Source organism: Taurulus bubalis (assembly GCF_910589615.1).
Source record: "Taurulus bubalis genome assembly, chromosome: 5".
Taxonomy (NCBI): Eukaryota; Metazoa; Chordata; class Actinopteri; order Perciformes; family Cottidae; genus Taurulus; species Taurulus bubalis.
Window position 1 is genome coordinate 3,969,229 of NC_136593.1, and position 64,054 is coordinate 4,033,282.

Here is a 64,054-nt window from a genome sequence, read left to right on the forward strand (position 1 = left end):
CCGACTCCAGTGAGAACATGACTTTCACGGTGTCTCACAGCACTTGAACGCATCGTCACCACTTGACTCTCGACATGGATTCTACTTGTTTTTTCCGAAACTCCCTATTTGGACTCGTCCTGTCGGAGGGTCGTCTTCCTAGGAGAAAAAAAACAGGCTGCTTTTATTAGTGCTTTGGAGGAGCAGATGTTCAGAATTGAAGGTAGTTTAACATTACTCCATCGGTAGTAATAAACAGGTTGGACATCTTTAAAACTCTGTATTAACCTCTTCCTCTGTAGCAGAGGACAAAACAGATTAGACCGGGGAAATTTGTGCAATACATTGTACTGGAAGAAGATGACAGCTGGTGGTGTATCCTAGAGAAAAGGCACTGTAGAGCAAAACAACTAAGGCGACAAGTGTTACATAACATTTGATGGTCAAACACTAAATGTGCAGCTATGGTTGTCTGTGCTTTCACGGTAATCTAGACTTCTGCAACCTTCCAAGGGGCATCTGAAGTTTGGTCTTATTCTTGAGTCTATGCATTTGTCCCATGCCAAGCAGGTGTGGTTATTATTGTAGGTGTGCTACCAAGACAGTTATTCACATGGTCAGAATAATAAATAAAGAACAACAATGAAAACAAAACAAAAAAATAAAGGTATAAATTGTTGTTTTATTGCATAGATTTATCTCGGGAATCAAGCATTTCACTAAAGTTTCGTCTAAGGCAGACATCTTTCTCCCTCAAATACAGTGATTATTGTACGTGTGCTACAACGCCATTGTGGTTATCCCCGTGGTCAGAATGACCTCCATCTTCAAGTATCACATGTTGAGCAGATTTCAGCAAATGTTCAGGGAGTAGGGATACTTTCTAAAAAGATCTGAAAAAATAATGATTATCCAATATCCTGTCATCTTGCTGCTGTCTCTTTAATAGGACTGTCTCTCTACCTTCAGTTCATTCATGTTGCTGTTAAGCACCCCTCCACCTCCCCATCTCCGCCCATTCTTCATCATATCCATCAGCTTCATCATCATCACCACCACCACCAGGTCTGGACTCCACGGGGGATTCATCTTGTTGCTGATCGGGGCAGATGGCCCTCAATTACAAATCTCCCTGCAGAGTCCAAGCACCAAAGACTCTGACTTTATTATCACATCTGTTAGCAATAAACAATTATCCTTTCTTTAATCGACTGGTCTCTCCTGATTGAAGTCAACTTATCCAAAGCTGTCACACCTGTCACCGCCCGGTCAGACGCATCATTAAGCTTTAATCAGATGGCCCCCCAAAAAAAGAAGCCCTCTCCTTCTCAAAGTTCCAATGTGACTTTCAGTCCCAGTGTGTTTTCATCTTAAAGTTATTTCTATAGTTACAGAGTGAAGTACACTTTCTACAAAGCATGAACCTCAATCTTTGCATGCTTGTCAAATAAAGTTGTCCGGTGTCTCCTGCACCTCTTTGTGGTGCACCATAAGAGGCTCATTGTTGACCCCCGAGGGCCTAAAATGCCCACTAGTGCATGCAGTTTGGTGAGAGCCAGTGTTAGTGGGTATCTCCCCCCAAAAAGAGGCAACAGGGCAGGGCGCCCATTCCATTCTCAAAAATGGCCATAAAATGGCAGTTCCAGATGTGTTTAGTGTGATCTGCTCTATGGCATCCTCCACACGTCCCTTTCCAAATTCTATTAGTTTTCCAGCTGTCTGTGATAATCCTTCTTCCTCTTCTTTCTGCCCCACTTATTTCCAAACCAGATGCCTTTAAACCTACTTGAGGAGGGACTGAAGCAATGTGTCAATTATGCCTTAACCCTCTGGGGTCTGTGGTCATTTTCTCGATTTTACATACTTTTTAAATTCCCCTTTTTAAAGTCACTTGCATATGATACATACTCATGTGTTGTATGTCATACATTACAGAACAATCTCAGCTATCTATATAATGAGGCACCATTGCCCCACCATTGCCCCAAGGCACAAGAGAAAATATGACTAAAGCTGAAAAATTGAATCTAGATTTTGGAAATTCTTCATATCTCTTGTGAAAACATAACTTTACTCAGGTGGTATATCGGTTTTGGTGATGGAAATTGGTTTAACAAAGGTCTTAGGTTCACAAAAGCAGTGAAATATATGAATGAAATGGAAGATGTATGTAAATAAATGTCTAAAACCAAATTTAATATTATATGGTGGGGATGTGGTCTGTGGCTGGCGTTGTGGCCGGTCGGTGGTGGAGATCTGTTGGCAGGCAGAGACGGACTGGTAGTCTGCATATTGTCCACTGGACCCTGGCAGCTGTGAATCCTGTCTGTAAAATAAATTCACTACTAGTCGGTATATAGTTACAAAAGTTGATTATGCACCGTTCAGTCGTAGACACGTAAGAGGATATCCAACGCTGCACTATCTAGATACGTGCTAACGCTACTAAGCTATCGCCAACAAACTAACGCTAGTTACGGTCTTACAAACACATAATGGAGGTCCAATACTACTAGTCGTACTATGTTCACTGAAAGAAAGTTAACGGTGATAGGGACAACAGTTGATTATGCACCATTCAGTCTCACAGAAATGCTGTAGCCAGCTATCTGGCCCGTTAACTGCGGCTAGCTCCTTGTTAGCGAATCCTTCAGGCACTGAAGCTGCGCCGTCAGTCCTCTCCAATATAGCTTTGCTCAGCACTCTTTGCTTGGCATCTTCTGACTCACATTGAAGTGAGTCAAGCAAGTATGGGGCAAACCCTCCTTGGTTGTTGTTGTTTTTTAAACAAATTAGCCACTAGAAAGTACAACCTTGCACGCACATAATGAACATTGTGCCCACTATGAGATTACTTGAAATCAGACAATACGTTTGAGAACAATGTTGTTTTCACGTCTGTGATTCTCTATGCTATCAGTGACAATGAGCTGTGTGTGTGGATGCATGTGGAGGCGTGTGTGTGTGGAGTTAGTAAAGGGGAGAGAGAGGAAAGCATTCAAGCAAAGCAAATCTGCTGTGGAAAATCACGGCTGTCCTTACACCACTCAGAAACCCGGGAGGCGAAGTGGAGCTTGTCGGCCTCGGTGCTGGTCGTTTTACTGATAAAATGTGCTTACAGCTTCACACGCAGTGGCAGAAACTAACAAAAACAATTGATGGAAAAAAAAACACTAAGCAGGATAGATGTAGTTGTAATACAGGAAACAGGACTTAGCGGTCTGGCACTAGGGGGCTGTACCCCCAATTCTTCAGATCGAGGTCTTCACCAGCATCATGACTACCCTGTGCGGCATCCTGGGAGTGGAAGTTCCACATCCCACATCGCCCCCAAGCCCTCTGGCCAGGTCGAACATGTTAACCTCACCGTTGCTCAACAAGTACGGGATCAGCAGTGGCAACTGTCTAGATGTGAAAGTCCCTTTGTTGCTGATGGCCAACAGGAGGCCTACCCTTTGAAAGGGTACAATTGGGAAGTACCATCTTTTGTCAGGGTTTGCAACCGGCTATACAACATGCCGATACGTGACGGACGTACGCGGCGGCCATCTTGTATGCAATAACCCCTAAATCGTAATCCCCTTTCCCAACAGTTTCCTCAGTAGCACCTTGAGATTTCATCATAAGTTGTCAGAGAGGGCATAATGTGCGACTGGTCGAAGATTTACTGCAAGATCTCATGAATCAGAATCAGAAACCGTTTATTTGCCAGGAATGTTTACACAAACAAGGATTTTTTCTAGGCGGAAGGTGCATACATTAGACATGAGACGTTAGACGAGACAAACAACAACCAACGACAACAACAGTGCAATGGGTATTAAATTAAGTATAACGTAAAGTGCCCAGACAAACAGATAACGTTAATGTACGTGTATGTTAAAGTGACATGAGTTTAAGTTAAAGTGTATGTTAAAGTGACATGTGTTTAAGTTAAAGTGTATGTTAAAGTGACATGAGTTTAAGTTAAAGTGTATGTTAAAGTGACATGTGTTTAAGTTAAAGTGTATGTTAAAGTGACATGTGTTTAAGTTAAAGTGTATGTTAAAGTGACATGTGTTTAAGTTAAAGTGTATGTTAAAGTGACATGAGTTTAAGTTAAAGTGTATGTTAAAGTGACATGTGTTTAAGTTAAAGTGTATGTTAAAGTGACATGTGTTTAAGTCAAAGTGTATGTTAAAGTGACATGAGTTTAAGTTAAAGTGTATGTTAAAGTGACACGTGTTTAAGTTAAAGTGTATGTTAAAGTGACATGAGTTTAAGTTAAAGTGTATGTTAAAGTGACGTGTTTAAGTTAAAGTGTATGTTAAAGTGACATGTGTTTAAGTTAAAGTGTATGTTAAAGTGACACGTGTTTAAGTTAAAGTGTATGTTAAAGTGACATGAGTTTAAGTTAAAGTGTATGTTAAAGTGACATGTGTTTAAGTTAAAGTGTATGTTAAAGTGACATGTGTTTAAGTTAAAGTGTATGTTAAGTGGCATGTGTTTAAGTTAAAGTGTATGTTAAAGTGACATGTGTTTAAGTTAAAGTGTATGTTAAAGTGACATGTGTTTAAGTTAAAGTGTATGTTAAAGTGACATGTGTTTAAGTTAAAGTGTATGTTAAGTGGCATGTGTTTAAGTTAAAGTGTATGTTAAAGTGACATGTGTTTAAGTTAAAGTGTATGTTAAAGTGACATGTGTTTAAGTTAAAGTGTATGTTAAAGTGACATGTGTTTAAGTTAAAGTGTATGTTAAGTTGCATGAGTGTTTACATATGAAGTGTGCAGGGGAGTGACTGGTAAGAAGAAAGAAAAGAAAGAATGGTGTGGCGTGAGGTCTTGGTCCTGATGGACCTCAGCCTCCTGCCAGAGGGGAGGGATCAAACAGTTTGTGTCCAGGGTGAGAGGGGTCAGCTACCATCTTCCTAGTTCGCATGCCAGACGGTGATGGAGGAGCAGAGGATGGACTTCAGGCTGCTTGGTCAACAGCCTGAAGTGGATGGACCTGGTATCCTTCCACCCAGTTGATCAGATACTTGCCTCTGCTAACTGATGGTGCACCTTTCACAAGCTCACCTGGTCTATATAGTCTTGGCAGTGCCAAGAACCCAGAGATAGGATTTATTATTATAAAGAACGATCCTTTCACACCATGAGAAACTTCATGAACCAGGTCTTTAAAGGACTTTTATGTTAAATAGCCTTTATTGGCAACCTTTTTTGCAAAAACTAGGTAAAAAGTAACCATTTAAAAATGAAAACTAGATGGGAATGTATTCTAATTGTTGGCAATAAATAACACCAATAAAAACAACAAAGATAAGGGACAAATTATTGTTTTAATTCATATATTTATTCAAGAGCCTACATGCTTGTAGGGAATCAAATATTATAGACCAAGCATGTCTCTAAAGTGACATCTCTGGCAGTAACTTTATCTACGGAGCAGGTAGATAAAGTTACTGCACTATATCTTCACATCACAAAGAGCGGTTTGCTGATATATAAATGCCCTGATTGTCATATATTGCTTCTTTGATAACAAATATATTAACAATTAACATTTAATGATATGCTATGGCCACATTTTGTGCTCGGCCTATTAAAGAATTGTATAAAGTGTCATAGCCAATTTAAGGCTAAGTGCTTTTCAGTGAAAAGAACATGTCTGTCTTTGTTTGATGACTTTTTCCTCTTTCCGGCCAGATTTTCAGACACCAAACCGTAAGTGATGATTAAAAAGCCTCTGTTTTCACCAACATTTCATTATCCCTCATTATTTTGTCGCCAAAGGGAATGCATGTGTTTATCATAATGTAGCAATTGCTTCCTGGAAATCACAGCCTTAAGATCCCAGGAAATACGTTTGTGGTGTTCCCAACAACCGGGCACTGATTTAAAACCAAAGGAGCCGACTCCCGAGCTGAATCCATTTCCCTCAGTAACATAACACAGATGATGAGATGAGAATTTTAAGTACTGATTAAAGAAGCTAATACACATTATGGGAAGAAAATGCTTCCAGAGAAACTTCAGACACCACTTCCTGTGTCATAATTAATTTCCCTTCGATATAAATGCATTTCCCAGCATTATCAACCAGCTAATCCTTCTTGTTTAATCATAGGTAAAAAAATAAAGATAAAGTTGCATCTTTTCTTTCATGCAACACAGTATTATTTGCATATCTTGTTCCTCTCTGGCATAGAGCTCCATTTTTGTATTTAAAACTGAAAAACTGTATTAAAAAAAAATAACTTGAATTAGCTGCACTGTGATACGTTCATTTATGACCATGATCACGCACACTTGTATGTGGGATTGAGTAAAAATAAACACTGGCCTGCAGCTTCTCACTTGCACACCAAGTGTGTATTACCAAAGTAGTTCAAAATAAATACATTATTTCCTCTTATATATTTTTTGAGCATTTGTTTTAGAGCCTTTACGACTCAGTTATAAACCAATGAGCTTAGACCTGAGTCGAGGGAGTCATATACTAGTGAGGGACTAAAGTGTGGTTGGTTTCCATCTTTTCCTGGGATTTGTTGACACCTTATCCATTTCATATTTGTGAATTCATATCTCTTTGGTCGAGACATTAAATAAAACAAAGACACTGTTATACGAAAACAAAGTGCATTGACTTTATTCTTTAAGGCTTTATACAATATGTGTTATTGCGCATTCATGTATTTCTGTGTAAAAATAACGCAATGTAAAACAAATGTTTGAGCATATATTCAATAAATGCGTGCTCAAAGTAAAATAAAAAAAACATATTTGTGAGTGGCATCGTGGTCATATAAGCAGCTGGCCTTCCCCCTGAAAGGTTTTAGGGAAGCTCGGCGTGGAACAGTCCTCGGTAATAAAGTGCTTTCATGCATAGAAGTTTCAGGCAAATCAAGGACCAGAAGCGATTCCCCTCCACAGTGTTCACCTCGAGAGGGGCTCAGCAGCGAGGGTTTCCCATCCGGCAGAAACACACCGTCCTGAACAGCCGACACTGGCAGAAAGCACAGAAGTCACAGCACACGTTGCTGGGAGATTTACAGCTTCCCCACAAGGGAACGCAGTCAGCAGGGGGAGGGGGGCGCTTCTTCACACCGAACTTCTGAGAGGTGGAGGGGGGGGGGGGAGAGAGAGAGGGAGTGACAAAGAGCGAGAGAGGAGGGAGAGGGAGGGACGGAGGAAGAGAGAGATGGACAGAGATAGATGTAGAGAGGGAGGGACAGAGAGAGAGAGGGAGGGAGGAAGGAAGAGAGAGCGAGAGAGGGGGAGAGGGACAGAGAGGGAGGGGCGGAGGAAGAGAGAGATGGACCAAGAGAGAGATGTAGAGAGGGAGAGACAAAGAGAGAGAGAGAGAGAAAGGGCGGAGGAGGGAGTGAGGGAGAAAGAAAGAGGGAGGGAGTGAGGAAGATCGTGAGGGGGGGACAGATAGGGAGGGGTCGGAGGAAGAGAGAGATGGACAGAGAGCGCGAGAGAGAGAGTGAGGAAGAGAGAGAGAGATGGATAGACAGAGGGAGGGACGAGAGATGGGGAGAGAGAGAGGGAGGGAGGAAGGAAGAGAGAAGGGAGAGAGATAGAGAGAGAGGGAGACAGTAACAATAAATGTCATCATATTGTTGCAACAGAAAGCTGAGATCTAATAATAATAATAACTTCACTGTGACAATAGAACATATGAAGTATAAATGTGTTCACAGAGAGAACAGGAGACTCGTTAGACGAGATGATCTTTGCTCAAAAAGTTCACTTAATAGCTTTTTTTCTAATCTTCCATTTGCAGAATCATGATCCTGACCATGAGGTGCAGCAGAACATAGAAGAAGCCAAGAGGACCTCATGAGTTTAGTGTTACACAAGGAACACAGGGATTTACTGTCTTGTGTATAATGTAATGATCAAAATAATCATCCCACACAGTGACACACATTTTGTATTACCTTTTTTTGTTTCTTTGTTTTCTTGTTCTTCTTCCCCGATTTTGGCAACTCTGGAGGAGAACATTTAAAAAAGAAAATATTATTCTAGACATCGTCACAGCAGAAGAAAAACAATGCATCATCAGCATATTGGAGAATAAATGGTACTTAGTCGATAAAGATCATTCACTCATCGCTCTCATGCGGAAATGTAATGTCACATTATTAACACTTTTTTAAATGCTCAACTTTCATGGCAGCCTTGTACATTGTGTCCCATCAACAAACACCAGTACCCCCAGGATCGCATGAAAATGATTTAAAATTTTTTTTTAAAAATCTTGAGACGTTTCATAAGTGACTTGACGAATAAGGTGAAAACACTCAAGTTCAAACTTACCTACAATAAGAACAGGAGGCGGGCCTTTGTAAAGGCTTTGAGACAGAGCGTTAGCTACAACGACCCTATTGGTGGAGAGCCTCTCCTCGGGGATCATGTGGGCGGCGGCCCGGAAGTACTCCGTCGTAGCGAAGACGAAGCAGCCGAGCATCATGACGGAATGCATCTTCCTCTGGAACAAAAGTCACAACAATGTACACTTAGAACAATTACGTGCTACATTCATATAAACACAAGCAACATAGACGCTCAGTGGGGTATGCTTTGTGGGGACTGTGTTAGACTTTGTGACGCTGGTTACCAGCAGCTGTCACTCACATTCCGGAACCCGGAACCCTGACATTCTGGAATACAGACATTCTGGAACCTTGACATTCTGGAACCCTGACATTCTGGAACCCTGACATTCTGGAATACAGACATTCTGGAACCTTGACATTCTGGAACCCTGACATTCTGGAATACTGACATTCTGGAACCCTGACATTCTGGAACCCTGACATTCTGGAATACAGACATTCTGGAATACAGACATTCTGGAACCCTGGCATTCTGGAATACTGACATTCTGGAACCCTGACATTCTGGAATACTGACATTCTGGAACCCTGGCATTCTGGAATACTGACATTCTGGAATACTGACATTCTGGAACCCTGACATTCTGGAATACAGACATTCTGGAACCCGGAACCCTGACATTCTGGAACCCAGATATTTCGGAAACCGGAACTCTGACAATCTGGAACCCGGAACCCTGACATTCCGGAACCTTTGGCTCAGTGGGCGTGTGCTTATGAACAAGGTAACTTCTGGACTATTTATTTCGGTGCGAGTTGTTGTTTGCGTCTTATGTTGCCTGTATAAAAAAATGGCGGTTGGCCGAACGCTCCCCGTAGACTTGCATCACTCACCGTTCCTCTCCGGCTGGAGGAGTTCCTAGACCCTCAAAACGGTGATCTAAGAACTACGATCGATCCAAAAAATGGTTGTTCCAAGAACACAAAAGTGTCCACAGACAGCTCTAAGTTTATTTCTTTGTTTTTTTAATAAACTCAAATGAGTTCTTATCATCTCAGTACAATATTTGGCCACTACACACGGGGGAAACAAATTCAGAATGATCAGCTGTTGGCCAGGCAGTGCACCACTTTGCTCCAGACGGAAATATCTCAACAATTATTGGATATTCTTCACGAGCCTCCTCATGACGTCTTCATAGATGACATAGTTTGTCTCTGCACCCATTTGAAGCCGTTTGATCGTCGCAATGTTCTGTTACATGTTCAGCAAATGAACAAAGCTCGTGAGTCACCTGCTCGTCTCACAAGCGTTACATCAGCCATTCGTTTGCTTTTGATTCTTTGAAGCAGGTTTAAAAGAGGCAGGCTGCTGCTTTTTGAATTGCTCCAACGTGTTTTGCCGACCGCAAAAACCCGCTTGATAAATGCCAGGTGTGTTTTGTTGGAAGTCCCCGCACATCGGACCCAGTAGTGTTCGATTCTCGCTGTCAATAACATTGCGGTCTCATGATGTGGTCATGTTTGCTGTAAAGTTCTCTTTTCCCTGGTCTGAGGCTGCTGCAGGCCACGCCCCCTAGTGGGCGGGCAGCAGGTGGCGATTGCCTCAGACGTTGTACAAACTAATACCGAGCTGCTGAACATTAGCAGATAAAAATAGAGAAATAGTTTCTGCTTTGGGTAATAACAGAACGCCTTTTGCATTGACGTGAACAAGAGTTGTCAACATGAAAACAACATATTTTAGTATTTATTCTATTTAACTGTATCACATGTGTTGTACATTGTTTTTTACTTTTATACAAAAAGTATAAAAGAATTAGCTAAAAAAGAAGCGTCATGTAAAATACAGAAAAATGAGGTGGACCAAAAAAATGTACTACAATATAAACATAGAACGAGCAGAGACAGGCAAAACTGGAACAAATAAAAACACGTGATCAATATGTTCTTATGTCTATAAATCAAGTTGTTCAGAAGTCTCTTAAAACTGGCCAAAGATTCAGCAACTCTGATAGTTTGTGGAAGATGATTGTGTTTTACACTTTTATTGTTTATATTTTTCCTTTAAATTGTTTCTTTTTTCACACGTTGTCGCTTTGCTCCACTGAAACATTGCATATTGATACATGCATATTGCATATTGATACATGCATATTGCTACGTGTATATTGCATATTGATACATGCATATTGCATATTGACACGTGTATATTGCATATTGCTACGTGTATATTGCATATTGATACATGCATATTGCATATTGATACATGCATATTGCATATTGATACATGCATATTGCATATTGATACATGCACATTGCATATTGATACATGCATATTGCATATTGATACGTGTATATTGCACATTGATACGTGTATATTGCATATTGATTGATACATGCACATTGCATATTGATACATGCATATTGCTACGTGTATATTGCATATTGATACATGCATATTGCATATTGATACATGTATATTGCATATTGATACATGCATATTGCATATTGATACATGCATATTGATACAAGTGTCAAGTTGTGCTTCCCACGACATTTCCTGCGATTTTTATGCAGAAATATTTTTGAGGACATTCGTCTTTTTTTAAATGAGTTTTTAAAAAGGTGCAATCTGCAACAAGAACACCGTTTATCAGATATGTTGCTGAGCAAAATTATGAACATCTTGGTTTCTTCAAAGGCTGCACGATCTCAGGGCTTCTAAACAGAGTTTAAATCTCTGAATACTTCTGGGGACTTAAAGGAGTGCTTTGTTGAAATTTGCAAATTTAATTTCGTTACAATTTTGCTAGATGCCGCCGCTATAACAACATATTATTTGTCCTAGATTCTGCGGGTCCAGACGCATCGATCCACACAAGCCATGTCCTTTTGATCGTTTTTACAGAGGCTTGATGACTGCAGTTCATTTTTTTCCCCAGATGCTGTTAGGGATAGACCAACTAACGGTTACAACCCAACTCTTCTTCACTTCCCTGGAGTCGACAAGCAATAATAACTTCCGAGGGCCAATCAACGGGTGTGCTTTGAACGGCCACGCCCACGACAAGCACTGCACGGGTTACTGTCATGCCCGTTCGTACTCTGACCCAGATTTATGACTTAGTTTCTGTTATTAGCCGACGTTCGTTACGTCAAATATTTGAGCAGAATATTATCTCTGCGGTGCAGACGTGTTACGTTTTTATCCAGTTTCGCCTTTAGAGCCAAAACATAGAGCTAACGTTAAAGCATCAGTCAGTACCAGAACAGTGCAAATTAAATTGGCCACAAATGTCAAAGCTGCAGTTTACCGCAGGAGAACGGCACCGCCGGAAGAGTTTGAGCTGCTGCCACAACCCCAGATGGTCTCCAGTCACTTTGTCTGTCAGCAGCTATTTTCATGCCAACTTTTATCGTCATTTATTGTAAGTGCTTAACTTCATTGAGCGTTCAGTTGTTAAATCTCGTCTCTTGTTTACTCTTTTCCTCACAGCCGGTTGTTGTTGAGACGGCATTTCATTTAGTTTGGTTCCCAGCCTGTTGGCTGCGGTGCTTGTGTTTAATTAGGCTTATATTACGAGAGGGCAAAGTAATATAAACACCTCCCGTAAAGGGAATTCAATCCTGCAGTCATTTACGGGTTGGGTGTTGCAATCAGTGCTTTTTAGCAGATCTTTAATCAAAAGGAAAATTAGCTCGGAAATTCACCATTTTGCCACAAATTTGAAAATTTTTAATTTCTTTGCAGGCATTTGTGAAAACTATTGCTCCATTATGATCAACCTTCTGGTGTTTGTCTGCCAAACACTACACTGAACAAGAGAGGTATGTATGTATATATACACACACACATTTTGTTAAATTGATAAATAATAAGTCAGATTTGCGTATTGCTGAGTTGCTCTGAAAAAATGGAAAACATGGACAATTTAATTATGAAAAAAATATTATAATAACAATGCATGTACATTGTGCTTGACCTCTTCAGGGCATGATGGAATTACTTTCACAGTTGTTGAAATTGGGAATGAAGAATGCAGTTTTTTAAAAGGTAAACATTAGATTCAGACCTCATCCCCACAATAACTATAGTCACCAAAAATGACCAAAATTGTCAATTATATGGGTGATACTTTCCCCCAATCACAAGCATGCTTGAACCTCAACTTTATTCTTGGCTCGGTGGGTCTGTTATCCTGCACACGCATTACGGTATGTTTCACTTCCATTAACATTGCAAGATAGGAATAATCGTTTCAAAAATCACAACACATCTTCTTATTGTTTATGTTGTTTCCACATTAAGAATTAAACCTCATTAATACACCGGAGTCTGAAGAACAACTTTCCAACTCTAAAAAGGGGACAATCCGAGGAGCACTTGAATGCACCATCGTCTGCGTTCTCCTAGCGGCGAGTGTCACTCAAGTTCTCTTTCGTTTTCATTTAAAATGACAAAATAAGTCGTGATGTTTCATGACATTCAGTTTTATTCTGTCAACACACGCAGCAGCTGCAGCTCTGCTGGCGTAACGCCGTGCACATTGCTAACTCCTTGCATGGTGCTTGTAAACTGTTTTTGTCTTTTACAAAATGGATTTTGTTGTAACTTTCTTCTGATTTAAAACACAAATGATTGTGATATTGATAGTTTTGTCAACATTCACAAATTATTCGGTGGCATTGAACCCGCATCTTACCAATGTATTTAACATGACAACTGACAAAATAAAATGGAATAACTACTGAAAGTAATACTGCTGTACACTGCTGTAAAGTTTTGCTTCTCCAAATTATTTACGTAGGTTTTCTCATTTTAGGAAATGATAACTTGCTAATTGTGTAAAACGAAAAGAAGAAAAAATGACACGAATATTGTGTCGTATTATAATTCAGGACTCTCGCGGACATGTTATCGGTTTGATCTGTTAGATTTCATAGATGAATACTGCAAATATGAAGCAAGGAGTTAAAGTCAACCTAATTTCACCCCTGGACCGGATCCAACCAATTTAGAGACTTCAAATAGCCAAATATAATCCCTTTCAATCATCACTAGAAGTGTGTGTCTGTATCTGTGGAGACCCTGCAGTCCTCGCCGCCTGTATTCTTTTCATATTTTGATTTGTTCGGCCGGTTTCTGGGCGTCGCTCTCAGACGTCGCTCTCAGATCGCGAGCCAACAGGAAGCTACAAAAATGTCGGACACATCGCCAAAAAAATTAAGAAAAAACATCAAAGCTCGTTCCAAAACAACCCGCCCGTAACCCCGGTCAGCTGGGGGGGGGGGGGGCGTGTGCTCCTGGTGTCATTGAGCTGAGGGGGAGGAGCCAACTTTGAATGTTGTGTTTGCGAACCGCAACGCACAAATCCTACTATTCTGCCTTCAGGGGAACGCGACGATTCATTATTCATCCACGACAGCTTTGGGAGCAATTGTTAACAGCCGTGACTCTGAGCTGACCACAGTCACTCTTCTTCGTCAACGCAGGAAACAACTAAACTCTCCACAGCCACCTGGGGTTTAAAGGTTTGGTATTCGAAAAGATAGATTTTTTTTTAAAGCAAATTTCTACGCATTAAGCAGTCGCTTTGAAAAGCATGGCACAAGAATGTCAAACACATTGTATATGTTAAACAGCACCTCGAACCACCTTCATGCATCTCCTGCCCGGCCGTCTGTTTCGACTTTAAAGCGTCAACACGGGATCAGAGTGGCTGTTTTTCATAAGGTTTTTTGGAAACCACACTTTAGTGCATTGATCCTTTTCAAAGCGGGATGATTTAAAGAGGTGAAACAATGACAGGGGAAGTTAACAAGCAACAAAAACATGTGCAGATGTGAGGTGTAAAATATGAAGTGTATGGTCTGGGTGCTCTGCTGTCCAGATATGAGACGCAGACTGTAAAACAGTTCAGGGGCGTAGAAAAAACGCAGAGCATTACAGTATTTTCTCAGTAGAAACCTTAAACCACATAATTTTTAGATTTCAACAGCATTTATACGACGATATTTCAGTACGAAGTCGGGCCCTAACTACCTGTTGAAGTAAGGTTATTTATCGATGCATCTTTGAACCTATAATGAAATAACTGCACATAACGTAGTGATTTAAATGTAATATAAAATGTGACATGACGATATCGACGGAGCGGAAAAAACGTTCACAACGTATATAATAATAATAATAACTAGGAAATTTTGAAAGTGTGGCTACTACTGCCGTAAGACGTCGCAATATGTATACATTACCGGTAGTGAGATGTGTTATTGAGGTTATTGAGGTACATTTTATATATATATGCCAACATTAGCTATGAGGGCTTGATGGTGTAAATATGAATGGGACAGCACTTTGCTGCAACATATCACGTGAATACATAAAAAAATATTATGCACAATTGTGTATTTATTTTCTTTTTAATACAATAATCCTCATTTGAGCTTTACATGGTGGCAGTCCTGATTGGCTAACTTGAAACAGCTGTGACACTGTCACAGAGCAGGAGACTGGACTGTGGATTTAATGAGAAAACAACCTTTCAAACTATTGTATTTGACAGACAACCGTGAATCCCATCGCGAAAATAACGTAATCATGAGAAGCACAAGACTTCTGAGAGCGTTTCCGTCGACTTAAATATTTGTAAGGATTTAGAAATGAGAGCGTAACTTCACGATGTGTCTCTAGTTGCAATTTCTAAATCAGGTACGGTCGTTGGAGAGAGACATTTTTGAGGGAGATTTAACATGGGAGGGAATGGAAGAAGGAGGACCACCTCTCACATATCGTCTGATTTAAACACGTCTGAATCTGTTGGATTCAAATCGACCCAAGTTTACAAAGTAAGACAAGATTTCCTACGTTTTGATGTATAAATTATGCCCAAAGACTTAGTATTGTGGAGGAGATGGCAAAAAGCTAATACTTTATTGGAGAAATCCTCAAGGGTCTGTCCACTCTAGCGGTGACTCACTCTCTGAGCTGCGCCATACACACCCATGTTAAAGTCAGAAAAGTTGCTAAAAAAGCATGAAACGAAAACGGTGAAAGGTAAAAAACTATAAAAGATATCAGGAATCTGAAATTATAGAATAATAGCTGAAGGTTTAGTCAACATTTAAGTTGTGTCTTTAGCTGAAGGTATGCAGAACCTGTAAGCATTTGAAGTTGAAGAGGATTTGAAGATTTTCCCCATCCGCTCCCATTCATTTTAATTTTCATAAAAAGCTTAATAATTCAACAATTTGAAAAGTCAGAAATATGAAAGGTCATAGCCATCGTGTCCTTAAGTAGCTGAATATTTTAATATTTGAACGGTTTAAATAGCTTAATATATGAAGGAGGAGAAGAGGTTCAAAATACGTACGGAGGAAATAGAACAAGATGATGAATTTGATTAAGTTGAATAAAGAAGAGGATAACAATAGTTAGACTTCTGAAGCATTCCAACTAATAAGCCCGAGCAATAACATGAAGTGAGCTTGCTGCAGGGGTCTATGACCCCTTGCAGCTGAGCCACACTTAATAAATCAGCACGTAGCTTCACACGGGAACCCTTTGACGTGACACGAGTGGAACCCGTAACTTAAAGCGATTGAACTTTGTCCGTTTGGTCCAGCGGACATTTTCCTCAATCGCTTCCAAATTGATTGATCGAAGCCTCCGTGTAACCAAACTCAGGGATGACGAGATGTAGACGGAGATGATTATTAATGCTGATTTAATGGCATGAGGACGAGACAGAGACAGAGCGGCTTGACGGCGGATCCTCCAGTCGTGTATATCCAGTTCTGTGCCGCGTTCTGTAACCGGCTAACGGACCGCGAAGAGCTGGAGTACCGTGTCGGAGGCCGGGCCCCCGCTTCGCTCAGCGGTGCGTGAAGCCGACGCGGTACTCCAGCTCTCTGTATGAATAATTAAATACGGGATTTGTGGGCGCAGTTCTTTGCGTCGGTATCGTGTTCTCTCGTGTCCAGGTCACTGGATACCTCGGCTTCAAAGAGGCTTCCTCAATTTGAAACCGATCGGAGAAAATGACCACAAGAAGACCCAACTGACTGAGTCCAGTTGCTTTAAATTAAGGACTCGACTTGCGTTACGTAAAACCAGAAGGTGAACAAAGGGAGGGGTTGCTTTTAGCGAATTTGTCGCAATTTAGAAACATTCAATGTTATTATTGTTTGAATATACGAGCTGCGGATAAGGGCGAGGCTTTATAGGAATTTACAACACTAATAACGTTACCGCTAGCTAAATTTGTTTCCGACTGCGAGTGAAAGCAATTAGGGAGTTTTTTTTTTTCTTTTTCTTAAGGGGCAGATTTATTGATTCAGAGACCTCGGACAAAAGCCATCTTGCATTGCTTTTCTCCCCTTTCATTAACTGGGAAGGTTGGTATTAAGTAGTAAGCCTCCTCCACGTTATTTATACCCTACTGTAAAAGTATGGCAATCAAATTGGAACTTTAAGTGAAAAGTGTAACGGAGACATCAACACTTTGCTTAATATCCGTGATGTCGGATAGTTTAATTAATGATAATGCTTCATATTTTAATTGTTATATTTTGTGAGTAACCAGTAACATGTAGTCCTAGAATGTTTTCCTCTGTAGAAGTACGCAGTTAGTAGCATGCAGTTTTAGAAGCATATTTTAAAGATATTTCGAGGTACAATGTGATGAACATAATTAATTATTTTTCATTTTCAAACCATTGCCTAAAGATCCCCCCTGAAGTTTTTTTTTCCCACTTGTGGGACTGAACAAAAGCGCCACCAACCACAAAATGATTTACCCCGAGTGTAATTTTCAACTAGCCACATGCTATATTTCAAGTTGCCACATGCTATATTTCAAGTTGCCACATGCTATTTTTCAACTAGCCCTACATGCTATATTTCAACTAGCCACATGCTATATTTCAACTAGCCACATGCTATATTTTAACTAGCCACATGCTATATTTCAACTAGCCACATGCTATATTTCAACTAGCCACATGCTATATTTCAAATTGCCACATGCTATATTTCAACTAGCCACATGCTATATTTCAAGTTGCCACATGCTATATTTCAAGTTGCCACATGCTATTTTTCAACAAGCCCTACATGCTATATTTCAACTAGCCACATGCTATATTTCAACTAGCCACATGCTATATTTTAACTAGCCACATGCTATATTTCAACTAGCCACATGCTATATTTCAACTAGCCACATGCTATATTTCAAATTGCCACATGCTATATTTCAACTAGCCACATGCTATATTTCAAATTGCCACATGCTATATTTCAAGTTGCCACATGCTATATTTCAACTAGCCACATGCTATATTTTAACAAGCCACATGCTATATTTCAACTAGCCACATGCTATATTTTAACAAGCCACATGCTATATTGCACCGTCTCGTCACATGATCGAGTAGAGACTAGACATTGGACGACATCAACCCAGCATTTATCATTGTATATCTAAATATGACAACAAAATACCAAAGAAAATAAGATTAATTAAAAATAATCATTTAATTGAATAGTTTTCTCGCGTTTATTTACAGTTATTTAAAGTTTATGTAAAATAGGCACAATTAAAAGTATGAGAACATCCATGTCGGAGTTCCGTTTGCCTTTTTGGGGGTATATATATATATATATATATATAAATATATATATATATATATATATATATATATATATACATATATTTATAGCAAATAAATGTATGCTTAAACATCAGCTATTGTTTTAGTATACATGCCCCATCCTCCAGTGGGCCTCGGTGCGACCGCAGAGCCTGTCTTTATTTAGGTCATATGCCGCTGAAGGAAGGCCTTGATGGAGGAGCAGCTCCCTGAGAATAAATACATCTGGACGTTTCACAAAAATGTGTAGCAAAGATGAGAAATATTGCTTTGAAAAGTAGATTTTTCACAATAAAAAAGGCAAACTTGAAAGGAGTCGTGGGGTCGAGAGAAGACGAGGAAGGATTTGAACCAACGAGAGGAGCACGAAAAAATGGCGCTCACGTGAGCTGCGTGACAAGAGGATTTAGTTTGTTCAGGACTCTTTGTTGCATTTAATAATTACAGCAAGTTAAGTAGAATTATTTTTGACTGGATGATCATAATCAAGTCCGGCAGATATTCTTTGTTCGTCTATTTTTTTTAATGTCCTAAGTAACATTTTAAACTCGAAAATGGAAGATGCATTAAAATGAATTATTTGCTTGATTGCGAAATAATTGTGAAATAATAGCAGTACATTTATTTTGAGTTTTCCCTCGATTCAAACATTAAGATTAATCACGAGTCATTATTCTTTAAAGAAAATAATTAATTTGGTTTTAATTGAAAAATACAACAAAATACAAAATTTACAGCAATAATAAAAACTAAACTAAAACAATGTGCAATTTGAGGAATACTTCAATTGCACAATAATTAATTATACATTTGGAAAGCAGCTATGAAAGACTGACACACACACACGCAGTTTCCTGTCTGTGTGTGTGTGTGTAAATTAAATTCTACATGAAACGTATTTAAACACCAGATTTTGGTCATAATTATAATACAAAATAAATGAGATTAAAAAAGCATGTTCTTTAATAAGAACATGCTTTTTTAATCTCATTTATTTCGTGCAAGGTTTCTAAGTGGAGAAGCCGTCGCACTCCTCGTTCCTGACACCGTAAATCTTCTAAAACGTTGTAAACTGGGAAACATTATCCCTGATTATGGGCTGTCAATTTAAAAAGGCAAAAGGGATTTCAGCTGCGCTTTAACGGGTGCATACTCTGATTAGATTAGGGGCACCTTTTATTAGATTACAGGGAAGAAAGTGGGCGAACACGGACTCGACAGCAGAAGAAACAAACAGGTCTCACCAGTTTCAAGTCCAGCCCAGACAATTTCATTTATTAAGGCCAATAGAACAAATCACAAATGTCCTCTGGGGGCTTTACGGTCTTCACGACACCGTCTGTGCTTCTCAACCCCGCTGGAGAAACTCACAAACGAAAACCCCGCACAAAAAGAATCGAAAGCTCCCGGAGATCAGCTGAGCCTCGGTTTAAACAAATAAGTCTCAAAATACTTCAAAACGGAAGTTTTCATTCGGTGCATAATATTGATACACTAAGTCTCAAAATACTTAAAAATGTAAGTTTTCATACGGTGCAGCAATTCTATAATATTGACACACTAATAATATATATTGTATTTTGTTACATTTAAACATGCATATAAGTTGCAGAACATCGTTTATAAGAAGGTAAATACTTGAGTAGTTATTAAAAAAAGTATTATAGAAATTTTAGGAAAATTAATATTATCAGACAAACACAGTCTGACTTTATTTTTATTTTTCTGGCCAAACTTTAACAAAACATCTGACTTGATTTGGGCGGAAAAGTTATCCAAGAATCCTCCTGTGTACTTTGTCTGTTTGAACACACACACACACACACACACACACACACACACACACACACACACACACACAGGCATATTTACTGGAAGGACATGCCGAGGAAACTGTGGTGCAAAAACACAGGGTTCATTTTTTTTTTTAAATTGTTGTGCTCTTTTGCAGAAGCTGCTGGCTCCACACACACACACACACACACACACACACACACACACACACACACACACACACACACACACACACACACACACACACACACACACACACACACAAAGGCCCGCGTGATGATATTATTCCCCTTTGTCCGTTTTTGTTTTTTTCTGCTTTCAAAAATGAGAAACAGCAGGAAAACAGACGCCAACCTGCAATATTTCAGTCGACATGTTTGACGTTCTTTTCATAACAACGGATATAAACGTCTCACTGAACAAAGCAAAGTAAACATTAGCATATTTATAATCAGAAACAGAACTCTATCGAGACCAAAACAAATAAAACTATTTACCAGTTTTTATGATTAAATTGACATACTTATGAAGATCAAAGCCTTTATAAAAACAACCTATTTGACCATATAGTTATTTTGGGATGGAAGGGGTCCTTTATTTTGTCCCGCCACACTTTTAACATTTATATTTATCGTTATATTCATATTTGTTTGATTACACACACACACACACTACTTAAACAATAAGTATTACTTACACAATACTTAAATACAAGTAAGTAAAGATTAAAGTAAAATAAATAAATAATAAACACATAAAAATAATCAGTTTTAAAGGTTAAATGACACCCCAAAAACAACAAAACTGAAGAAATACATTCATAATATACATGTGTATATATATATATATATATATATATATATATATATATATATATATATATATATATATACACACATACAAACACACAAACTCACATATATATATATATATATATATATATATATATACACATATATATATGTATTGTTTTAAATACATCTATGAAATTAGGAGCAGTGGGCTGCACTTGGTGAGCAACCGCTGTGTGTGTGTGTGTGTGTGTGTGTGTGTGTGTGTATGTTAATATATATTGATATATGTATATGCACACCTATACCTGAATACATAAATAAAATAAACATAAAATAAATAAATAAATCGCTCATTGATCTCAAAAGACACCCCAAAACAACAAAACTGAAAAAAAGAAAAGTAAAAAGAAAGAAAAGAACTCACAGGAGTTTTCCAATCGAGGTTACGTTTTTTCTTGCGGTCACAATTGTGGTGTTTCTGACTTGCAGAACTAAATAATTCAAGTTTCTGCTCCACCGCACATGTGTGTGCAGCCGGCTGGTTAACCGTCCTCCGGCCCGCGCTATCGGGGTGTGACGGAGAAATATTCCACCCCGAAAAAAAAAAGAAAGGGAACCGAGACTTTTAGCATCAAACGCTCAAACCCCTGTGGCCTCGGAAGAAGTTTGAAAAAGTTTGTTTCTGCTTCGCTGATTTACGACGTTCAAATGGATTCCAGCGACGACCGCTTCAGAAATCAAGAATTCCCCCCCAAAATATAAACCGTTGAAATGTCTATTGTAGATTCATACATTTCGTTTAAAAAACACAAATACAAAATATTCCACTGTCGATCCAGGTGTTTGTTTTTTTGCACTTGTAAACAGCTGTTTACTGCTGCTGGAAAACAAATGAATGAGAACGGTGAGACTCAATCAAACAGTAAATGTGCTGTAAAACCAAAACCACAGTAAAACATGTTAAAAGCTCAAAGGAGCTGCAGACTGGGTGCTCTCTCTCTCTCTCTCTATGTCTCTCTCTCTTTGCATAATCTCAACAGAAACATACTTTTGTTTAGTGCTTGTATACAGATATTGGTTGATGGAGCTAAATAATATATGTTTAATAGCATATATAAATGTAGAACAACAACCTCTGAGGCGTTCCCGTTGCGGACACCAGGAACGTGTTATTTATTCTCTGGGGGACGCCGAGGCCTCCGAAAATTTACAACCAGAAAACTGAGAAACTGTGAAAGAATTTTAATTTCTCGGCACTATGATCTTTATAATATTGTTGTGGTTGAAGTCGGCTCATCAAAGATGGAATTTATGTGAAGTCGAGTGTATAATTAAATGTAAAAAAAAAAAAATGTTCCTCTTCAAAAAACTTTTTTTTTAAAAGGCTATATTTTTTTTTTTATATAATTATTGTTGTTTTATAAATATTATTTTGGATTTTTATAAATTATCTTCACATTGTTTCCCCTCTTAGAAAAAAAACAATCTCAGTAATTCAACTCTCGCACATTTTCAATTTAGGGTTTATTTAGTTTTTACCTTCGCCTTTATAATTATAGTAATTATCTGCGTGAACTTTAAAAGCTTTTATTAGTATGAAGCTTTTATTAGTAGCACGCTGTGTTAAATTAATGTCTCGCACAAAATCAGGATCTGTTTGAATAAAAGTTAAAATAGTGTGTAATTTAATCTGCTTTTTTGTAGTTTTTTTTGTTGCAAGACAAATTCTGTTTGTTTTTTCTACTTTTCTACTAAAAATCAATACAAAACTAAATGCAGAACCAGGTCACCGTGTGATAATACGCCTGCATGGTTCCATCTTCTTTATTTTCTCTTGTGTATTTTCCCCCGAGCCGGACCGGAGGAGATCCCCCCCCAGGGGTCCGAGCGTTATCTGCTCCGCGAGGCGGCTTCAGAGCGAAAGACGAGAGACTTCTGGCAGATTTGCGGGGACGACTCCTCCAGGATAAATCATCCCGACCGTGTTTTTTTTTACGTCTGTGTCACGTGGATCATCGGACATCTGGGGCCGCTCCACTGCGCCGCCTTTCATCTGAGGGCTTCCACAGGTACACATAAATTACTCCAATCAGCTAAATATTTGGGGTGGGCGGGAAAAAGGCGTTTTCCTTCTGGCTTGGAGGAAAAAAAAAAGTGTATGAAAAGGTTTTCTGATTGTAATTTTAAAGTAAATACGCAAGAAATTAAGAAAATATTTGACTCCAAGGATCCTAATTCGGGATGCAATGATACCACTTGGACTCAATCTGTGTACTTCATTATAGTTATAATACAGTTATGATAATAATTTTCGCAGCTAAATCCTTTAACTGTTTAACGATACAAGTTCTAAGAACAATGCACCGAAAATGTTACATTATTAATTATACACAGCAGTTATAATAACAGTTATTTTGAAATCATGTTTTACTTTCTATATTCAATATTTCCAATATGACAAATGTATTTTCGGTCGTAAATAAGTGAACATGTATCAGTTAGCATGGCTTTTCTTTAATCATCAGCCGGCTAACAAGCGGGACGCGGGAAGCGTAGCTAGAAAATCTCCTCGCGGGAAATCGTAGCGTTTAATTCACCGACAGAATAAATCGCAGCCCGCGATGAATTATGGATTAGATACGTTCGTGCATTAGTAGGTTGAGCTTGTTAAACTCAACTGACGACGCGGTTGCGGTCATGTGATTGGTAGCCGGTTGCGGTCGCATCGGAGCGCGGCGCCAGACCTCGATGCCCGATGCTGTCACTTTTCATTTAAAAAATAACGCGAAGGAAATGTTCCTCCAACTCAAGCAACAAAACATTTGATAATGTTGGACACGACTGAATGAGTTTTCTTAATAAAAAAAATGTTCTCTTCTTTCCAAGTGTGTGAGAAGCAATGGAGGAAAGCCACAATGGCAAAGAGTGCAGCTAAAAAAATAAAAATAATCCAGAACTGAGTGTACTTTTATATACTTTTTATTTGTATTCAGTCTGTATATTTAATATTTTTCCTTTACTGTTTTTTTTTTATTGTTTTCTATTACTGTTTATTTCTATTTCTTGATTTTTTAATCTTTTATTCTCTTGTGTGCACTGCTGTAATCCCTGTAATTTCCCCACTAATAAAGGGTTATCTTATTTTATCTTATCTTAACTGGACTGATAAATGTGTTGCTGCTGTTTTACTTTAATGAATCAAATCGCATGAAAAGACTGAAAACATCAATGTATTCGACCAATCATTTCCAAAGTCCCTACTTTGTCTTGTGCACTTTCATAAAGTGCTCCATAACATTTCTAAACAGTTGTGCACAAGAGGGAATAGTACTACTTTCCACTGTTGTGAGCGCATGGCGCTGCATATGCATTACTGCAAAGAAAAAGCTGATTTTTCTTTTTTCGGGCCACGTATGCGGCTACCTGCTGGGTTTCTGATCGGCCTTTGACACGCGTGTGTGTGCGCGTGTGTGTGCAGGGAAATGTTCAGAAGAGGGAACAATATCGCTGTAACAATAGTGATAGTGAACCCTTGTATGAAAGCTATTTAAAGGCAGAGAAAAACAATTACACTAGATATCTTTTTAAAAGAAAAAGAAGGCGACAAATTCAATTCAGACACACACACACACACACACACACACACACACACACACAGACACACACAGACACACACAATCAGGGAGCAGGGTCTTGTATTACTAAAACCCTGAAATAAATAAGGCATGATTCCCAAATTATTACAAATACACAGATTTCACAGTTACCAGGAAAACACATGCCCGCAATTTGCTGCCTATAACCTGATTAGTCGGATTAATCCGGTTTCTCCGGTTCACGTAAAAACATACGGACACATGAGGAAACGATTCGGGGAGGTTTCAAACAAAACATTATTGCAATTATTCCTTATTTGTGCTCCATTTACGTTTGGTTAACAGAAAGGACGGGTTTTCTGTCTTTTAATCGCCTCTAATCCCGTAAAAGAAAAAGAAAAAAGAGAGGTAAAAACACTTCTCACACACATATAATAAAATAAGTATATTATACTTTCTTAAATATGGTCCCATAATCATATTTTTTACCAGATAGAAAACAGTACAAAACCCTCCAGTGTCGGCTGCTTCACACCAGAGACAAATTCCCCGGAGGATAAGTAGTCCCGGCGAATGGATGCAAAGTGTGTGTGTGTGTGTGTGTGTGTGTGTGACTGTACACACACTGGCACTACTTTCTAAGAAGTGCGTGCTCCACATCTGGCCATGGTTACTGGAAGGACAGAGGGAGATCATCTTCTGATCCTCTTCGTTAGAAGAAGCGGTTAATAACGGTGTGCAGCCGGGATGTTGCTGTTTTTGGGTCAAATTCATGGGTCGAGTTTCTGAGAGACGAGTTTCATCAACCATCAAGTTGCTGATTGAAATTATCTTTTTTTTTCCTCCCCGGCATTCCTCTTGATAACCACGATCACGTTGCTGCAGGCACCGACAATATACCGCCATTAAATACGCCGTTTAACACACTTAAACTATCTTAAATTGAGCCTCGTCTGTAATACATCCCTATTATAGTTAATGCTTATGAGTTAGAATTGAATTATATGTTTACAGTTATAATGCTGAGGATTCGCAGCTAAATCCATTTACTGTTAAAATATGATTCTATAATAAAGACCATACAAGTTCTAAGAACAATGCACAGCAAATGTTACATTATTAATTACACATAGCACGGCACAATTCAAATAGTATTTAATATCGAATGGATTTCAACTGAACTATCTGAAGGGGCATATTACTCATATATTACTTATATTGACTCTTATTACTCATGTTACACATGCTTTTGAAATATTAGCCGCCTTTGTTTCCTTTGAACTGAGACGTGTTTTTCTTTATTAATCCAAGAGCAGAGATCCACAAAATCTATTCATTTTAATCTATACATTTATACATGTGTTGTCCCTTTTTAATGCCGTGAGCATAAGATGGCAGAGAATCTTTTGAGTGCAGAATTCCCTTTAATGCATTTAAACATTGTTGTTGTTGTTTGACTGATATTCAAGAGCACTTTAAAAAAAAAAGCTTAACATTACAGAAAACCTTTATTGGATATGAAACACATAAGATGAGATTGATTTATTTTAAGTGTAAACGTTCAAATAAAACAACCTTTTATTGACTTTTATGCATATTTTCTGTTTCCGCTTCAGAGGTTACAGGTCATAAACAACCTTTTTTAAATATTAAAACACTTGTGGAATTAAAAGTACACTTTTAACACAACATTAAAGACTGAATATAATACAAGAAAACGTGCTATGACACATATAAAGTGCAGAAATTTCCAATGCAAGTTATTATCTCTCACGCGCTGCTGCTGCTAAAACTCCGCTTCCTTCTTTTTAAAATGAACATTTAGTGCAACCGCGTTTCTTTGCCCCTTTGATCTCTTCCATCCCGAGGCGGCGGCCGGTCGCTCCTCCAGATCGGCGATAGCAGAGACGGCGTCCTCGATAGACGGAGCCCTGACGGCGTCGGGCGCTTCGATTCAAACAGATTCCTCGTAAACGTGAATACGTGCGAAGACGCGCAGAGACGAATTTACCTCGACTGAGGATTTACTGCACGAGTTTATGTCGACGGTTACGGTTCTCAGGAAGAATTTACAACCTCGTCGACCTCGTTCCGGCTTTTTTCTTTTCCCCTCAGTGGCGTAAAAACTCTGAAAGTCGCCTCATGAAAGCCGTCTGAAGACGAGACCCGAAAGAAGACGCTACGGTTGAGCTCACCGGTGACCCATTTGTTCCTTCGCCCTGCAGACTTGTGTTTTATTTGTGTAACGTGTACCCTGCGCTTCACAGGCCGTAGCGGCGGAAATCCTCTGGAAGCAGCAGCAGCAGCAGCAGATGGCTCGCAGGCATTTCTACATTGTTTTCAACCACTTTTCAACCATGAGTTCCACTTTCTTTCTTCTTTTCTTTCTCTGACGTTAATCCACGACGACAACAATGATGAAAAAAAGTTTTTTAAATTCTCCGCGCATGCCGCTAGCCTCATCCTCCTCCTCCGCGCTTTTACAACATGCCAAGATAAGATCAAAATGTCCGCTGGCCTTACCTGTGCTGTGGTTCCCTGGGTCGGCTCTTAGTTTGTCGTTTTTCTCTCGTTCCTGTAGTGCGCCTCTCTCTCTCTCTCTCTCTCTCTCTCTCTCTTTGGGCACCCCCTTTTTCTTCTTTCGCGCTTTTATTTCTCTGTCTCTTTGGTCCACAAGTCACCGCTCTCCTTTTTTCTGTCCTCCCCCCCGTTTCCCACCCTTCACCTCTAATTTGGTGGGTTTTGTCTTGTTTCTGCCTCGTTTCCCTTCTCCCCGCCTCTGTTTTCGTTCTCTCTCTCTCTGAGGTTTTCTTTCCCCAGACCCTCTGTTTATCCCCCTCTCCTCCGGTTCCTCTTCCTCTCTCTCCTTAAGTAGCAGTACCTTGCCCTGCTGTTGATGATGAAGACATAATGGGAGGTTTGCACTGGAGGCGGGACCAGCAGTGCAGTGGGGTTGGGGGACGGAAAAGGTCAAAATGATGCAGAAGATGGACAGATAAATGTGAACCAGACCCTCCTGTGAAGTGTTGCTTATCTCACATCGGAGGCCGGCTTCAACCTTCCAGGGGAAATCCTCCCTCTCACCTGTCAGATCAGTCCGTGAAGTTCAGGTATTTTGAGACTACAAAGACACTTCTCCCTCAGCCTGCCTTCTTCTACCACTTCAAATTCTGTTTGGGGATTTCCTACATTTCCCAGGATGTCGTCCTGGACACACAACGCAAGCCAGGTCCCAATTCCAGACAGCACAGGTCTTAACTCTAAGCAGGTGTTGCGTGCGACCTCAGTGTGATCACACTGGGGGGAAAAGTGTGAGGACGGAGAGACAGCGGCCAGAGGCTGTAGACAGGGAGGTTTTACCTAAATGCAACCATGGCAACAAAGTAGCAACAACAACGCTCGAAACGCTGATGTTTGCCATTGTCACCCTCTTAGCTTAGCATGTCGCTATGCTAATATTGCTAATTAACATCCAACACAAAGCACCGCTGAGGAAGATGGGGATGCCAATATTAAGCCCCCCAAAAAAAAGTAGTGGACAAATTGGCATTTGGACCTGAAGATGGCACTAAATGAAAAGTTTGACGTCATTAAAAGGGGGGACACTTCAGAATCAAAAATCAAAATGTGAAATTAAATGTATGTTTACCTGCTGCCATGAGACACTTTCAAATCTGTTCATCGGTACACTCTTTGCTGGAAAAACTGATTTTTTTTGCTGTGAAAATTGGTTTGTTTATTGTTTACTATCTTGCTGTATATCTAAAACCACACACACACACACACACACACACACACACACACACACACACACACCAATTGCACAAGCCGTCCACAATTACCTGGTATTTAGCCTGAAATGTGTGCCAGACGGTAGCCTAAATCAGGAACAGGAACACACACACACACACATCAGGTCTGGCTCGGCAACAAATGAAAGGTTCAAAGGTCAATTACAGCCCGACTGGACCGCTAATCGGAATCAGCCTCCGAGAACCTGATTGCTGGTCCCCGTTAGTCTTCCGGGTCCCTCGGGGAACACAAAGGCTCGTTAGTGCACTTACTGACCAAATTATTTATTTACCGCATCTCAGAGCTCAGATGATTAAATGTTTTTGAGTGTTTGTAAAAAAAAAAACATGTTTGTAACAATTTGCCGCCTCGGGGCGGAGAGTACCTTCAGAGGACTGTCAACACCGACCGCACATGTGGAGCGGATGAAAAGTAATCATATTTATAGATGGAATCTCTGAGAACCACAAAACGGAGGAAAGATATTTTTACAAACTCAAATCCACTCGGATGTCAGTATTTCTGTTTCCAGGTCATGGATCGATGGCGAGTAATTGTTTTATCAATTCATCCATGAGACGTTTTTTTTTTTTGGGTGCCTTGAAATCTTTTGTGGGTTTTTTCATTTCCTCTCCGGTGAATCATCCCATTAAACTCCTCATGTGGTCTTTGGTTCCCGCTCCAGCCAACGGGGGTTTGATATGATATCAATCTCGAAAATTAAAAACAAACAATTGAGAAAGCGGGACGTCTATTTTTCATTTCCCTGCTTTCGTGAAATCCAAACTCACATATGATATATTTTTTCATATATGTTTTTCTCTTTTTCTAATTACGGAATTAAAGTCGTCCTTCCAAATACTTTGCTGATTAGAATAAGTTATGTTCACTTGTGAAACCATAAAGAGATAAAAGGCGTGCAGTGTGAAGCAGCCCCAGATGTCAGACGTGACACAGACATAAAACCTACTGTCGGGCTGATTTATCCTCCTGAAGTAAAAAAAAAAACAAAAAAGAATCTGCCTCCCGTCTTTTAAAGCTACTTCATTGACTGAGAGAGATAACTGACGCAGTTCCCAGAATCCTCGGGTCTGTCTCATCAAGAGAGAAAGGTCGAGACACACAGGAGCTCTCGCCCAGTTCGACCTCTGACCTCTCCACCAATGACTTCTTGGATCGTAAAATAGGAGATCTGGAAGGTGACCTTTGCTCTGTAGTTGGGAAGTCCGCCGAGTGTGAGGATCCGTCTGGTGGAGCTGACCTCTGACCTTCACATGGGACACTAGCCAACACCGGTCATAACATTTTTACTATCCCCATTAGGTTATATGGCTGTGTTGATGCTGGCACAGTGGGGGTTATCTTTTTTAAAGCTGCACCAATCAATCATTTTTATATCAACAGTGGATCAAATGACTGGGTGTGATGTTTGTTGGTGGTAGTAGTGGCAATCCACAGAGAATTATTACCCCATTTTACGGTTTCCCCTTCAGCTTTACGGAGTGTTTTACCTCATCGTTTTGGTTTAACGGTCCGCTCATCAATCCCATCTCCAAGAGCAGCAGGAAGCCGTTTCCAGCGACGAAGCTGCGATAAATCCAACGTCAAGAGCCAAATGGCAGCCAACGGCAGCGTCTAGCCACTGAGGACCGAACCGGCGGCGAGGAGAGTGAATATTAATCGGGTGAATCGGCCACGGATCCACAGGAATTCTGATGCCGCTCCATGACGGCTGGATGGAGTCAACAGACATCTTACAACTTCACTATTACCTTAACTTCCCTTGTTGATTATGTAACACAAACTGAATGAAATGATGGATTTGCAGCTTCTCCTTGCACTCCTCAGTGACACTCAAGAGAGCTGGGAGCAGCATTAGTGTGTCGACCCATACATACAGATACTTTTGCAATTAAACAAGTCGTAACACCAATAATTAACGATCCCATTGGACACAGCAGTAAAACATCCTGGCAAAAAGCGGCCAAAACGTCCACAAACAGTCCCACATCTGCAGAAGCAGCAACATGCACTTCAACATGGAGAAACAGTAGCATGCAATGTACTGCCATGTGCCACATGAACTGAAATATACAACACGGTATAAACAATGTAGATATTGCAGGGGCCTCTCCTGAAAATGTGCAAAACGAGAGCAGCACTTAAACATATGAGGGCAAGTCAATCAGGCAGAGTAGGGCGGGTCGTGCCTTTGCCATAGGACAACAAAGTATACATGGCAACTGGGAAGGTTTGATGAGTGTATTTTGGTGGCCGTTTGTTTTCGGGACAACCGTCTGTCGGACAAATGAGCTTTCGGTCCATGGGGACATTTTTCGGACTATTGTGCTTGAGGATTAATGGGCTGTCAGAACAATGGCATGGCACCCATTATCTTGGGAAATATGTCTGGGGTTGATTTAGGGTTGAATAAGCATCCACATCTGTCTGCTTACTGTCTGACAGACGAGGGTCGAGGAGCAGCCATGTCTGAGAATGATGGCTTGCTGGATAGGCTCCCGGTCCTTATCTCTGAGCAGCGAACAGAGAGGGATGCTGCCGCTACAGGAGCACATTCATCATCCAGTGGCAAACAGGAACCATTAAATGTTTTTATTTTTCGTAGCCACATAATCCAGGGAACATTCAAAACGATATCGAATGATATTCATTGCGGTAGAACCCTGTGTGCATTAGCAGGAATGGGATGGCCCCAAGTGGCCAAAATAAATCCAGCGATAATGAGCGTCTTCGTGTTGCCAATGATGGATGATGTATAGAACTAATGAAAACTCTGGCATATATAAATCGTACTCAATATGAAGCTGGGTGCACTTGCAATAGGACATTTGTAAAAGTAAAAGAAAACGTGAACAAGGATGACCAACCAAGAAAAGACTTGAGTGGTCAGAGAAAAGGTCACTATTACAAATCCGTGTGCTACTTCAGCACCATGGACAGTGCCACGCATTTATCAATACACAGAACAGTTAAGCTACCGATACCTCCGAGCCGTGGTTGGGGCCGTGGATCCTAACTTGCACAAACCTCAGACAGATAATGGATCGATGAGTCAGGCAGACTAGACGAACATATTCAACTATCCAAACAATCTCTCTGCTATTAGAGGATGGAGATGGGGCATAGCAGGTTACCACGGATCATCAGCCGTGCACAAGCCTCTTTTCCACTCCCACGGTTCGTCATGAATGAATGTAGAAACGCTCTTAAACATCTGTTTTTCTATCGATACTTGCGCTCGCTCCACCACGAGTTAATCAATGACAAATGACAAAGAAAGTGCAATTTCACCGACCGTGTTGCAAATCCTCCGTTCGTCACAGTTCAGTTTGATCCCGATGGAGCCCGTGCTCTCAGGGAGGCTTAACTTAGCATAGATCAAACTTAAAAGCCAGAAAGTCCCAACCGAAACAAAGCAATTGTAAAATGTCCCTTGATCTGAATGGCAAACAAACAGAGGCAATGTGTTCACCCATGTTTTGGCAAACATGGATGTTTGGAACATACAGAGTATCGCGCAGAAGGAAAGTGGAAGAGTGGATTATGCTTAATGTCGGTGTCAATTTTAGTTTATCCTAATTGGTACGCTGCTATGTTTAAAGGAGGCAAGTACCAGCCTTTACTGCCACCTTTCAAGCCCACAGGGCTGATTGGTTGTTACTAAACGTGTGTTCGAGCCTCGCTTTGTCCACTTTCCATAAGCACCTGTTCGTCTGCCTTTTTTTGAAGTATTGAGATTATTTGTGCGATTTATTTCCTTTTATAATGTGCTTTAAATCAGCATGTTAAGTATGTTGGCTCAGCCCAAATCTCAAATCCGCTCTAAAACAACAGAATATTGTAGCGCTTTTCTTTGCATGAGTCCTTTTTTTTGCAGCAGAGCACATGTGGATCAATTGCTGTGAGCCAGTTTTCTTCTTCTTCTTTTAATACAGATGTGTGTCGAATTACTCGCACAATGTGCGTGTGCGTTTCTCATTTAGACATGTAACAACTATCAGCAACATATTATGCGGAGAGAGACAAAGAGGAATGGTTTATGCTTGCTTGGAACCTCAAACAGGATATATATTTCATTTCAAACTTATTTACAACCATTGCAGATGCTTGGCTTGATGTTAGTTCACTTATTTCCATAAACCGAAAGCTGATGAGTGAACTGGCAGCAGTCGATGCTGACTGAGAGCTGCAGCAGGAGGCCGCCAAGCTGTTCCCCGAGAGCTTTGCAGCAAAACTGACACTTTAATTGCTGTTTATGACTTAATTCTGAAGAGTTGCACCCCCTACAAACAAACATGAGTAGAGATCATTACTACCGTCATTGCGGTCAACAGAAATTGCGTGAGTTTTACAGAGTTATATCAGAACAGAGCCCTTAAAACCTTAAATATATGTGATCACGGCCCATTTTACTGGAATATTTAGGGATTCTTGCCATGCTGACAGCTCTGTGAGACTGGACCAAAAGATACTCTTAAACAAAGATGGCACATTGCATTCACCGCCAACGCATTACAACCGCCAAGGCTATGAACTTTGTGTGGATGGATGAGTAGATTGGGTAACTTTGCATAATTATGTATTCATATATTCTTTTGCTGACATATATACAGGGTTCTTACATATTTTGACCAATGGATTTCCATGACTTTAAACCAAATTTCCATGACCAAAACGTATTGTGAAATCTGGGTGTAAACATGAAAAAGTGAGAAAATGTAGTATTTAAACTAACAATGAGAATATAAAGCATACAGTGAACCTTAAATGACTCAAATGAATGAGACAATAGTTTGATTAAAAGAATAAACATGTATATACTCTGGTTGACATGCATTCAGTAGCGTAGTACTATAGTAGTATATATAGTATGAAAGCGTATGTCTGCTCATATATTTCTTTTAAAAGCATATTCATTATTTCAAACTCAGTGTAAATGAACAACATGAACATATGAACACAACCTTTTTCCATGACTTTTCCCGCCCTGGAAATGACCATTTTAAAATTCCATGACTTTTCCAGGTTTTTCATGACCGTACGAACCCTGTATCTACATTTACACAGCTAACAGACATATTTAGCTTTCCAAAAATGTGTTACCTTGGGATTGTTAGTTGCCAGATTTCGCAAGAGTGTGTAGCTGCCATCTTAGTTTCACACGTTATCGTGCTGTGGTGGAAATGGTGATTGTGTCAAGGAAGGTATGGAAACATGTATCAAAAAAAGATCTCAGTGATGTGCATCGGACTATGTAAATGTTCTCTGACCTTTCGCATAAAGTAATTTGCTTCAGGCGGAGAGAGAGGAGGATTGTGTGGACTGGTATGAGCCAAGAAAGATTAATTTCAAATACTTAGAGATACAAAGAGGTATGTAAGTATGGGAAAGAGAAAATGTGCATAGTCAGGACTGCATTTCTAATCTGTCACGGAAATCAAAGGGATCAAAAGTCTCCTCCTCAGTCTTCTTATTAGGTATAAACACAGCTGCTTACAATGCAGGCTGGCAATCCGAACCTGCTGCTTTCGAAGACAAAAATGCATTGCAACCTCAAGAAGAAACACTAAAACCTATATTGGAACAAAAGGAGCTGGACAGAACCTGCTTCTAAAATAAAAGTTCTCCAAAGCCTTGCCATGGAGGAGCAAACGGACGACCATCCCGAGATGGAATGAATGCCTAAGTGGAAGCTGGCAAATAAAAGAGCATGGACTTTTTGGATCCTGAGGTTTTCATTGAGGTTGCACAGATCCATAAATCTGAATCTGCGCAGCACTGAGCATGCAACAAAGAAGCCTAATGCATCCAGAACGCACAGTATGGATTACTCAGCCCACAGCCATGCTACTCATGGTAACCTCAACACTGTTACACAAAGACAGAGAGACACTGCTGCCTGAACGCTTGGAGGTCAGTATCTACCTAGACCTGTGTACAAATAAAAGAAGAAACTACTGACCCAAAAGGATCTGAGAGGTTGGCCTCATCTGAGCCGGATACAACTAAATTAAATTCATGCCGATTGAGATTCTGATTGAAATTGATGTGGGAACCGTGGGACATAATTAGAAACCTATCAAACGGGACCGTATGCAATTTAAATACATTGTTTAGATTGGTGGTGAATGGTCCACTTTAAGTATGTGCAGCTGTGCAATCTGGACTTTCAAGTGGACAGGTGCATGAAACTGGATAATCCAGCGTGACTCCACTCAAGCAGATTGCAATCCCCAGATCGCAGCGAAAGTGGACAGAATGTTGAAAAGTGAGTCTCAAGTGGAAATGAAAGACTTTACTTTGGGGACATGTAGCTCTTCTGTAGGGTTGGGTATCGAAAACCCCGAACGACCAGTGACTACCGGACCGATACGCAACGCAGATTTCGGTGCTTCCTTTCAGTGCCTGAGCCGATTGAAATACTTTTCTTACACTACTCTGATGAGTCCGTCCTGGCAGCAGGTTGTATAGCTACAGTAGCTAGCTAGGCAGCAACGTTTTAACAGAGAAAATGCCAAAAGGTAAACGGTCAAAAGTCTGGCTGTATTTTCGCAAAAAAAGATTTGAACGCAACGTGCAGCAAATGCAAAAAACAACTGCGTGTATAGAAGAAGAGACGAACTCCGAGAGAGAAACGCTTCGTTTTCTCCACCAAACCTTGTTGAGGAAACGTCTGTTTTAAATGCTGGAATCCAGACGAGAAAGATGCAGTTTCTAGAGAGGGAAAAGACTCCAACTATAAACTATAAACGTCTGTTTCGCTGATGGAAGTCAATGTCACAGCGCAGAAACCGCATCTGACATTCTGTTCTGTTTAATTTAATTTGAATTTGTGGATAAAAGAAGTTGAACATTTTCCTCGATTTGGGTTGCGGCTTGTCAGTCAGGGGTGATGGTGGGTCCCGCACCCAGACCAGTTGAGAACCACTGCTTTAAACAGTCAATATATTGTTCAATTTGAAGAAGAAAAAACCTTTCTTTAACGTCGCCAATCGTCGTTTCGTGCTTTTTTTTTAAGTTTAGGCTACAGTATTGTTTTAGCACCGGTATCGAAAGAAGAAGAAAAACAATACCCATCCCTTACTCTTCTGTGCTGGATATATATCCACAGACAAAAAGAGTCCATACTTTGATGGACAAGTTTCAGGGAATCATTGGAGGCATGTGAGCTCCAAAGACACCACAGCTAATGATAAATCACGTGGACTGCCAATGGAAAACTTTCTGAAGTTAACCAGATGGCTGAAGGCTCCTAAGTATCTGGAAAGGGAGGAAACTGATTGGCCAGATATCCCTATGAACTGGGAACAAATTCCTCTAGATCATCCACAAGTTAAAGTAAAAAAAGGTTGTCTGTAGTGTGGGCATCAAAGAGAGAAATCCAACCAGCAAATTTGATGGAGTATAACTCATCATGGAGCAGGCTCCAGAGAAGCTTTGCCTGATTAGTGAAATTGAGAGGACCACACTTTCTGTTAAATGAAAGAAATAAATCTGCTGGCCGAAGCTCAGGTTGGACACTCTTGAATAATGGAAGACAAGTGAATAAAAGCAGCTCCAGTCGTTCTGTTCGCTGGGCATTAAACAATGACATAGCAGACAGGGTTTTTTTGGGATAAAATGACCTGAAACGAGATGGTCAATTCAATTTTTTGGAGGAAACGTAACCGTTTTAATTCATTGGCTAATCTGAAAAAAAATGTTCTACACGATTGTCTGTAAAAAAACGTTCATGAAAACAGAAATAAAGTTATTGACTAAATTGACTGGCCAGTGTTGCCGTCCAAAAAGCATTGCCGCTGGCATAGCTACTAACTGTAAAATAAGGGCATCAGCAAATACATATTTGTGTCTTTTATCAATATAAGGGAATTACATTCACTCAAATTTAAAGTTGCGTAATAATGTCAGAGAAAGTTTCCCAATTTCAGTTCATAATTCTGAGGGTAAAGTTTTGCCTCGATACACAATTTCTGTCCTGAATCTATTTTCTACAAATGTATATAGCCGTATATTCTCTAAAACACACACACACACACACACACACACACACACACACCAATTGCACAAGCTGTCCATTTACCTGGTATTTAGCCTGAAATGTGTGCCAGAAGGTATAAATAATAAATAAACTAATTAAATGTAACTGTTTGAATACTGATGAAGGAACGTAGTGGAATATTTAGTTGGTTCTGCTAAATGTTTTCTGGCTGGTCGTCAAAGCCAATTTCTGTACAGATCAAGCAACAGACTATTATTATACTTCGACCAAACGTATGTCTGAAACATAAATGAGCTCCATATTCATGAAGCTGAACTTAAACTTACTTCCAGATATCGCCATGAACCGAAAGTCAGATGCCATGACTTCAAAATGAAAACGAAACAATAGAAAACTCCAAAAGTAGAATAACTTAAAAGAATGATTGACTGGACCACACAGCCACTGGTATAAGTTAAATATCCTGGTATTCAGACCGCAACATGTTGTACACAGACTAATGTTGCATGTTTTGTCATGTATTTTTGCATTTCCAATCTGTCACATCACATTCTTCCATTAGTACCGTATTCTGTCCCTTTGTCAACACGTCATCAGGTTGTGTTCATTATCTCTGCCATTGGGTGTGAGTGTGTACGTGAGTTTGCACCTTCTGCAGCTAACGTCGCATTCTACTGCATGATATGTTTTGGGTGGTCGTTTATTGCTGCAGGCTCAAGGACCTCTCGTGGTTACGGTGACTCACATGTTCTCAGAACACCTTTTATTGCCTTTTTTATTCTGCCATTAACTGCCCGCTGACTCCTCACTCACTACTCTGAACCCGGCTGGGGCCGGAGTGCATTGCCATCCCAGAAATACAGTGTGGGGGGGAGACAGTTAGCTCACTTTTAGTGTTTGGGACAGTGTGCTCAGCTAATGGAACTACCAGTACACACCCTGCTGAGTACCTCACCGCCCATGTGCAACTGATAACATTGGTTATAGGAGCATTCTAATGTGTGTGTCAGTCAATCCAGTGAGCCAGCCTGCACAATACCAAGGCCCTGATCCACCTAAATGCCAAAGGGTCACAATTAATCATATTAATTACACCTGGTTTTCTCCTGCATTGGCATGTTGCTGCTGTGAAAAGGGCCTTTTACACCCGTTGTTGCTTCCCTTCTGTACCTATGCCAAATGAGACTTTCAATTATAAATGAAGATGCTCAATGTCCTTGAACCTTATCTGGGCTCTCAGCTCTCAGAATACAGAAAAAATACGTCAGCAGGCAAAAAGGTTTGTTTCCTCTGATTCTGTCCCTCTCCACCACCCCTTCAAAATAAACAATCTTTGTTTAGTTTTTGGTCAAGCTTGCTTTCATGATCTTCAGACCTTCAGTTAGTGGCCATGAACTCAAATTCAGCCAACGCATTTCTGAGTAACCTAAAAACAACATTCCCAGTCTCCTTTTTATATCACTTGCAGCTATCATTAAAACGTGTAAAACCGGTCTAAAAAAAGTCAGTATATTTTGTCAAAAAGATTTTCTTGCAAACAATTCATAGTTATAAACTGTGTCTAAATCTGGTTTGCTCATTTCTTGATACTTACGATTGTTTGTTCTTTTCCTCATACCATGCCCAGAACTTCAGCATTTCCTGATTCTGTGCTGGGAGAGTTAGAAGAGGATATGTCACGCTTCATATCGGGGACAACACATGCGAGACTAAAATCAGGTCTGCACTTGATGAAAGGCTCACTATCTGGCACATAATCACAGGACATGAGGATGATTGATCCGTGTCACTGAGGCGTCCGCCGAGAGGGTGTCAAAGCAGCCTACTTCATGGATGAAAATTACAGAATTAAGATCTTTCATAAAAGATCTTTTAATTAAAAATATATATGTATCGCCATCCGTTCGAGCACACCAAAGGGTTTTGTCAGGCGGCGTACCAGAGTGGACACGTTTCCTTGTATTTCTAGCGCCGTCTGCTGCAACCCTCCCTCCTTATACCTCCAGTTATGCTGCGTTCACACCAAAAGCGTTGCGAATGTTACTTGCGCATGAAAGGGGGCGTGGCTTATCTCCGTAAAAACAGTTACCGTTTCCGCCATCCACCAGGGAAATAACCACTAGTTCTGCTTTATACTTGTAGTGTAAATTACACGTACGTCGGAACATCAAACTCCATCGTGTCTGGGTTCATAATATTATCCATAGTCCCACAACAACGTCTGAATGACGGCCAATAGACGTAATTTAATGGCATTTAAAGCTAAAAAATCCGGAAGGCATTTCAGTATTGATCTGGAAAATATGTTTGAAAACAATCCCAACACAATAAGTTATTGTGTTTTGTATAATGAGGGTGAAGAGGTCTGCTTCATTTTAACATTCATCGGAGTCTGTAATTACCAATAATAATAAAAAGAAATCTGTGAGAATCATTTTAATAATTACAATTTTTTTTTTTTATAGTGCGTATTATTTTTTGGGGGGGGGGAACACAAAAAGCACCGAATGACCCAATAGGTCTAATAGTGGAAACATTTCCAGCACCTGACACTCCAGCTGTAACGCCAACAGCAAATGAAAAGCACATTGGCATTTGGAAAAAAAAGGCTTGTGTTGGGTGATTTGGTCACCCAAAACTACAAACACATGGAAATGTAGTGAAACCTCAACCATCACAGACACAACTACGATCAGGGTGGCCAGGTGAATGCAAACCACAATTGTTGTTTTTTACTCGCACGTCTCACGCAACCGATACAGTCTTATTTTAATCTTTACAGCTGTCTGCGGTGGGTCCATGCAGCGGGAACTGCACTGCGCAACGAGGCATGTTGACTGTTTAACGCTTCCTCTGAACAGAAAAAACTGTCAGTCTCGCTGTGTGTTTCGGTTCCATTAGCCGTTCGTCCATTATTGCCCCAGTAGGGTCAGGCGACAGCCGGCAATCATCTGTTTGCTCTGTTAGCTGTATTAGCCGTATTAGCTGTATTCTCTGAGCCAAAATGTAGTTTATCCACCAAACGGTAATGACAGACACATTTTAGCAAAGAACATTCCGTGGAAATATTGTTACGTTCCTATTGAATTAAGGTTAAAATTATGAAAATTATTTATTTTTCATAAAGTAGACCTGCTCTTCAGCTCTTTATACAAAACATAATAAGTTGTTGTTTTGGGATGATTTTTTAAATTTAATTATTTACTTCTGTAAGGACGTCTGCATGAATGTTGATGGGGACTTCTGCTCAAGTAAGCAGACACAACATGAATTGTAAATGTAAAGCATAATTATAGCAACATTAAGACTCACCACACCTGAACATGTGTCCTTGTAATTGTATGTTCTTAGATATTCTAGATCAATACTGGAATCACAATGTTTTTATACTTACTACCAGGCGGCAACTTCCGGTTCTGAAAAGTAAGGCCAATGCAAAAGAGCCTTAAACTTGCATTCTTTCTAATGGCCATCAGGGGGCGACTCCTCCGGTTGCAGAAAGATGTCTGATTGTATAGAAGTCTATGAAAAAATTACTCTACTTCTCACATGATTAGGCACCTCAGTAAACATCGTAAAAATAAATGTATGGTATCAATCGCCCAAATCTTCACGACAGCATGATGGTCATTTTGTAGATTATGGTCATAGGGTCTGCTTTAGGGGCGTGGCTCCTTTGTGATTGATAGGTAGCTATGGTAGCGTTGTCATTGCGTTTGTCTTCCAACTAGAACACTTTCAGAGTGTGTTTTCACTTCATGAACGTGAATAGCAACATTTTAGTCAACTAAACAAAGTCTTAGTCAGCATTCAGTTTTACTTAGCTCCGCCCTCTTGTATCAAAATGGTGATGGCCAAAAACCAAGATGGCGACAACCAAAATTCCAAAATGGAGGCTTCAAAACAGCACTCTACAAACCAGTGTTTGACTCTGACTACGTCCACTTCGTTAGTCATTTTCTAGATGGTCATTACATGAGTACGGCTTATTTGTGCACCCAGTAAATATATATTTGTCATGATGTCAGTGATTTGAGTATTTATCAGAATGTACCTGTCGTATAGTAGAGATTCCCCCACAGGACAGACGATGGATCCTTCTGCTGAGCCTTTTTGAGTAACGCCACCATTTTCCTCTGTTGATTGTCCCTTGTTCTCGCCACCTAAAATATAAGGCTTAGGATAATTCGCTTTCCAATTTCTTGGCTGTACAATGAATTGCGAGAATTTATTTGCTATTGACAGTGTAGATTCCTTCAATGAACAAGGGTTCATTCAAGGGTCAGGTAGTGAACCAGCTAACCTTATACTCAGGGAATTTTGCAATCTTTGAAATGTTGAGCACTCTGGCAGCCAAGCTTTGAGAAATATTATACTGAATATACGGTGGACAGTTTCGAAAATAATTTGAACAATGACGGTATGAAACACTCAATAAAATATGTTTTTGAAAAAGTGGGAGTCACTGCCAGTACAAGATGTCCCTGAGCATAAAGTCATAAATAAACTCAAATTATATTAGGCTGCTCCGTCATGGACAGACACGTAGATGCACACACACACACACACACACACACACACACACACACACACACACACGGAATATGTGATCTCCTGGCAAGCATAATAAAGATGGAGGGCAGCCTTCGTGCAGGAAAAATAGGTCTGTTAATCCTGCCAAATGGCGAAAAATAAAGTATTTCATATTTTTAAACCCAATAAAACAGTTCTCCACACACATCTTGCTTACACTAAAGGCCCAGGCTAAAAGATAAGATGGAAATAATTAATGTAATTTTATATATATATATGTGTGTGTGTGCCTCAATATGGAGTTCTCCTCTTCAGAAGAGAGGTGAACCAGTTTTAAATCGAATTTTGCAAATGGAGGAATATCTGGAAGTTAGAAAGAACGAAATGCTTAAAAGCAGAAAATGTGCTGTGAAACTTCATATTTTGAAGATGTCAATGCTGTCAACTTATGTCAACGGCTCTATTTGCTCTTATTTTTATGATTTTTCTTTCTTCCTGGCTGTGCTTATTTTACCAGACTTAGCTTTTTATTGTATTCATGAAAAAGGCTGTTGAGTTCAGCACAGATATTGCCGTTAATGATTTACTGTTGCAATGTGTTTTCATCCGCCAGCTCGGCCTCGTCTCCATGATGTCATCTTGCTCTAACTTCTCCTCCCTCCATTGAAGGATATAAAACAGGTGCAGTTGTGATTTCAGTTTGCAGAAATAAATACTTTCTCTTTATGGTTGTTTTCCCCCCATATAACTGACATGGAGATGGCTGAGACACATGTAAACAAATATGGCTCAGCACAGGCTGATTAAAAGGGGATGTAATACTTAAATCAAATTGATGGAATTCTAATAACTCGAATTGGCCAGTACTTCCCTTGTCAAGTCTTAATTAGCAGAACATCCGATACAGTTGTTGAAATTATGTTAAATTGGCTACAGATGTGTAGCTGGCCGCCTGTTTGTGTCCAGTGTGACAATCCTCACTGTTTTTCAGCCATGTGTGTCAGTATTACAGTGCATGGCGTGTTATTGGATTGGACGATGTTTATTGGTGCCTCCTGGTAAAACCTGGTCCCGGTGTGCTCGGCCTATAAAAAGCAAGGTCCTGTTTATCACTTCTTCTCCCTAATCTATGCTGCACACCACCATGCGGGTCATGGGGAGATGGTGGGGAGATCAAGCGTGACTGTCCCTTGTTCTCGCCACCTAAAATATAAGGCGTCCAATTTCTTTGCTTTATCTATTTAAAACTGTACAATTAAGTAGCTATTGACAGTGAAGATTTCATGAATAAACAAGGGTTCATTCAAGCGTCAGGTAGTGAACCAGCTAACCTTATACTCTGGGAATTTGGCTATCTTTGCCAACCCACACAGAGCCACACTGTCACTAACTGCACTCCCTGATGAAATACTATCAAATGTATTGGCACAATGAAAAAGTGATTTCAGAGAGAAGGAGTCAATATATGCACAAAAACAGGATGTCAAACTGACTCAGCGCTGAAAAGAAGACAAAGATAAAAGCTAAAGCTACAGATCTCAGTGTAAAGGTGAGCCACCACATTATCTGGAGATCCAGACAGAAGACAATGGAATTAAGGAATAACACTGTTCCAGCCTAGCGTAGCATTAAAGTGCTAAAGCTAGTTAATGCTGGTCTAACGTACTCTGCTAATGTTTAGCTCCACAGTTGTTAGAAATTATATCTCCTTCCAACCTTTCCGGTAACACAGATTACTGTCGCACAACGTTTAACCCTTTAAACCCTAACCCTAACCCCTAATCCTATTTATTGTTTGAGTTGTGTTTAGAGGTTGTACATCGGGATTATATATTATTGTAGCCCTGATTTTTAAGTTTAATTTGATACCTAACTGTTTTTTTGGGGGGGAGGGATTTATACCATGATTTCTTTCTTGATTTTCCTGATATAAAAGGGTCCCCCAATTGGGGAACGCTAGGGCTTAACAGGCTACCTCCAATTCCACTAGCTTTCCACAGCCGGAAGATCTCTAACTATTGCATCCGATTCTACAGAGCAAGACCGTATATTGTTGCTGCGTTTCCAATAGTTCGCTCGGCTCAGGTTGCGTCACTACGCGAAATCAAGAGATATTATGATCTCACTATAAGGGAAGGAGATACTGACACACTCTGTTGGCCTTATTTCACCAGCTGGCCGAGCTACAAAGTTAAACTTGGCTGTTGAAGGTGCAAATGTAAACCAGGGTGCTGCTCTCAATTATTCAATACACACTAGAAGGAATTCTCTATAGCAGACGAGTGCCTCTGATGCCAAAATACAAACATATTCAGGTCATTTCGGTCATGTGGCAGCTTTCTAAAAGTGCCTGGTTTCCTTTGCAGTGCATGATGGCTCTCAATTTGTGAACATTGATTCCTTTTTATTTCTTCTGCCAAATAATTGGGCAACACTACACAATGACAAATAGACCATGCGGAGGCCTGAGAAGAGATAAACGGCAGCATGTGTTCAGGTCCCAGAGCCAACGAGGAGCCTGGAGGGCCGCGGGGCGAAGACGTCTGCGGGAATTAGTCGGAGAGAAATAACTTTAACGCGAGAGGCGGCTGCCAACGTTACCCACGTGGTTTCTATTGTCGCAATGGTGACAAAGTTCCTTTGTGAAGTCGTCGTTTTAACTCGAATTACCATGTTTCCCAAAAGCTGACCGATGATTTATTCGTATTCATTTATTTTAAAAGCAGCTCCGGATCAAACGTAATTGGTGCTGTTTCTATGTTATCAAGTTTTAAGCACTATTGAGCCTTGTTTACGTGTCTCGTTTACAAGCTGGAGGAACTTTGATCCGTCATTATTGCGTGGTGTGTTTGGTGCAACGTCCACATCTGGATTCTGGATACATTCTTCAACACCTCTTCTCACAGTTTGTGAAAATGTTTACCGTTTCCTGTCATTGCCACCAGTACTTCCCAGCGGAATCAGGTTAAAGGTATAAGAATGTATGTGTATGTTATTTTTTTTCCTGTGTGCACACATTTGTTTCTAAAGAGTGATTGATGAATTCCTGCGTTTTCTCCGGGAGAAATACCACATTGTAAACATGTTTTCAGACTGGTTGATTTGAGGCATTTTCTGTTAACGAGGGACCTGTTAATTTGAAGGAAATCTTGTTGCTTCCTGAGAATTACAACGTTGTAAACATGTTTTTTAGACGGTATAATCCCATTAACGAGGGACTGGTTGATTCGAAGCATTTTCTGTAAAAAATAATTAAAAAACGGGGACCTGTTCATTTTAAAGCATTTCTTTTGTAGCTTCCCAAGAGCTTTTTAAGACAAAGTTGGAGTACACCGATTCCTTCCACAGTACGCACCATCTTCACCATCAACATCACTATAAAAGAGATGACATTTTATTATTTATTTACGAACAGGGGGTTGCATTCTTCCTCTGGAATTGTTTTTACGAAAATGAACGTTTGGTTCAATATTGGACCAATTATAAAACATTTTATCCTCGTTAGTCATACAAAGACATAAGAAAATGGGTTTACAAAGATTAAAGTTATCCCTTAAAGGCCTTTGAGGGTTTTAGTTCAACTGAGGATTAGTTACATATTACACTGCACATGTTTTTATTGTTTCTGGATCCCATTCAAAATTTTCATTTTTAAACAACCTGTTTCATTGGATTCATGCAGGTAAGAATGTAAAAATCTTTTGAGCTATATGCAGACTGAACTCCCATTTATGAATACCTTCGTGCAACACTAGATTGGTGCTGAGATGTGTGAGTAAAAAATTATTCAAATGTGTGTCAATCTGGACATCAGGCGAGAAGGGGGAGCTGGAGCTGCCGGTACAATCCAGTTCTGAGTTTTCACACAGCAGTGAACACATGAGCAAACTGTGCAGCAGTCACATTCATAAGAATACATTTTTTTTATAACACTTACCAATAAAAAAAAAAAGGGTGCATATATTTAACTCGAGACAAATAACCGATGGCGGCCATCCAGAGGGCCGGAACGAGGCAAACGCCGCACCTGGTTTTGTGTAGCGTGTTTTAAAAAATAAAGAAGACGCTACATCCACACATGCTTCTGGTTTGAAACGAGCTTTCATCCATTTTTCTTCCGCGTCAATGTGATGGTTGGATAGTGCCGCCGAAGGTGTGTTTTTTCTCCTCTCCGGAGAGTTTCAATCTGCATGATGATGTGTGAAATCTGAAATAATTTATCTCCTGAAAAAATCAAAAACATGTCAGTTTTTCCATAGATGGGAACCAGATCGCTGTCTTCAGCACCAGTTCTGCGTCAGTGGGAATCGACATCATCTGAGTGGAAGAGTCTTTTTTGGGGGGCATTTGGCTCTGCAGCCATGTGATTGTTGCGTATCCGGCTTCATGCAGTGCAGCTGACTGGTGTCAGATTGTGGCCCCAAGAAAAACAAGTCAACACACCGTATCAGACTTCTCCGAATGCGGCGTTGTTGAATGTTCCATCATTGTGGAACGAACTTGACTATAATGAGGTTTTCTGTTAGTTTTTTACCACATTGAGTAACTTTAATTTGATGAAGTTCCATGTCGAGGTTGAATCATTAATATATACCTGTTGGATTTCTGTAACATTCAACTCATAACAGCTCTTAGTTATGAAGGAAAATCTTTTTATTTTACGACGGCGAGCAAAATCTGTGTTTATTGCGGTGCTGTTGGTACACGCAGCCTTTTGTTTCCTGGCCGCCGGGTTCAAAGTGGCATCAAGTGGCCGGTTTGTGTGCAAATTTGAAGTTGACTGCAACCACACAGTTGACCACGCCCATTCTCACATTTGATAGCGGTCTGAAATGAAGAAAGCCTCGGATACCATCCAAAGGAATTACCCTCAAAGTCGGGTTACAAGCCGCTTCTACCTCCGGTGGGTGTCCTCGCTGTAGCAAGCTAGCAGCAAGTGCTAGCTGGCAGCTACTGCTAGCTCCTCACTGCTGCTGCCACTGCAAGCGTCCCCTCTGCCCGAGTCGGGTGTCGAGTGTACTGGAAATAATATTCTACGTCTCTGGAGGAGAGTTCAAAGGTTACAATCAATATCAAGAACAAACAGAATTCCTCTGGACAAGACAAAATGCCTCTGTCAATTTATGAAATGCTTGCAAGCAGGGAGAAACCCTCAACAGCCATGCATCATCAATGCCTGTCAGGGTTTTCTGCCACAATCATCAATTTGACAGTCAGTTATATACTTTTCAAATGACCATCCTTTCAAAACCCATCTCATCTCTAATTGGTTCTCACTATGCCACATGTGATATACATTGAACTGTGTGTTCCACGTCACAATATACATTGAAGATCTCCCACGTGTCTTTGTACTTTGATCCATCCATATTATATTTTCAACCAATCCAATGTCTCCACACACATCAGATCATGTATAGAAAGTTGACGGTGTCCTTACATCAGCATATTTCTCAATCGATTAAGAGCGATATATACCTTTGATCGTCCTTTTACCAGATAGTCAGCATCTTAGAGTTCTTATCAGCTGGTATGAACTTGAGTATCTTCAACCCCTATGTTATCAATTTCTCCACGTCTTATTATTAAACCCATGCTCAATAAAGGAATGTATATTAAAATACAACATATACATATTTTCCCATTACACGAGCCGGGGCTGGTCCCGCTACCTTCAGTGGTTGTCGGGGAACTAGCAAGAGCTAGCGGGAGCGCTAGCTGGCTACAGCGGGGAGCTAACGGGGACACTGACCGAAGGTAGTAGCGGCTTGTAACCCGACTTTTACGACATTACATTTTCATTGAATGACATATTTTGTTTACTAAGATTTAGAAGAAAAACAAGGTGAGCTGCCTCCAGAGCTGAAGTGCATACTGAACTACTGTCAGTATCTACGATCCAAGTTCCTGCATTCGTAGATAATTCATCTGTTTTTAGTTTTACGTTAGCTAATTTCAGTTTTGTAGATTTATTTTAATTCTGATCCTGCATCATTAGGCAACTCCTAAAATGTGTTACAGGACTTGCTAAGTAATCTTCTTAACGAGCTTATGAGAAAGGTCGCCATCATCTTGCGTAAAGAGAAACTGGAAAAGATGGCAAACCCATTGATTCCTATGAAGGCTAAAAAGTCTTCTTTACACATCGCTTCAGGCCAATAACATTCTAATGTCAAACATCTCAGCTCTCTTTTCTACTTGTAAAATCATCACTGACTTCTACTTTGACATTGTTTGGTTGTGAGTTGATGGCAATACATTGAATTGTGCGTTTTCTACAATGTTCCTGCAGACACACACCAAATACACCTGTTACACCGGCCTGCCCATCATTTCATTTCAAATATTCTTATTTCTATAAAGTAACAAAGTAGATTTACTTGTTTACTTCTACTTTACTACAGTTTAGAAAAATAAGGAGAAGAAGAAATTAAGGAAAGAGGTTTTTACGTCTTGAAGCTGCAGGCACATGCAGGTTTTCCTGCACAAAATATCCTTCAACTACGGCATGGACACTTTAATGTGGTACTTGCTGACATGTGGTCATTACAGTACAGCTCCCTTGACCCACACCCAACACATTTTTATTTATTTTACCAGAATGCCGTGTAAATCACATTCTCGTGTCGGCCCAGAGGCTTTCTCTTTGATTAATCCAAGGACGTTTTTACTGAAAATAAAAGACGCTTGTCAGCACCAGCCTGCCTTATATTTACACCACTGAACGCCGCAGCCTTCTGAAACTGAAGCCACAACATGTTGTGCTGATTTTCATTCTACTGTTTGAACCAGTGATACTGAAGTGAACAGTTGAGACGACGACATTACACGCAGCGTTTACTTGGCCAGGCCTTGCGCTCTGTGAAAACCAGACACTCTCACTAATTGGCAGCACCTAATGGCGGCAAAGTCTTTGAAATGTAATCTGGACATGTGCTCGGAACTACACCCTTTGCTCTGTGATGTTTTACACTGGAGGAAACTAACGAGGTGAGACAGGAAAAAAGATCTGACCACCGAGGGTCGATCTTTTTTTCTTCTTTCCCCCCCGGCTGCTTAGAAGACAGTTAAAGGGCGGTCTGCGGATTTCCTGCAAGGAGATTGTCCACCGGTGACCCTGGTGACACCGATGTAATCGACCTCTCAGTGTGGTTTGTGAGCACCGGGTTCATGCTTCACATGCCGGTGGCATGAGGGCACGTCGACTCTTCAGGAAGGCGGCACTTTGTTCACCTTCACTTCCTGGATCGACACAAACCTGCCGGGTTTCGACACAGCCGACCCCGGGAGAGCGACGGGGAGAAGTGACCATGGGAGGAAAACTTGTCTTTTAATCAAACTATTGTCTCATTCATTTGTGTCATTTAAGGTTTACTGTATGCTTTGTATTCTCATTGTTAGATTAAATACTACATTTACTCACTTTGTACTGTTTACACCGGGGTTTCACCAAATGTTTGGTCATGGAAATTTGGTTTGAAGTCTTGGAAATGTATGAACCCTGCCGGCTAAAAAGAGAAAAACAATTGCAGAGTGAAAATAGATTCCTTCCTCAGTTTCAGTTTTGTCACAGTCCAAAATCCCAATTTCCTGCATTCTTAGGTAGTAACGCATTGGGCGATTCTTAAAATGCGTGACAGGAGGAGTGTTCATCTACAAACTACATGCTAAGCAATCGGCACATGTACGTTAAAAAGTTTACACATCACTTCAGGCCAAGAACATTCTGTAAAAGATCTCGGCTCTCTTTTCTAATTGTGAAATGATCACTGACTTCCACTTTGACATTGTTTGATTGTGAGCTGATGAGAAGATGTTGCATTGTGTGTTTTCTACGATGTTCCTGCAGACACACACCAAATACACCTGTTCGTCATTTCAAGTATTCTTATTTCGATTTTTTTTATTTATCTCAGCTGTTTGTTTTTCCCATATAGACTTCCAGATGTGCAAAGTAAATCCCATAAATATTTAATGCAAAATGAAATAAAACCAAAGAAAAGCAGTAAATCCTCTCGCCTTGAGAAGCCAGAAACGAGAGCGACGCCTTTTTCAACTGAATAAACGCCGTAAAGTACCAGAAAGACTTTTGAAGTATATTTCAAAAGGTCTAAGCTTTAGAGGTGAGGTACCACAAGTGTTTTCTGTCGGACTTTACGAGACTGTGGTGGGTTGACCTTGAAACCTCTTGGGGGGGTTGGGTGGGGCACGATGATGTCGAGAATAAATTCCACGGAGGGAACTGGACTTGGATAACAGGAAACAATTGCGCAAGAGCTCATTTCTGTCACGATTGTAACGTTTTTGCCAAAAAAGTGTCTCCAGATTTCGAGTGGACGTTCTCCAGATCTATTCGGTAATCGCTGACTCCACATGCGAGAGTCTTCTTGGGAGCTTCAGAGGTGGAAAGCTCCAGACTGTAAGGCACTCAGAGTGGTGGTCACAGGGTCTTATGGCACCCCACAGACGGGCGAAGAAGACGCATCCTGCGCCCTTTAAAAACAGGGTGCGAAAATCCCCCTGCGCCTATTATCAGACAAAAAACAACAACATATTATCTCCGGAACCACATCATTGTGTAGCTTCATTTAAATTGCTACAATACCGCAACCCTTGTGAGGAGATGCACCTGGTGTGAAACATTATTAAAGTAACCGTTAAGTTTAAGTATTTACGTAAACGACACAGTTTTTTGACTGAAACTCCTTTGAACACCCAATTGCTGTGTTCTACTATGCTTTTTGTTGCATTATGATTCTTTAGGTCCTAACCTTTCCAAAAAGGTGTCTTATTAGTATGTGGGCTGTTAATGTTACCATAATACAGTTTGAAAGACTCAGTGACCGCTCAAGGAGGCATTTTTGGGAAATCTTTTTGCAGATATAATTTTTTTTCCCAAGACTTTTCTGAACAAATACATACAATAAACACAAGTATTGGAATTAATTTGGGGTTCCTACGACGACTCAAACTCCAAAAAAAGTTCCACCGTGCTTAAAAGGGTTAAAGGACCCAGCCGGGCGGTCTTATCAGGGGTCAGGGGGGTCGGCCCCCCGCTGTGAGAGCAGAGTGGTGCTGCAGACACTGAAGGAGTGCTGACATGCTCACAACTCTTCAGCTGCAGAGTACCAGGCACGCATCATGGTCCTCCTCGCCATTTCCCCCCCCAAAATATATATTTTTTACATTTTCCTGTTTCCCCAGACAGCCGGTGGCTTGAGTCCCTTTCACATCAACATGATTCTGCAGAAACGTTTAACTTTTCATTCATTAAAGCATGCAACATTATACATGTGTTTATTTTGTCCAAGTTCGTGAGTATTGAGTGTAATCGTTTAAAATGATAAATGATGTGCAAACAGAAAAAGAAGAAAAATGTCCGGTTATGTTTCCCCAAAGACATTTTCAGTGCTTTTATTTGGGCTTTTCTCCTACCGACCAACAAACGGTCAAACTAGATCCGTTATTTGTGGGCTCGCTGGATCAGAAAACATTCTCCCATTAGAAGCGATGAGGGACACGATCCAGAAAAGTGAAAAATTACATTTGAAAGTGGGTATGAGCTTTCAGCGGCCTGAGAGCCGGGAAACACAATCTGGGAGTTGAGTTCTTGTCCAGCAAATATCCAGCATCTCTGCACTTGCACTCAGAAGGGTTTTATTGGTGGCTGAAAGCCGGGTTTCAAACTACGGGCTGCTGGGAGCTCGGCTCCCTCCAAGAGCCTCACATTTGATTACATTTCAACTCGTGGTTTGTGAGTAACAACTGTTGTTTTAGTCGTGTGTCCAATGCGATGGGGACGTCGTTGCTTTGAGCTTCCTGTGTGGAAACCGTGTGATAACTGATTGATCGATTTGATTTGAGACATTTAGGAAGAGCTCTAAAGAATCAAAATCTTTGCTAATTACAAAGCAGTCGTCAACGTTCGTGTTCTTTCGTGAACAATTTTTTATAGTGGCTGGTGTTCATAGAGACTGTGGGTGTCATAATGTGAATCCTTGTAGTCTCTGAATTAATTGAAATGCACATGTGTGGATGTGCATATGCATGTGAATCTCACTTCCCCCAGAGAAAAATGTAAGTCAGTTTAATTTAAATGCAGCCTGTAATTACAGGTCGGCTTTACCCCTTTGAGACCTGGAAGAAACAAAGTTTGAATATTTAGAATATATATTGTGACCGAAGAAACATATGGGGGTAATTTCTTTTCCTTGAATCCCAGAGTAGTGAACCTTTTTCATGCATTAACAAGGGATCGTTTTGGTGATGAAGAGTCATAATTATTACGATATTACGGATCGTTTTTTCCTCAGCTGCCATGTCATCCTCTGAGCTTTTTTGTTCTGTTTCCTGACGGATGGAAAATGGTTGAAATGAAAAGTCCCCCCCAAAAAGAACATGAGTTCAAATGCGAGTTAAGAAAGGCTTAAAATTAACATTCACTTCTAAAAAGCCTAGTCAAGACTTTAATGAATAAAAACAACAATTCAATTTATTTGGTATAGCCCAAAATCACAAACAATATCAACAACAACATCCTTATGAAGAACAGAAACAATAAATACTCATGAATTTGATAAGTGACCTCCCTTACTGCCATATAATGTGTTTTGCTGCAATTTAAAAAAAACAGAATATTTGCTGTGTTGTGTTTAATAAGACCGCATGCATTGTGTTATATCTCTCTTCGCTAAACCATGGAGCCCACACTGTCACTAACTGCCCTCACTGAACAAATATCAAGCACTTGAAGGACAAAAACAGGAAGTAAAACTGACTTTGCAGTGAAAACAAGTTAAAATGACAAAGATAGAAGCTAAAGCTACAGATCACAGTGTGAAGGAGACGCCACGTCACCTGGAGATCCAAACAGAAGACGATGAAATGAAGGATCAGCCCTGTTCCTGTGAAGCCTAGCGTAGCCTAGCCTAGCCTAGCATAAAGTGCTCAAGCTACTAAACGTTTGACCCACGACGAGCTTCAAACCCTCGTCCGTTGCCGGGTGTCAGGAGGCGGGTTACAGTCACGTATCCTGCAGCTGGAGAAGAAGAGGAAACAACGGGAAAATTAAAAATGGCACATATGCATATGTTCCTGCTGTGACCCCCCCCCAGCGTACACACACACACACAACACACACACACACACACACACACACACACACACACACACACACACACACACACACACAAACAAACTTCCTGCCAGAGGATATTTTGAAAGAAATCTTGCGTCTGTTCTGCCTTTTCCAAACCTAATTATCGCTCCCTCGCTACAAAGGGGCCCCGGCTAACGCTCAACCAAATTACAACTTCCATTCCAGGATGAAAACTCATCTGTCAGACGTCCTCACGGCCCGTGGAATGAAATGAAAAACTCTTTTCTCCATCTCTTTTCAATGCACTTGTAGCCTTTCAGCATATTTGTTGGTGCGCTTGCAGGATTCTTGCAACTTACAGCACGGCTGAATGCACTTAATATAACTTATATGTATCGTTGTATAAAAGAATCCGGTAATTAAATGTAATTTCGGGTAAATGCCTGTATAATACATTAGTGAAAATGCCTGCATTTCCTCAACTGCCCCGCCGTGCATTACGTCCGGGTGCCTTGAGACCAGCTGTCAGTCTTGTGAGACCTTGAGCCGGGCTAAAAGCTGTTAATATGTCACTCTATTAAGTTTTATTACGCTTTCGGGCTGTTTAGATTCCAATCTGTGGTCAGTTTATCCAAATAACGCCTGTTTGGAAACTTACTGTGATCAGTTTTGGAGATAGGAAAGCTGCTGCTGGCGCCCGGCCGCCGCTGCAGCTGGAGAAGGCGCACAAGTCTGCAAGATGCTGAACATGGTGATCCAGTATGTAGCGTCAACCGGGACATTAGTAAACGAGTGTGTGTGTGTGTATGTGTATTGCTATCCTTGTGAGGACAAATTTAAGCCGTAGCGCTATTAGTAGTTTGGGCATTTTGCCCGCTGCGGACGACTTCGCAGGACTATTTGAGTTTTGAGTCATGGTTTTTAAGGCTAAGATTAGTTTTAGATTTTTGTCATGTTTAGTTACCGCTAAGGAGTTGTGCTTACATCATTTCCGCTGGATCCTTAAACGTAGTCGAGGTTCACAGACTTTGTTTCGTAGAGGTTTCATTTATTATGTTAAGATGTCGGCCATTTTAAGCCGCTATATAACTGCCAAACCTTTGTTTGAGTGACAATAACTGTTCCTCTAATACTTGGGGGGACACCTATAGTTTTAAGCCATTATAGTTTGGGCTTTTCTGTTTCGTGAGGACGTTTTTTTTAAGGTTCAGGCATTTAGTTGTCACGGCCCGGTTAGGGGCTTGGAAATGCATTTCATCAATGAGGGTCCTCAGAAGTACATCAAGAAAAACAAGTGTGTGTGTGTGTGTGTAGCAAATCAGAAGAGGTGCGTGAGAGTCAATAGCATCTCTTATAATAACACTCTCCTTAATAGCCTCACTACAGTTAACAAGTCATATTTCAGTAACAGCTTTGTAGTTTATAGCACTATAAAAATCTGGAAGAAGGTGAAGTTATGTCCCGAGGCTCCAAAGAATCTTAGCAAACCCTACAATGTTTAAGAAGCATTCACTTACACCTGTCCTGACACTTTTATCCCCCCCCCCCTGGAAACAGAAAGACATCTGTAATGTAGTTGGCCTCAATATTATTGGCAATCTCTCATTAGCACATTTACGAGCTGTTTACAATATCCCTCCACCGCGGGTTTCTTTTTCAGATAAGTCAAGATGTCAAAGTGCGGCATACGAGTCCCTGGAGGCCATCTTTATTATAGGGAGAGTCGTCTTTATGGTTTCATGTTAATCAGCGTGCCGTGTCAACATTAAGGTTGTTATTCCTTTCCATTCATATAGAAAATGTATAAAAAAATATATGTATTTATATACATTGTGTTGTTTTCTTCTGTTATAATTGTAGTTCTCTTTGAGTTAATTTGCTTGTTCGGCACTTTGGTTGACTGCGGTTATTTTAAAATGTGCTCTACCCAAAGTAACTTTGACTTTAATTCAAGGGGAAAGTTGCGCAGCTTCTTTTTTAAATTTATTTTGTATGATGTGTTGACCCGTTTGTAATCAATGCAAGTCTATTATCAGGAACATATTGGAAAATAAGCTTTCATCGTTTCTTGGAGGCTTTCGGGAACCTGAACCACGAATTGATATTCTTGGAAAAATCAGCTCCTTATATCTTGCCAATAAGTAGGGAAAAAATGATGGATTTGTCTGGAATGGTTATTGGGAGAAAGAAAGTGTCTTCTGAGTGTCAGAAGAGGACTCTGCACCGACATATTGTTTGTGGTTGAAATAAATGGCAAACACATTTGTTTCTCGTTTGTCTGTAGACCCTCAAAACGTTCCCATGAAACTCAATTGCCTCTTAATTACATTTCAGAGGACACGGAATTTCTCACAAATTACAGTTTCAGTTTTAATTTAAAGTTAATTTGTAATGCGTCAAAAACAACCCAAGACAAAATATGGGTCCCTCAAAAATTAATTCACTCGCAGTTTTGTTTTTAGGAGACAGGAAAGGCTCTGCCTCACTCTATTCAACATGTACAGATTCTTTGCTTTTGTGAAACGTCAGTAACATCCAGTATCATGAAAATAAATGATAATACACATATGCTCTAATAAATCAGAGATCACATTAGTGCTGTATTAGCTTCTCTGCACTGGCTTCCTCCTTCTCGCCTACCTATTTCTCCACTGGAGAACTGCGTTCAGGGTCCAGAGTCTATTACCCCACTGGAGAGCTGCGTTCAGGGTCCAGAGTCTATTACCCCACTAGAGAGTTGCGTTCAGGGTCCAGGCTCTATTACCCCACTAGAGAGCTGCGTTCAGGGTCCAGGCTCTATTACCCCACTAGAGAGCTGCGTTCCCAGGATGCAGGCTCTATTACCCCACATTTTTAGAGTAGGCTTATACTCTCCTCTTTGATTACGCTTTTATTTCTGGCTGACTCAGGTTTTCCTCGGACCAGACGCTAGTCGTGCTGCTGTCGGCCCAGACTGCACACATCACCCCTCCTCTCTCCTCCTCTCTTCCTCTTCCTCCTCTTCCTCTCCATCTGGGTGCGTTCTTGTCTCATTAATGCACTTTACTGGCTTTACATCTTCCCCGGAGTCTCTGTGCTTTCTCCCCTTGCAGAATTCTTGCCTGACAACTAATACTACTCAGACATGAAAATCCCTCACCTTTCGGCGAAATTCGCTGTTTTGAAACCAAAATATGTCATCCACGTGAATCACGTAGATCCAAAGAGTTTTTGTTTTTGGGAGGGGTGGGGGAAGGGTCAACTGTCCGCCGTTTCTGAGATTGGAGTGGGACACAGAAAAAAAAACTGAGGTTGTGATCATCTTAGCGATAGAAGATCTTTGACGTCGCGAGTCTTGGCCAATCAGCGTTAAGATGTCTACAGCGGCTTCATTTCCCTCCCACCAGTTTAATAATAGCAAGCTAGTCAGCCTGCTAACACGTTAGCTAACGTTGTTGGAGAGACAGCGAGTGAGATTACTGGCAGCGGAGAGTCCGTGGCAGCGTGTGACGTCAGACAGGAGAGCGGAGAGTCAGCGGCGCTGCAGTTCTACCTACAGACACCTCACTACATATAAGTTCTACCTACCGACACCTCACTACATATAAGTTCTACTTACCGACACCTGACTACATATAAGTTCTACCTACCGACACCTCACTACATATAAGTTCTACCTACCGACACCTGACTACATATAAGGAGAGGACAATGGAGATTTTATCCAACTTTTATTTTAATAAAAAAAACAAAATGAGTTTCCTCCGTAGGGTGGCCGGGCTCCTGTTTATATTTAAGGGTTTAAGATCTACGTGAAGGAAAAAGTGTATCCTCTAGTTAATTATAATCTATATAGTTATGCGGTTATAATCACTGTCACACAGAGAGAGATGTGCATGTTCAGGTTTACTGGTGGAAACATTATTCAGTGTTCTATCTAGACTAACATTGCCTTCTCCTCAAAGTAAAGTGGTATGTAACATTATGACATAATATGGTCAAATAAAAAGGCTGGTACATTATACATATTATGGCATATAAGTGTAATATTATGAAGTGAAATGTAGTAGTAACAAAACAATATTCAGTATAGTACAGCAGTATTGCATATTGTAAGTATTAAGTCTACAAAATATATATACACACACACTACCGTTCAAAAGTTTGGGGTCACTTAGAAATGTCCTTATTTTTCAGATAAAAGCACTGTTTTTTTCAATGAAGATAACATTAAATTAATCAGAAATACACTATACATTGTTAATGTGGTAAATGACTATTCTAGGTGGAAACGTCTGGTTTTTAATTAAATATCTACATAGGTGTATAGAGGCCATTTCCAGCAACTATCACTCAGTGTTCAAATGGGACATTGTGTTTGCTCATTGCATAGAAGACTAATGGATGATTAGTAAAACCTTGTGCAATTATGTTAGCACAACTTAAAACAGTTATGCTGGTGAGAGAAGCTTTACAACTGGCCTTCCCAATGCATAGCATCACATGTGTGGGTTCCATTATACTCTCAAAATGGCCAGAAAAAGAGAACTTTCATGTGAAACTTGCCAGTCTGTTCTTGTTCTTAGAGATGAAGGCTATTCTATGCGAGAAATTGCTGAACATTTGTCTGGGTGACCCCAAACTTTTGAACGGTAGTGTATGTGTGTGTATGTATATGTATGTGTATATGTATATATATAAAACCCATAATGATCATAGTTTGTCAGCTTCTCGACGAGTGACGCTGTTCGGCACTGACTCGCCCGTCACTGCCCCCCCCCCCCCCCCCCCCCCCCCTCGGGCAGGTCTGACTGTAAATGTTAGACCCAGTGACAGGCTGGCATGAAATGGCTTGCATAATACTTAGTAAGGATGCCATAATCATTTTTGACTCATGGCTGAAGTTAAGTTTCTCCAGCTCTCCCCAGGTTGGAAAAAAAGCATCTCAAAATGCATCAGATTGATGCTTTAAAATATGGAATATTTAAATTTTTCTTACGGGGGAGCATGCCCCCCGTACGCATCCTAGAGGGGTAATATCCTCCTCACCTTTTTCACCCCTGACCCGTTTTCATGCCTGACTGCTACTGCTGTTGTTATTATTAGTCACATTTATATTACTGCTTTTCTTATCATTCATCACATCCACCGCTGTTATTAGTAGTAATATGTTTTCTAATATTATTTATGCTATGATTACTGCTAGTACTACTCTTGACACATGACGTCTGTCATATTTGAGATTTGTGATATTAGGCTTTACAAATAAAACTAAAATGAATTTAAAACTCAAAAGACATGAAGTCCATTTTAAAGCCAAACTCTCCAATGTGCATATTTAAAAAAAAAGGATAATTGTGGCCTCTAGGTCGACTTTTTAGACCTTGTGCTATCTTTTAATTTAATTTCCTTTTAATTTGTCTTCAAAAATACTTTGTGACTTGTTGCATTGCTAAAAGGTAACTTACTTATTGAACACATTTTTCTTTTTAATTTTTTTTAGCCAAGAAAGTGTCCTAATAAAAGGTACACGGTCATTAAAATAAAATAAATTGCTTTTCTTTGGGCCAAACTAAGCCTTTTGATGAATACGTATTATTTCAGCCCTGAAACAGAAACCACAGATACATTCTATAAAAAAGGATAAAATACTAAAATAGTTGCATATGAATCGGATTGAAAGGAGGTTGACCGTGAAAGGCCGACGCAGTGCAGCAAATACAGCTGTTTTATTGATATCGAAGCCAACATGTGACAACTATAACTTTAAATTATGATCATATTTAGCTAATGTGCCGCTGCAAAATGCATTTAGGGGGACAGTCCCACAGATAAGTTAAATTAAGGGAGGGCCAATCACACAACGTGGCATTATGAAAAGTCGCAGACACATTCTGCCGTTTCAGTTTGAGAATCTGTTAAACCAAAGTGGTGAAACTCATCATACCAGAGACGATAAAACTACGGTACACGGGGTTCTGAAACTCTCACCTTTCAAGCAGCTCACTGGACCTCTGCCCTAAATCCTAATCACACCCATGCGGCCCGAGCGTATTCCAAAGTCTCATTTAGAAAAGTTTATTTTTTTCGTAACCAGATATAGGACATGGGGTTTTTGCTCGCTGACAGTTGGGTAAGAGACGGATACGGCCAACAAGGGGCGTGAGGAGAAGCGCTAGTTTGGCTGCAGATGGAGGAATCTGGAATAATGAGCTGTGTAGCAACACTGTCCAGACCTGAGGCGCCCCCCATTAAAGCGCCATCTGAGGGGGCGGAGTTCACGCCGCATGACTCCTTTACAGACCTTTTTCCACCCCTCTCGCTGTGCACCGACACGGGAGCCGGGTCCTCTGCAGGGCCTCGGCCCGCGAAGGCGCGTCCATCCGGGTCTTGGATTGAGCTAACGGCGTTGCAGCTCGGCGGTAAACGCGTCACAGTAGAGGTTCGGAGTCATTTTTTTTCGACCCCTCGTCGCGTTTATCGTTCATGTCCTGCAGTCGGCTGGTTTTATTGGACACCTGAACGCAAAAACTTGTTAGATCTGGCGTTCAGAAAGAACACGTCCTGACTGCTTTTATGAGTGCTACGCTCCATTAAATAGTTCAGCGAGGGAAAGATCTTTCTGGGAAAGGCGCAAGAACAATACGAGCTAATCCGGCACAGTCGCGCCAGCAGGCTTCTCCAGCTCTTCCAACCGAAAATCCTTGTGATTTTGATTTCGCCGACAAACGGGGACCAGGCTCCGAGGCTCTGATTTAGTGTACTTTTCAGAAATAAGTGAAGCTGACCAAACATCCGCGGACCGCTACAAGAGACGCGCGTTTTCGTTTTTCTGCCTTTCGAGGGAATTTGACTGTTATTGCAGCGCCGCTCGTTACCGGTTTGTCTGGACCGAGAGAGGAAAATTGGAGGATGTTGATGTGTGTTCCAGCTTGTGAAGGGAAACTTCTTCAGGCATGTAAGCAGGAGTGAGGTTTCCAACCGGCGGCTGGGTTTGGTTTGTTTTGTTTGAGAGTTGCAGAGCTGAGACTGAGATGTTTTGGCTGCAGCGGAAACTTTACAAGAATCAGAAATGTTTGATTTGGATCCGATCGATACGAAGACAAAACTATTCATTTCTTTTCCTTTTTTTAATTTAGACTATCTGGCGTTTTTTGGGTGGAGGTTTGCATCTGCTATAATATTCTACGCTGTAATTCACACCTTTCTAAACATGCATTATTCAACAAACCTATAACTCAACAATATAAAAAAAAAACATATTGAAAGAGTAGCTATACAATGCCTGTATTTGAAAAGAAAATACATCACTCATTTCCATCTATTTGCTCTTCACTGGAGCGGCCACGGGTCCCTAAGGTGTGTTTATTCCAACATCTGGTATTTTATCGCTCGGAGCTGAGGGACAATAAACGGTGATAAGTGTTGGTGTTGTTGGCATTGCCATTAAAACCTCACGTCTCAATCACGGTTTCACGTCCAAATAATGTTGCAAGGGTTCCCGCGGCCATTTCGAAAGACATCCGAGTCTCTCTGCACGCAGTTGAGTCAAACAGGGTCACAAAGAGTGATGCTCTTAAACGTTAATGGCTAATTATTTCTGCTTATTCATTTGCATTATAAATAAAAGTGCAATCAAACCCCTGCCGCTTGGTTCCTGTTCTATAATCAGTCCTTGAGGTAACAGCACTATTTGTTCCTTCCCTTTTTTCTTCTTTTTATTGCTTATAATTTAGCAAATATTGGAGCGAGAAGGACGAGGACCCTCATTTGCTTTCAACCACTTACGCTCCAGCGAGACCCGTCCTGTTTGCCGCTGAGACCTTTAGCCCCCTTAACCCCTGTTTCTCTTTTAATTTTACAACCCTGAGGTTTCCATTAGGGTCCAAAACAAAAGTGTCGGAGGGGAGATAAAACACCGCGGCTTTTAACGGCCGTCTTTGAATTCCCGTGCACTTGTTGTGAATAAATGAATCATGCAGTGACAGTGAAGCATGTCATATGTACATGTTTTATGGGCGGAGGTGACCTGCAGGTTAGACAAGCAGACACAAGGCTATTCCTCACAAAGAAGTCATGGCTGTCAGGGGAACTCCTGTGAGTAAGTAATGGTTAAAACAACTAAATGAAAAATGGGCCTTCATGTGTTGCATTTGCTTTATTTCTGCCCACATGCATATTTTCTTGTGTGTGTTTGGCTTCAGACAGTCAAACCAGAGGTGAAGTCCTCTCTAATTATCGTGAGGCGGCAAGCAATAATCATATTGCTTGTTATGTGTGCATTAAATACACGCAGACACATCTGATCAACATGGAATATAATACCAGCATGTGTCCAAAAGTCCCTGCAGAAAAACATGGCATTGGTTTATTGAAAGAAGAAACGAATACAAAGGGTGGAATTTTGATTTACTGGTTGAAATAAGAATAAAAATAAACATTTCAGTCAGGCGAGGGAGAGAAGGAAACATTGGCACTGTACGTTTTTTTTTTTGCAAACCGCAGATGATGATGACATTTTTGCATTTGCAAGTGACGCATTCGAACTAGCGGCGATGAAGCGTAGTGATCGATGCTTTCTCTTCTAGCCGCAGCCGAGGCGTTCAGTTTCCTAAATCTGACCACGTGTGTTTCTGCGAGACTTATTTGTGAAACACATTTTTGGTTCAGATAATGCTGACGTCCAACATATCCGTGGTTTGCAGCAATGTTGGGTGCGGTGACCGGGTTATTTGTGTATTCGTGTGTTGTAATTGGCCAATAAAAGATAACATCAACACAATTCCTAGCTGTCAGTGATTGAGTGGACTCCCCTTGTGTCTCGGGTCCATGTAGTGACGGACATTTGAAACTTCTTCCTTCGCTGTGTTCATTTGAATCTCTCCCGCTGTGACGAAACATGTATCTGCTGACAAAGGGAATCGAGCGCCTGACCCAAGAACTAAAGGAAGTTCGTCCCTGTCAGAGCTGCGTGGAGAAGAGATTCAGAGAGGGTTTTAAAGCGCTTGTGACATACTGACCGTTCCTGCATTTACATCCCACCAAATTAATTGTATTTATTCCACGTAACCCTGATCGAGGAAGAACAATACGTTGTTTTCGGGGGGGATAAACCCCCGGGACTTTTAAGTCTAACAAGAAGTCACAGCGTGGATTTATTAGTCGCTTAACTTCCGTACTCCCCCCTCTAATCCTAAACAACCTAACCAAGACAAAAGTTTATTTTGAAAAGACTGTACACAATGTAACGAGTGGTAATGGATACAATGTGACAAGATACAATATGAACCGCTGCGTGAGGGTAATGTGGTATTTAATGTGGTAATTAAAAGTTCAACCCAAAACTCAAACTCAAACGCTAAATAACACCTGATTCTCATTTTGGGATCATCTCAATTATATTTGAAAACAAGTTATTAAACTCATGTTGTTAAATAAAGGAAATACGAAATACAAGTCTCAGCCCTGTGGAGTTTGAGGGCAACTTTGCACAATTTTAAGCAACAGAACCGTTTATTTTTATTGCCCCATTATCCTCGACTTTCCTGAAGAGGGTCAAAAATATATTGCTTTTTAGCCCCACAGCTAATGATGGTGGATTAACCTTTAAGGTTTGAGGCGTTTAGCTGGGGTAATTTAATGGATACTGGTTTTATTGAGGGGTGTCTGTGTCGTTTATGGGGTAAAGGGGATGTTTGGTGATCGGCTTTGATCTTTGTTTACTTGCAAGGAAATGTTTTCATTTGCGAATGCAAAGCAGCTTTTTTTCCACTGCGTCATTACTTTTGTTAAACGACCGTAATTATAGAGGTCAAGATATAAAATAAATGAGGCAATAAAGATATTAGCTGCCTGGATTCTACTCGGTTTAAAGAAAATGTCAGAATCTGGACTGGATTCTCAGCAGATATTGTCCTTTTATTTCCTCCATGTTAAGCACAGGCATGCGACATGTTAATGTTAATTGTTTTAACGTGGCATACAACTAATCAGTTGTATTTTCACTAAAATCCCTTCTTTCAACGCAACAATTTAAAGACTATTCTAAAGCCTTCTCTAAATACAAAATATATAAAGTTGAAAGAGACAGAGATACAAAATTCTTGTTTCAAAACTGTCAAAATTAAATAGTTCAAAAGGTCACAAGTATTCCGATCAGCCTTTAAAATCCACCACATGTCGTTCGACCGTAACGTATAGAATGTAAACAACTCCTCAAAAGGCCTAGCGGGTCTTTACCATGCACGCGGGTGAGGAGTTAAAAAAATAAAAATAAGATACTTTGTTTTTGGAAGCTGTGGTTTCAGAAGCGTTGAACGTCGGTCTGCTGCCCACGCACAATTTGATCGCTCACTTGCCGACCGTCTTTTCACTGTTTCTACTCATCCCTCCGTGTGTGAAGATTTCCCATTTCTATTTTGGGCAGCCTCCTCCCAGTGGGGTGTTGGGGGTGCTGGAACGGGACGCTCGGCACTGCACCCGCCCTCTCCGAAGGAGGCCGGCGGTTTCGGCTCCGTCTGCGTTGGGTTTGGTCCAAGAAGCCGACGGGCTTATACCCGGCACTTTTCTAATACAATCGCACTCGGACGTCCATGTTTAAGCTTGGGCGTTGAATGGAAACAGTGTGAGGTCGCTGCTTCCACTGGTCCGCTCACCACGCCGTATATTAAGTCCTGCTTTGTTTGTGGTCGCGGACAAAAATCTGAACCTCAGCGTCTCAAACAAAGCATCGAATGTTTTGTCTTTCTTCAACCTTGAAGCGAAGTCGAACCAGACGGCGGAGTCGTGTGCTGCGATCGCACTGCGGGGGACAAGTTTCACCTTTCTGATTTAATTTTTCAGGCCAGAAGCCTACAGGGGGTCAAGAGCATTTTTCGTGTAAATTTACTTCAAGGCTTGTGCTCGAACGCAACACACACAAATGGTTCCTGGAGCTTGCTATTAGTTGACGAACAGATCAGGTTTAAAAAACAACTTGTTTAGTCTCCTATTGAGAGTATAGAGCTCAGGCACAAACTACAGACTCCAAAATGACCAGATAGTTGGATCAACACCTCTCTGAAACAATCTCAAGAAAAATTGGTATCCTCCATGAAGTTTTTTTTAAATTCATAAGTTGATTTCAGTCCCGTTGCATTCCACTGGCAACTCAATGTACCGCTTAGTGCAGCTTTCCACATTCTACCTCCCAGGAGTAACGCAAGTGTCGGGAGTTTGTGAGTTCCTCAGATTACATGTAATGCAAACAGTGTTAAATAACGGAGGCAGAAATCAAGCAAATGACATCAGGTGAGGAGACACATGGCCAGATAACTTGTCCCAAGTCTAGGGGGGAAAAAAGAGCGAAAGGCAATGCTGTCAGAGTAAAGCTGATAAGTAAGCCTTTAAAAGAAAGGGGCTCAAGAAAGGCTTTGTGAGAACAAAGTGAACCAAAATAGAGTCCAGTTGTCGAAGAAACAGTGTCATGTATAGACCTTGAAGTCCTGCAGGCAGGTAATGCAAACAAGATGATTGATGGTGAGCTAAATGTAATGGATCTCTCGCGGTTCTTTTCCAGGACCAGCAGGACCACAACAACCCAGCTGTCCTGTAAAGGAAACTAATCTGGCGGCGCAGCAGAGATCAAAAGTCAGCGTGCGGGGAGTGACATTCAAAGGAGACAAATTCTGGAATCAGCGGGGCGAACCGATGATTCCTGCCAGGCCAATCTTCACCACTGATAAAGTAAAATACAACACAGACTTTAGGGGCCAACATCTTCAGTTAACAGGATCCAGTCCTTCTGGTTTTTATTCAACCCAGTAGGCAGAAAAAAATGTTTGCATTGTGCATTTCTACAAACCACGGAATACGTTGAGCGTCAGCCTCTCTGAACCAAAACCCTGTTTCATGAATACGTTTCATATCAGCCTGGTATCACTCATAAAGGCCAGGTGGTTGTGAAACGATTGGTTTCTATTTAGGCAACAAAACTATTTGGTCAAAAACATGGTTTGTGTTGAATTAATACCGTAACACTGTAATGTAACAAAAAGTAACTTGCAGTAACGTAGCTACGTAAAGTACAAAGGATACAATGTAGCAGGACAATGTAGAGTGACAATGAAGCGTAACAATGAAGCCTCACAAGGTAGCTCACAAGGTAGCTCACAAGGTAGCTCACAAGGTAGCGTCACAAGGTAGCGTCACAAGGTAGCTCACAAGGTAGCTCACAAGGTAGCTCACAAGGTAGCTCACAAGGTAGCTCACAAGGTAGCGTAGCTCACAAGGTAGCGTAGCTCACAAGGTAGCGTAGCTCACAAGGTAGCTCACAAGGTAGTGTCACAAGGTAGCTCACAAGGTAGCGTCACATGGTAGCTCACAAGGTAGCGTAGCTCACAAGGTAGCGTAGCTCACAAGGTAGCTCACAAGGTAGCTCACAAGGTAGCGTAGCTCACAAGGTAGCGTTACAAGGTAGCTCACAAGGTAGCTCACAAGGTAGCT

General features: G+C 40.6%; 1 protein-coding gene across 1 annotated transcript; it reads right to left on the reverse strand.

Moving 5' to 3' along the window:
* Positions 1-6,626: 6,626 nt before the first annotated feature.
* Positions 6,627-26,842, reverse strand: asip1 (agouti signaling protein 1). The gene is made up of 4 exons (XM_079218506.1): positions 26,670-26,842; positions 8,286-8,457; positions 7,907-7,956; positions 6,627-7,074 (listed from the first exon to the last, which is right to left on the reverse strand). The coding sequence occupies exons 2-4, from the start codon at positions 8,449-8,451 to the stop codon at positions 6,913-6,915; spliced, it is 378 nt and encodes a 125-aa protein (XP_079074632.1). The 5' UTR covers positions 8,452-8,457; positions 26,670-26,842; the 3' UTR covers positions 6,627-6,912.
* Positions 26,843-64,054: the final 37,212 nt, after the last annotated feature.

Coding starts and splice junctions, on each gene's coding strand:
- asip1 (XM_079218506.1), bottom strand. CDS start 8,451: ATGCATTCCGTCATGATGCTCGGCTGCTTCGTCTTCGCTACGACGGAG. Junction 7,957..8,285: donor GCCTCCTGTTCTTATTGTAG/GTAAGTTTGAAC, acceptor GTTCTCCTCCAG/AGTTGCCAAAATCGGGGAAG. Junction 7,075..7,906: donor AAACAAAGAAACAAAAAAAG/GTAATACAAAAT, acceptor TCCACCTCTCAG/AAGTTCGGTGTGAAGAAGCG.